Source organism: Procambarus clarkii, chromosome 81 (genome assembly GCF_040958095.1).
Source record: "Procambarus clarkii isolate CNS0578487 chromosome 81, FALCON_Pclarkii_2.0, whole genome shotgun sequence".
Classification (NCBI taxonomy): Eukaryota; Metazoa; Arthropoda; class Malacostraca; order Decapoda; family Cambaridae; genus Procambarus; species Procambarus clarkii.
In genome coordinates this window covers 593116-665204 of record NC_091230.1, presented here as the reverse complement: position 1 = coordinate 665204, position 72089 = coordinate 593116, and positions in this window count along the sequence as shown.

Sequence of the window (72089 nt, the reverse complement as noted above, 5' to 3'; positions counted from 1 at the left end):
TTTTCATTAGAATTAACTAAACTGTTCCTGATTTTCCGTTTATATTACAGATGGAAGATGTACACGTAAAACCGCTCTATTCCGGCTGAAACGTCGATATATGCAATAAAAACAGAACTTCTCCCCTTTTCAATATCTTACTCAGTATTTTAACGAGAAACAAATAGTTGATTGAAAATGAAGTATTTAAGGTTATTATCTAATCAATTATGTGTTTGCATCATTTTTATCGTATATATAATGAATTAATACCCATAGATTGAAAATTTACAAAAACGTGGAAAAACGCCAAAATATTGCCTAATTCGATGATATTTTGTTTAATTCAAATAAAGGAAAAGGGGATGATAAACGTCAAAATATTGCTAAATTCGATGATTTTTCGTACGAAACAAAATGCAAGAAAACTTGCTTAAAATGCAATATTATGCGAAATTCTGAGATTTGAAGGCCAAATCACATATCGTGATACTACATGAAATAGTATCGAAATATTGGTAAAAATGAATATATTTACGTAATATCAAACTACATGAAAAACGTGAAAAAAGTCACTATTTAACCATATTTGAGGATTTTAACTTCAAATCATAGAGCGAGGTTTCGTATTATTTAGATCCAAGAAAAGACATATGACAATGTTGTTTCCAATACAAATGATAAAAATCAATGTGTTTTCATTAGAATTAACTAAAATGTTCCTGATTTTCCGTTTATATTACCGATGGAAGATGTACACGTAAAACCGCTCTAATCCGGCTGAAACGTCGATATATGCAATAAAAACCGAACTTCTCCCCTTTTCAATATCTTACTCAGTATTTTAACGAGAAACAAATAGATGATTGCAATGAAGTATTTAAGGTTATTATCTAATCAATTATGTGTTTGCATCATTTTTATCGTATATATATGAATTAATACCTATAGGACTGAAAATTCACATAAACGTGGAAAACGGCAAAATATTGCCTAATTCGATGATATTTTGTTTAAATCACATGAAGGAAAATGGGATGATACACGTCAAAATATTGCTATATTCGATGATTTTTCGTACGAAACAAAATGCAAGAAAACTTGCTTAAAATGCAATATTATGCGAAATTCTGAGATTTGAAGGCCAAATCACATATCGTGATACTACATGAAATAGTATCGAAATATTGGTAAAAATGAATATATATTGCGTAATATCAAACTACATGATTAAACGTGAAAAAGTCACTATTTTACCATATTTGAGGATTTTACCTTCAAATCATAGAGCGAGGTTTCGTATTATTTAGATCCAAGAAAAGACATATGACAATGTTGTTTCCATTACAAATGATAATAATCAATGTGTTTTCATTAGAATTAACTAAAATGTTCCTGATTTTCCGTACATATTACTGATAGAAGATGTACACGAAAATCGCTCTATTCCGGCTGAAACGTTGATATATGCAAATAAAAACAGAACTTCTCCCCTTTTAATATCTTACTCAGAATTTTAACGAGAAACAAATAGTTGATTGAAAATGAAGTATTTAAGGTTATTATCTAATCAATTATGTGTTTGCATCATTTTTATCGTATATATATGAATTAATACCCATGGACTGAAAATTCACAAAAACGTGGAAAGCGGCAAAATATTGCCTAATTCGATGATATTTTATTTAAATCACATGAAGGAAAAGGGGATGATAAACGTCAAAATATTGGTAAATTCGATGATTTTTCATACGAAACAAAATGCAAGAAAACTTGCTTAGAGTGCAATATTATGCGAAATTCTGAGATTTGAAGGCCAAATCACATATCGTGATACTACATGAAATAGTATCGAAATATTGGTAAAAAATAATATATTTGCGTAATATCAAACTACATAATTAACGTAAAAAAGTCACTATTTTACCATATTTGAGGATTTTACCTTCAAATCATAGAGCGAGGTTTCGTATTATTTAGTTCCAAGAAAAGACATATGACAATGTTGTTTCCAATACAAATGATAAAAATCAATGTGTTTTCATAAAATTAACTAAAATGTTCCTGATTTTCCGTTTATATTACCGATGGAAGATGTACATGTAAAACCGCTCTATTCCGGCTGAAACGTCGATATATGCAATAAAAACAGAACTTCTCCCCTTTTCAATATCTTACTCAGTATTTTAACGAGAAACAAATAGTTGATTGAAAATGAAGTATTTAAGGTTATTAACTAATCAATTATGTGTTTGCATAATTTTTATTGTATATATATGAATTAATACCCATGGACTGAAAATTCACAAAAACGTGGAAAACGGCAAAATATTGCCTAATTCGATGATATTTTGTTTAAATCAAATAAAGGAAAAGGGGATGATAAACGTTAAAATATTACTAAATTCGATGATTTTTTTTACGAAACAAAATGCAAGAAAACTTGCTTTAAATGCAAAATTATGCGAAATTCTGAGATTTAAAGGCCAAATCACATATCGCGATACTACATGAAATAGTATCGAAATATTGGTAAAAATGAATATATTTACGTAATATCAAACTACATGAAAAACGTGAAAAAGTCACTATTTAACCATATTTGAGGATTTTAACTTCAAATCATAGAGCGAGGTTTCGTATTATTTAGATCCAAGAAAAGACATATGACAATGTTGTTTCCAATACAAATGATAAAAATCAATTTGTTTTCATTAGAATTAACTAAACTGTTCCTGATTTTCCGTTTATATTACAGATGGAAGATGTACACGTAAAACCGCTCTATTCCGGCTGAAACGTCGATATATGCAATAAAAACAGAACTTCTCCCCTTTTCAATATCTTACTCAGTATTTTAACGAGAAACAAATAGTTGATTGAAAATGAAGTATTTAAGGTTATTATCTAATCAATTATGTGTTTGCATCATTTTTATCGTATATATAATGAATTAATACCCATAGATTGAAAATTTACAAAAACGTGGAAAAACGCCAAAATATTGCCTAATTCGATGATATTTTGTTTAATTCAAATAAAGGAAAAGGGGATGATAAACGTCAAAATATTGCTAAATTCGATGATTTTTCGTACGAAACAAAATGCAAGAAAACTTGCTTAAAATGCAATATTATGCGAAATTCTGAGATTTGAAGGCCAAATCACATATCGTGATACTACATGAAATAGTATCGAAATATTGGTAAAAATGAATATATTTACGTAATATCAAACTACATGAAAAACGTGAAAAAAGTCACTATTTAACCATATTTGAGGATTTTAACTTCAAATCATAGAGCGAGGTTTCGTATTATTTAGATCCAAGAAAAGACATATGACAATGTTGTTTCCATTACAAATGATAATAATCAATGTGTTTTCATTAGAATTAACTAAAATGTTCCTGATTTTCCGTACATATTACTGATAGAAGATGTACACGAAAATCGCTCTATTCCGGCTGAAACGTTGATATATCAAATAAAAACAGAACTTCTCCCCTTTTTAATATCTTACTCAGAATTTTAACGAGAAACAAATAGTTGATTGAAAATGAAGTATTTAAGGTTATTATCTAATCAATTATGTGTTTGCATCATTTTTATCGTATATATATGAATTAATACCCATGGACTGAAAATTCACAAAAACGTGGAAAGCGGCAAAATATTGCCTAATTCGATGATATTTTATTTAAATCACATGAAGGAAAAGGGGATGATAAACGTCAAAATATTGGTAAATTCGATGATTTTTCATACGAAACAAAATGCAAGAAAACTTGCTTAGAGTGCAATATTATGCGAAATTCTGAGATTTGAAGGCCAAATCACATATCGTGATACTACATGAAATAGTATCGAAATATTGGTAAAAAATAATATATTTGCGTAATATCAAACTACATAATTAACGTAAAAAAGTCACTATTTTACCATATTTGAGGATTTTACCTTCAAATCATAGAGCGAGGTTTCGTATTATTTAGTTCCAAGAAAAGACATATGACAATGTTGTTTCCAATACAAATGATAAAAATCAATGTGTTTTCATAAAATTAACTAAAATGTTCCTGATTTTCCGTTTATATTACCGATGGAAGATGTACATGTAAAACCGCTCTATTCCGGCTGAAACGTCGATATATGCAATAAAAACAGAACTTCTCCCCTTTTCAATATCTTACTCAGTATTTTAACGAGAAACAAATAGTTGATTGAAAATGAAGTATTTAAGGTTATTAATCTAATCAATTATGTGTTTGCATAATTTTTATTGTATATATATGAATTAATACCCATGGACTGAAAATTCACAAAAACGTGGAAAACGGCAAAATATTGCCTAATTCGATGATATTTTGTTTAAATCAAATAAAGGAAAAGGGGATGATAAACGTTAAAATATTACTAAATTCGATGATTTTTTTTACGAAACAAAATGCAAGAAAACTTGCTTTAAATGCAAAATTATGCGAAATTCTGAGATTTAAAGGCCAAATCACATATCGCGATACTACATGAAATAGTATCGAAATATTGGTAAAAATGAATATATTTACGTAATATCAAACTACATGAAAAACGTGAAAAAAGTCACTATTTAACCATATTTGAGGATTTTAACTTCAAATCATAGAGCGAGGTTTCGTATTATTTAGATCCAAGAAAAGACATATGACAATGTTGTTTCCAATACAAATGATAAAAATCAATTTGTTTTCATTAGAATTAACTAAACTGTTCCTGATTTTCCGTTTATATTACAGATGGAAGATGTACACGTAAAACCGCTCTATTCCGGCTGAAACGTCGATATATGCAATAAAAACAGAACTTCTCCCCTTTTCAATATCTTACTCAGTATTTTAACGAGAAACAAATAGTTGATTGAAAATGAAGTATTTAAGGTTATTATCTAATCAATTATGTGTTTGCATCATTTTTATCATATATATAATGAATTAATACCCATAGATTGAAAACTTACAAAAACGTGGAAAAACGCCAAAATATTGCCTAATTCGATGATATTTTGTTTAATTCAAATAAAGGAAAAGGGGATGATAAACGTCAAAATATTGCTAAATTCGATGATTTTTCGTACGAAACAAAATGCAAGAAAACTTGCTTAAAATGCAATATTATGCGAAATTCTGAGATTTGAAGGCCAAATCACATATCGTGATACTACATGAAATAGTATCGAAATATTGGTAAAAATGAATATATTTACGTAATATCAAACTACATGAAAAACGTGAAAAAAGTCACTATTTAACCATATATGAGGATTTTAACTTCAAATCATAGAGCGAGGTTTCGTATTATTTAGATCAAAGAAAAGACATATGACAATGTTGTTTCCAATACAAATGATAAAAATCAATGTGTTTTCATTAGAATTAACTAAAATGTTCCTGATTTTCCGTTTATATTACCGATGGAAGATGTACACGTAAAACCGCTCTAATCCGGCTGAAACGTCGATATATGCAATAAAAACCGAACTTCTCCCCTTTTCAATATCTTACTCAGTATTTTAACGAGAAACAAATAGATGATTGCAATGAAGTATTTAAGGTTATTATCTAATCAATTATGTGTTTGCATCATTTTTATCGTATATATATGAATTAATACCTATGGACTGAAAATTCACATAAACGTGGGAAACGGCAAAATATTGCCTAATTCGATGATATTTTGTTTAAATCACATGAAGGAAAATGGGATGATAAACGTCAAAATATTGCTATATTCGATGATTTTTCGTACGAAACAAAAGGCAGAAAACTTGCTTAAAATGCAATATTATGCGAAATTCTGAGATTTGAAGGCCAAATCACATATCGTGATACTACATGAAATAGTATCGAAATATTGGTAAAAATGAATATATATGCGTAATATCAAACTACATGATTAAACTTGAAAAAGTCACTATTTTACCATATTTGAGGATTTTACCTTCAAATCATAGAGCGAGGTTTCGTATTATTTAGATCCAAGAAAAGACATATGACAATGTTGTTTCCATTACAAATGATAATAATCAATGTGTTTTCATTACAAATGATAATAATCAATGTATTTTCATTAGAATTAACTAAAATGTTCCTGATTTTCCGTTTATATTACCGATGGAAGATGTACACGTAAAACCGCTCTATTCCGGCTGAAACGTCGATATATGCAATAAAAACAGAACTTGTCCTCGTTTCAATATCTTACTCAGTATTTTAAAGAGAAACAAATAGTTGATTGAAACTGAAGTATTTAAGGTATCTAATCAATAATGTGTTTGCATCATTTTTATCGTATATATAATGAATTAATACCCATAGACTGAAAATTCACAAAAAGGTGGAAAAACGCCAAAATATTGCCTAATTCGATGATATTTTGTTTAATTCAAATAAAGGAAAAGGGGATGATAAACGTCAAAATATTGCTAAATTCGATGATTTTTCGTACGAAACAAAATGCAAGAAAACTTGCTTAAAATGCAATATTATGCGAAATTCTGAGATTTCAAGGCCAAATCACATATCGTGATACTACATAAAATAGTATCGAAATATTGGTAAAAATGAATATATTTACGTAATATCAAACTACATGAAAAACGTGAAAAAAGTCACTATTTAACCATATTTGAGGATTTTAACTTCAAATCATAGAGCGAGGTTTCGTATTATTTAGATCCAAGAAAAGACATATGACAATGTTGTTTCCAATACAAATGATAAAAATCAATGTGTTTTCATTAGAATTAACTAAAATGTTCCTGATTTTCCGTTTATATTTCCGATGGAAGATGTACACGTAAAACCGCTCTAATCCGGCTGAAACGTCTATATATATGCAATACAAACCGAACTTCTCCCCTTTTCAATATCTTACTCAGTATTTTAACGAGAAACAAATAGATGATTGCAATGAAGTATTTAAGGTTATTATCTAATCAATTATATATTTGCATAATTTTTATCGTATATATATGAATTAATACCCATGGACTGAAAAATCACAAAAACGGGGAAAACGGCAAAATATTGCCTAATTCGATGATATTTTATTTATATCACATGAAGGAAAAGGGGATGATAAACGTCAAAATATTGGTAAATTCGATGATTTTTCGTACGAAACAAAATGCAAGAAAACTTGCTTAAAATGCAATATTATGCGAAATTCTGAAATTTGAAGGCCAAATCACATATCGTGATACTACATGAAATAGTATCGAAATATTGGTAAAAATGAATATATTTGCGTAATATCAAACTACATGATTAACGTGAAAAAGTCACTATTTTACCATATTTGAGGATTTTACCTTCAAATCATAGAGCGAGGTTTCGTATTATTTAGTTCCAAGAAAAGACATATGACAATGTTGTTTCTAATACAAATGATAAAAATCAATGTGTTTTCATTAGAATTAACTAAAATGTTCCTTATGTTCCGTTTATATTACAGATGGAAAATGTACACGTAAAACCGCTCTATTCCGGCTGAAACGTCGATATATGCAATAAAAACAGAACTTCTCCCCTTTTCAATATCTTACTCAGTATTTTAACGAGAAACAAATAGTTGATTGAAAATGAAGTATTTAAGGTTATTATCTAATCAATTATGTGTTTGCATCATTTTTATCGTATATATAATGAATTAATAACCATAGACTGAAAATTTACAAAAACGTGGAAAAACGCCAAAATATTGCCTAATTCGATAATATTTTGTTTAAATCAAATAAAGGAAAAGGGGATGATAAACGTCAAAATATTGCAAAATTCGATGATTTTTCGTACGAAACAAAATGCAAGAAAACTTGCTTAAAATGCAATATTATGCGAAATTCTGAGATTTGAAGGCCAAATCACATATCGTGATACTACATGAAATAGTATCGAAATATTGGTAAAATGAATATATTTGCGTAATATCAAACTACATGATTAACGTAAAAAGTCACTATTTTACCATATTTGAGGATTTTACCTTCAAATCATAGAGCGAGGTTTCGTATTATTTAGTTCCAAGAAAAGACATATGACAATGTTGTTTCTAATACAAATGATAAAAATCAATGTGTTTTCATTAGAATTAACTAAAATGTTCCTGATGTTCCGTTTATATTACAGATGGAAAATGTACACGTAAAACCGCTCTATTCCGGCTGAAACGTCGATATATGCAATAAAAACAGAACTTCTCCCCTTTTCAATATCTTACTCAGTATTTTAACGAGAAACAAATAGTTGATTGAAAATGAAGTATTTAAGGTTATTATCTAATCAATTATGTGTTTGCATAATTTTTATCGTATATATATGAATTAATACCCATGGACTGAAAATTCACAAAAACGTGGAAAACGGCAAAATATTGCCTAATTCGATGATATTTTGTTTAAATCAAATAAAGGAAAAGGGGATGATAAACGTTAAAATATTGCTAAATTCGATGATTTTTTTACGAAACAAAATGCAAGAAAACTTGCTTAAAATGCAAAATTATGCGAAATTCTGAGATTTAAAGGCCAAATCACATATCGCGATACTACATGAAATAGTATCGAAATATTGGTAAAAATGAATATATTTACGTAATATCAAACTACATGAAAAACGTGAAAAAAGTCACTATTTAACCATATTGAGGATTTTAACTTCAAATCATAGAGCGAGGTTTCGTATTATTTAGATCCAAGAAAAGACATATGACAATGTTGTTTCCAATACAAATGATAAAAATCAATTTGTTTTCATTAGAATTAACTAAACTGTTCCTGATTTTCCGTTTATATTACAGATGGAAGATGTACACGTAAAACCGCTCTATTCCGGCTGAAACGTCGATATATGCAATAAAAACAGAACTTCTCCCCTTTTCAATATCTTACTCAGTATTTTAACGAGAAACAAATAGTTGATTGAAAATGAAGTATTTAAGGTTATTATCTAATCAATTATGTGTTTGCATCATTTTTATCGTATATATAATGAATTAATACCCATAGATTGAAAATTTACAAAAACGTGGAAAAACGCCAAAATATTGCCTAATTCGATGATATTTTGTTTAATTCAAATAAAGGAAAAGGGGATGATAAACGTCAAAATATTGCTAAATTCGATGATTTTTCGTACGAAACAAAATGCAAGAAAACTTGCTTAAAATGCAATATTATGCGAAATTCTGAGATTTGAAGGCCAAATCACATATCGTGATACTACATGAAATAGTATCGAAATATTGGTAAAAATGAATATATTTACGTAATATCAAACTACATGAAAAACGTGAAAAAAGTCACTATTTAACCAAATTTGAGGATTTTAACTTCAAATCATAGAGCGAGGTTTCGTATTATTTAGATCCAAGAAAAGACATATGACAATGTTGTTTCCAATACAAATGATAAAAATCAATGTGTTTTCATTAGAATTAACTAAAATGTTCCTGATTTTCCGTTTATATTACCGATGGAAGATGTACACGTAAAACCGCTCTAATCCGGCTGAAACGTCGATATATGCAATAAAAACCGAACTTCTCCCCTTTTCAATATCTTACTCAGTATTTTAACGAGAAACAAATAGATGATTGCAATGAAGTATTTAAGGTTATTATCTAATCAATTATGTGTTTGCATTATTTTTATCGTATATATATGAATTAATACCTATGGACTGAAAATTCACATAAACGTGGAAAACGGCAAAATATTGCCTAATTCGATGATATTTTGTTTAAATCACATGAAGGAAAATGGGATGATAAACGTCAAAATATTGCTATATTCGATGATTTTTCGTACGAAATAAAATGCAAGAAAACTTGCTTAAAATGCAATATTATGCGAAATTCTGAGATTTGAAGGCCAAATCACATATCGTGATACTACATGAAATAGTATCAAAATATTGGTAAAAATGAATATATTTGCGTAATATCAAACTACATGATTAAACGTGAAAAAGTCACTATTTTACCATATATGAGGATTTTACCTTCAAATCATAGAGCGAGGTTTCGTATTATTTAGATCCAAGAAAAGACATATGACAATGTTGTTTCCATTACAAATGATAATAATCAATGTGTTTTCATTACAAATGATAATAATCAATGTGTTTTCATTAGATTTAACTAAAATGTTCCTGATTTTCCGTTTATATTACCGATGGAAGATGTACACGTAAAACCGCTCTATTCCGGCTGAAACGTCGATATATGCAATAAAAACAGAACTTCTCCCCTTTTCAATATCTTACTCAGTATATTAAAGAGAAACAAATAGTTGATTGAAAATGAAGTATTGATGGTTATTATCTAATCAATTATGTGTTTGTATCATTTTTATCGTATATATAATGAATTGATACCCACAGACTGAAAATTCACAAAAACGTGGAAAAACGGCAAAATATTGCCTAATTCGATGATATTTTGTTTAAATCAAATAAAGGAAAGGGGATGATAAACGTCAAAATATTGGTAAATTCGATGATTTTTCGTACGAAACAAAATGCAAGAAAACTTGCTTAAAATGCAATATTATGCGAAATTCTGAGATTTGAAGGACAAATCACATATCGTGATACTACATGAAATAGTATCGAAATATTGGTAAAAATGAATATATTTGCGTAATATCAAACTACATGATTAACGTGAAAAAGTCACTATTTTGCCAAATTTGAGGATTTTACCTTCAAATCATAGAGCGAGGTTTCGTATTATTTAGTTCCAAGAAAAGACATATGACAATGTTGTTTCCAATACAAATGATAAAAATCAATGTGTTTTCATTAGAATTCACTAAAATGTTCCTGATTTTCCGTTTATATTACCGATGGAAGATGTACACGTAAAACCGCTCTATTCCGGCTGAAACGTCGATATATGCAATAAAAACAGAACTTGTCCCCGTTTCAATATCTTACTCAGTATTTTAAAGAGAAACAAATAGTTGATTGAAAATGAAGTATTTTAGGTATCTAATCAATAATGTGTTTGCATCATTTTTATCGTATATATAATGAATTAATACCTATAGACTGAAAATTCACAAAAAGGTGGAAAAACGCCAAAATATTGCCTAATTCGATGATATTTTGTTTAATTCAAATAAAGGAAAAGGGGATGATAAACGTCAAAATATTGCTATATTCGATGATTTTTCGTACGAAACAAAATGCAAGAAAACTTGCTTAAAATGCAATATTATGCGAAATTCTGAGATTTGAAGGCCAAATCACATATTGTGATACTACATGAAATAGTATCGAAATATTGGTAAAAATTAATATATTTGCGTAATATCACACTACATGATTAAACGTGAAAAAGTCACTATTTTACCATATTTGAGGATTTTACCTTCAAATCATAGAGCGAGGTTTCGTATTATTTAGATCCAAGAAAAGACATATGACAATGTTGTTTCCATTACAAATGATAATAATCAATGTGTTTTCATTAGAATTAACTAAAATGTTCCTGATTTTCCGTACATATTACTGATAGAAGATGTACACGAAAATCGCTCTATTCCGGCCGAAACGTTGATATATGCAATAAAAACAGAACTTCTCCCCTTTTCAATATCTTACTCAGAATTTTAACGAGAAACAAATAGTTGATTGAAAATGAAGTATTTAAGGTTATTATCTAATCAATTATGTGTTTGCATCATTTTTATCGTATATATATGAATTAATACCCATGGACTGAAAATTCACAAAAACGTGGAAAGCGGCAAAATATTGCCTAATTCGATGATATTTTATTTAAATCAAATAAAGGAAAAGGGGATGATAAACGTTAAAATATTGCTAAATTCGATGATTTTTTTACGAAACAAAATGCAAGAAAACTTGCTTAAAATGCAAAATTATGCGAAATTCTGAGATTTAAAGGCCAAATCACATATCGCGATACTACATGAAATAGTATCGAAATATTGGTAAAAATGAATATATTTACGTAATATCAAACTACATGAAAAACGTGAAAAAAGTCACTATTTAACCATATTTGAGGATTTTAACTTCAAATCATAGAGCGAGGTTTCGTATTATTTAGATCCAAGAAAAGACATATGACAATGTTGTTTCCAATACAAATGATAAAAATCAATTTGTTTTCATTAGAATTAACTAAACTGTTCCTGATTTTCCGTTTATATTACAGATGGAAGATGTACACGTAAAACCGCTCTATTCCGGCTGAAACGTCGATATATGCAATAAAAACAGAACTTCTCCCCTTTTCAATATCTTACTCAGTATTTTAACGAGAAACAAATAGTTGATTGAAAATGAAGTATTTAAGGTTATTATCTAATCAATTATGTGTTTGCATCATTTTTATCGTATATATAATGAATTAATACCCATAGATTGAAAATTTACAAAAACTTGGAAAAACGCCAAAATATTGCCTAATTCGATGATATTTTGTTTAATTCAAATAAAGGAAAAGGGGAGGATAAACGTCAAAATATTGCTAAATTCGATGATTTTTCGTACGAAACAAAATGCAAGAAAACTTGCTTAAAATGCAATATTATGCGAAATTCTGAGATTTGAAGGCCAAATCACATATCGTGATACTACATGAAATAGTATCGAAATATTGGTAAAAATGAATATATTTACGTAATATCAAACTACATGAAAAACGCGAAAAAAGTCACTATTTAACCATATTTGAGGATTTTAACTTCAAATCATAGAGCGAGGTTTCGTATTATTTAGATCCAAGAAAAGACATATGACAATGTTGTTTCCAATACAAATGATAAAAATCAATGTGTTTTCATTAGAATTAACTAAAATGTTCCTGATTTTCCGTTTATATTACCGATGGAAGATGTACACGTAAAACCGCTCTAATCCGGCTGAAACGTCGATATATGCAATAAAAACCGAACTTCTCCCCTTTTCAATATCTTACTCAGCATTTTAACGAGAAACAAATAGATGATTGCAATGAAGTATTTAAGGTTATTATCTAATCAATTATGTGTTTGCATCATTTTTATCGTATATATATGAATTAATACCTATGGACTGAAAATTCACATAAACGTGGAAAACGGCAAAATATTGCCTAATTCGATGATATTTTGTTTAAATCACATGAAGGAAAATGGGATGATAAACGTCAAAATATTGCTATATTCGATGATTTTTCGTACGAAACAAAATACAAGAAAACTTGCTTAAAATGCAATATTATGCGAAATTCTGAGATTTGAAGGCCAAATCACATATCGTGATACTACATGAAATAGTATGGAAATATTGGTAAAAATGAATATATTTGCGTAATATCAAACTACATGATTAAACGTGAAAAAGTCACTATTTTACCATATTTGAGGATTTTACCTTCAAATCATAGAGCGAGGTTTCGTATTATTTAGATCCAAGAAAAGACATATGACAATGTTGTTTCCATTACAAATGATAATAATCAATGTGTTTTCATTACAAATGATAATAATCAATGTGTTTTCATTAGAATTAACTAAAATGTTCCTGATTTTCCGTTTATATTACCGATGGAAGATGTACACGTAAAACCGCTCTATTCCGGCTGAAACGTCGATATATGCAATAAAAACAGAACTTCTCCCCTTTTCAATATCTTACTCAGTATTTTAACGAGAAACAAATAGTTGATTGAAAATGAAGTATTGATGGTTATTATCTAATCAATTATGTGTTTGTATCATTTTTATCGTATATATAATGAATTGATACCCATAGACTGAAAATTCACAAAAACGTGGAAAAACGGCAAAATATTGCCTAATTCGATGATATTTTGTTTAAATCAAATAAAGGAAAAGGGGATGATAAACGTCAAAATATTGGTAAATTCGATGATTTTTCGTACGAAACAAAATGCAAGAAAACTTGCTTAAAATGCAATATTATCCGAAATTCTGAGATTTGAAGGCCAAATCACATATCGTGATACTACATGAAATAGTATCGAAATATTGGTAAAAATGAATATATTTGCGTAATATCAAACTACATGATTAACGTGAAAAAGTCACTATTTTGCCAAATTTGAGGATTTTACCTTCAAATCATAGAGCGAGGTTTCGTATTATTTAGTTCCAAGAAAGGACATATGTCAATGTTGTTTCCAATACAAATGATAAAAATCAATGTGTTTTCATTAGAATTCACTAAAATGTTCCTGATTTTCCGTTTATATTACCGATGGAAGATGTACACGTAAAACCGCTCTATTCCGGCTGAAACGTCGATATATGCAATAAAAACAGAACTTGTCCCCGTTTCAATATCTTACTCAGTATTTTAAAGAGAAACAAATAGTTGATTGAAAATGAAGTATTTAAGGTATCTAATCAATAATGTGTTTGCATCATTTTTATCGTATATATAATGAATTAATACCCATAGACTGAAAATTCACAAAAAGGTGGAAAAACGGCAAAATATTGCCTAATTCGATGATATTTTGTTTAAATCAAATAAAGGAAAAGGGGATGATAAACCTCAAAATATTGCTAAATTCGATGATTTTTCGTACGAAACAAAATGCAAGAAAACTTGCTTAAAATGCAATATTATGCGAAATTCTGAGATTTCAAGGCCAAATCACATATCGTGATACTACATAAAATAGTATCGAAATATTGGTAAAAATGAATATATTTACGTAATATCAAACTACATGAAAAACGTGAAAAAAGTCACTATTTAACCATATTTGAGGATTTTAACTTCAAATCATAGAGCGAGGTTTCGTATTATTTAGATCCAAGAAAAGACATATGACAATGTTGTTTCCAATACAAATGATAAAAATCAATGTGTTTTCATTAGAATTAACTAAAATGTTCCTGATTTTCCGTTTATATTTCCGATGGAAGATGTACACGTAAAACCGCTCTAATCCGGCTGAAACGTCTATATATATGCAATACAAACCGAACTTCTCCCCTTTTCAATATCTTACTCAGTATTTTAACGAGAAACAAATAGATGATTGCAATGAAGTATTTAAGGTTATTATCTAATCAATTATATGTTTGCATCATTTTTATCGTATATATATGAATTAATACCCATGGACTGAAAAATCACAAAAACGGGGAAAACGGCAAAATATTGCCTAATTCGGTGATATTTTATTTATATCACATGAAGGAAAAGGGGATGATAAACGTCAAAATATTGGTAAATTCGATGATTTTTCGTACGAAACAAAATGCAAGAAAACTTGCTTAAAATGCAATATTATGCGAAATTCTGAAATTTGAAGGCCAAATCACATATCGTGATACTACATGAAATAGTATCGAAATATTGGTAAAAATGAATATATTTGCGTAATATCAAACTACATGATTAACGTGAAAAAGTCACTATTTTACCATATTTGAGGATTTTACCTTCAAATCATAGAGCGAGGTTTCGTATTATTTAGTTCCAAGAAAAGACATATGACAATGTTGTTTCTAATACAAATGATAAAAATCAATGTGTTTTCATTAGAATTAACTAAAATGTTCCTGATTTTCCGTTTATATTACAGATGGAAAATGTACACGTAAAACCGCTCTATTCCGGCTGAAACGTCGATATATGCAATAAAAACAGAACTTCTCCCCTTTTCAATATCTTACTCAGTATTTTAACGAGAAACAAATAGTTGATTGAAAATGAAGTATTTAAGGTTATTATCTAATCAATTATGTGTTTGCATCATTTTTATCGTATATATAATGAATTAATAACCATAGACTGAAAATTTACAAAAACGTGGAAAAACGCCAAAATATTGCCTAATTCGATAATATTTTGTTTAAATCAAATAAAGGAAAAGGGGATGATAAACGTCAAAATATTGCAAAATTCGATGATTTTTCGTACGAAACAAAATGCAAGAAAACTTGCTTAAAATGCAATATTATGCGAAATTCTGAGATTTGAAGGCCAAATCACATATCGTGATACTACATGAAATAGTATCGAAATATTGGTAAAAATGAATATATTTACGTAATATCAAACTACATGAAAAACGTGAAAAAAGTCACTATTTAACCATATTTGAGGATTTTAACTTCAAATCATAGAGCGAGGTTTCGTATTATTTAGATCCAAGAAAAGACTTATGACAATGTTGTTTCCAATACAAATGATAAAAATCGATGTGTTTTCATTAGAATTAACTAAAATGTTCCTGATTTTCCGTACATATTACTGATAGAAGATGTACACGAAAATCGCTCTATTCCGGCTGAAACGTTGATATATGCAATAAAAACAGAACTTCTCCCCTTTTCAATATCTTACTCAGAATTTTAACGAGAAACAAATAGTTGATTGAAAATGAAGTATTTAAGGTTATTATCTAATCAATTATGTGTTTGCATCATTTTTATCGTATATATATGAATTAATACCCATGGACTGAAAATTCACAAAAACGTGGAAAGCGGCAAAATATTGCCTAATTCGATGATATTTTATTTAAATCACATGAAGGAAAAGGGGATGATAAACGTCAAAATATTGGTAAATTCGATGATTTTTCATACGAAACAAAATGCAAGAAAACTTGCTTAGAATGCAATATTATGCGAAATTCTGAGATTTGAAGGCCAAATCACATATCGTGATACTACATGAAATAGTATCGAAATATTGGTAAAAAATAATATATTTGCGTAATATCAAACTACATAATTAACGTGAAAAAGTCACTATTTTACCATATTTGAGGATTTTACCTTCAAATCATAGAGCGAGGTTTCGTATTATTTAGTTCCAAGAAAATACATATGACAATGTTGTTTCCAATACAAATGATAAAAATCAATGTGTTTTCATAAAATTAACTAAAATGTTCCTGATTTTCCGTTTATATTACCAATGGAAGATGTACACGTAAAACCGCTCTATTCCGGCTGAAACGTCGATATATGCAATAAAAACAGAACTTCTCCCCTTTTCAATATCTTACTCAGTATTTTAACGAGAAACAAATAGTTGATTGAAAATGAAGTATTTAAGGTTATTATCTAATCAATTATGTGTTTGCATCATTTTTATCGTATATATAATGAATTAATACCCATAGATTGAAAATTTACAAAAACGTGGAAAAACGCCAAAATATTGCCTAATTCGATGATATTTTGTTTAATTCAAATAAAGGAAAAGGGGATGATAAACGTCAAAATATTGCTAAATTCGATGATTTTTCGTACGAAACAAAATGCAAGAAAACTTGCTTAAAATGCAATATTATGCGAAATTCTGAGATTTGAAGGCCAAATCACATATCGTGATACTACATGAAATAGTATCGAAATATTGGTAAAAATGAATATATTTACGTAATATCAAACTACATGAAAAACGTGAAAAAAGTCACTATTTAACCATATTTGAGGATTTTAACTTCAAATCATAGAGCGAGGTTTCGTATTATTTAGATCAAAGAAAAGACATATGACAATGTTGTTTCCAATACAAATGATAAAAATCAATGTGTTATCATTAGAATTAACTAAAATGTTCTTGATTTTCCGTTTATATTACCGATGGAAGATGTACACGTAAAACCGCTCTAATCCGGCTGAAACGTCGATATATGCAATAAAAACCGATCTTCTCCCCTTTTCAATATCTTACTCAGTATTTTAACGAGACACAAATAGATGATTGCAATGAAGTATTTAAGGTTATTATCTAATCAATTATGTGTTTGCATCATTTTTATCGTATATATATGAATTAATACCTATGGACTGAAAATTCACATAAACGTGGAAAACGGCAAAATATTGCCTAATTCGATGATATTTTGTTTAAATCACATGAAGGAAAATGGGATGATAAACGTCAAAATATTGCTATATTCGATGATTTTTCGTACGAAACAAAATGCAAGAAAACTTGCTTAAAATGCAATATTATGCGAAATTCTGAGATTTGAAGGCCAAATCACATATCGTGATACTACATGAAATAGTATCGAAATATTGGTAAAAATGAATATATTTGCGTAATATCAAACTACTTGATTAAACGTGAAAAAGTCACTATTTTACCATATTTGAGGATTTTACCTTCAAATCATAGAGCGAGGTTTCGTATTATTTAGATCCAAGAAAAGACATATGACAATGTTGTTTCCATTACAAATGATAATAATCTATGTGTTTTCATTAGAATTAACTAAAATGTTCCTGATTTTCCGTTTATATTACCGATGGAAGATGTACACGTAAAACCGCTCTATTCCGGCTGAAACGTCGATATATGCAATAAAAACAGAACTTCTCCCCTTTTCAATATCTTACTCAGTATTTTAACGAGAAACAAATAGTTGATTGAAAATGAAGTATTGAAGGTTATTATCTAATCAATTATGTGTTTGTATCATTTTTATCGTATATATAATGAATTGATACCCATAGACTGAAAATTCACAAAAACGTGGAAAAACGGCAAAATATTGCATAATTCGATGATATTTTGTTTAAATCAAATAAAGGAAAAGGGGATGATAAACGTCAAAATATTGGTAAATTCGATGATTTTTCGTACGAAACAAAATGCAAGAAAACTTGCTTAAAATGCAATATTATGCGAAATTCTGAGATTTGAAGGCCAAATCACATATCGTGATACTACATGAAATAGTATCGAAATATTGGTAAAAATGAATATATTTGCGTAATATCAAACTACATGATAAACGTGAAAAAGTCACTATTTTGCCAAATTTGAGGATTTTACCTTCAAATCATAGAGCGAGGTTTTGTATTATTTAGTTCCAAGAAAAGACATATGACAATGTTGTTTCCAATACAAATGATAAAAATCAATGTGTTTTCATTAGAATTAACTAAAATGTTCCTGATTTTCCGTTTATATTACCGATGGAAGATGTACACGTAAAACCGCTCTATTCCGGCTGAAACGTCGATATATGCAATAAAAACAGAACTTGTCCCCGTTTCAATATCTTACTCAGTATTTTAACGAGAAACAAATAGTTGATTGAAAATGAAGTATTTAAGGTATCTAATCAATAATGTATTTGCATCATTTTTATCGTATATATAATGAATTAATACCCATAGACTGAAAATTCACAAAAAGGTGGAAAAACGGCAAAATATTGCCTAATTCGATGATATTTTGTTTAAATCAAATAAAGGAAAAGGGGATGATAAACGTCAAAATATTGCTAAATTCGATGATTTTTCGTACGAAACAAAATGCAAGAAAACTTGCTTAAAATGCAATATTATGCGAAATTCTGAGATTTCAAGGCCAAATCACATATCGTGATACTACATAAAATAGTATCGAAATATTGGTAAAAATGAATATATTTACGTAATATCAAACTACATGAAAAACGTGAAAAAAGTCACTATTTAACCATATTTGAGGATTTTAACTTCAAATCATAGAGCGAGGTTTCGTATTATTTAGATCCAAGAAAAGACATATGACAATGTTGTTTCCAATACAAATGATAAAAATCAATGTGTTTTCATTAGAATTAACTAAAATGTTCCTGATTTTCCGTTTATATTTCCGATGGAAGATGTACACGTAAAACCGCTCTAATCCGGCTGAAACGTCTATATATATGCAATACAAACCGAACTTCTCCCCTTTTCAATATCTTACTCAGTATTTTAACGAGAAACAAATAGATGATTGCAATGAAGTATTTAAGGTTATTATCTAATCAATTATATGTTTGCATCATTTTTATCGTATATATATGAATTAATACCCATGGACTGAAAAATCACAAAAACGGGGAAAACGGCAAAATATTGCCTAATTCGATGATATTTTATTTATATCACATGAAGGAAAAGGGGATGATAAACGTCAAAATATTGGTATATTCGATGATTTTTCGTACGAAACAAAATGCAAGAAAACTTGCTTAAAATGCAATATTATGCGAAATTCTGAAATTTGAAGGCCAAATCACATATCGTGATACTACATGAAATAGTATGGAAATATTGGTAAAAATGAATATATTTGCGTAATATCAAACTATATGATTAACGTGAAAAAGTCACTATTTTACCATATTTGAGGATTTTACCTTCAAATCATAGAGCGAGGTTTCGTATTATTTAGTTCCAAGAAAAGACATATGACAATGTTGTTTCTAATACAAATGATAAAAATCAATGTGTTTTCATTAGAATTAACTAAAATGTTCCTGATTTTCCGTTTATATTACAGATGGAAAATGTACACGTAAAACCGCTCTATTCCGGCTGAAACGTCGATATATGCAATAAAAACAGAACTTCTCCCCTTTTCAATATCTTACTCAGTATTTTAACGAGAAATAAATAGTTGATTGAAAATGAAGTATTTAAGGTTATTATCTAATCAATTATGTGTTTGCATCATTTTTATCGTATATATAATGAATTAATAACCATAGACTGAAAATTTACAAAAACGTGGAAAAACGCCAAAATATTGCCTAATTCGATAATATTTTGTTTAAATCAAATAAAGGAAAAGGGGATGATAAACGTCAAAATATTGCAAAATTCGATGATTTTTCGTACGAAACAAAATGCAAGAAAACTTGCTTAAAATGCAATATTATGCGAAATTCTGAGATTTGAAGGCCAAATCACATATCGTGATACTACATGAAATAGTATCGAAATATTGGTAAAAATGAATATATTTACGTAATATCAAACTACATGAAAAACGTGAAAAAAGTCACTATTTAACCATATTTGAGGATTTTAACTTCAAATCATAGAGCGAGGTTTCGTATTATTTAGATCCAAGAAAAGACATATGACAATGTTGTTTCCAATACAAATGATAAAAATCGATGTGTTTTCATTAGAATTAACTAAAATGTTCCTGATTTTCCGTACATATTACTGATAGAAGATGTACACGAAAATCGCTCTATTCCGGCTGAAACGTTGATATATGCAATAAAAACAGAACTTCTCCCCTTTTCAATATCTTACTCAGTATTTTAACGAGAAACAAATAGTTGATTGAAAATGAAGTATTTAAGGTTATTATCTAATCAATTATGTGTTTGCATCATTTTTAAGGTATATATATGAATTAATACCCATGGACTGAAAATTCACAAAAACGTGGAAAGCGGCAAAATATTGCCTAATTCGATGATATTTTATTTAAATCACATGAAGGAAAAGGGGATGATAAACGTCAAAATATTGGTAAATTCGATGATTTTTCATACGAAACAAAATGCAAGAAAACTTGCTTAGAGTGCAATATTATGCGAAATTCTGAGATTTGAAGGCCAAATCACATATCGTGATACTACATGAAATAGTATCGAAATATTGGTAAAAAATAATATATTTGCGTAATATCAAACTACATAATTAACGTGAAAAAGTCACTATTTTACCATATTTGAGGATTTTACCTTCAAATCATAGAGCGAGGTTTCGTATTATTTAGTTCCAAGAAAAGACATATGACAATGTTGTTTCCAATACAAATGATAAAAATCAATGTGTTTTCATAAAATTAACTAAAATGTTCCTGATTTTCCGTTTATATTACCGATGGAAGATGTACATGTAAAACCGCTCTATTCCGGCTGAAACGTCGATATATGCAATAAAAACAGAACTTCTCCCCTTTTCAATATCTTACTCAGTATTTTAACGAGAAACAAATAGTTGATTGAAAATGAAGTATTTAAGGTTATTATCTAATCAATTATGTGTTTGCATAATTTTTATCGTATATATATGAATTAATACCCATGGACTGAAAATTTACAAAAACGTGGAAAACGGCAAAATATTGCCTAATTCGATGATATTTTGTTTAAATCAAATAAAGGAAAAGGGGATGATAAACGTTAAAATATTGCTAAATTCGATGATTTTTTTTACGAAACAAAATGCAAGAAAACTTGCTTAAAATGCAAAATTATGCGAAATTCTGAGATTTAAAGGCCATATCACATATCGCGATACTACATGAAATAGTATCGAAATATTGGTAAAAATGAATATATTTACGTAATATCAAACTACATGAAAAACGTGAAAAAAGTCACTATTTAACCATATTTGAGGATTTTAACTTCAAATCATAGAGCGAGGTTTCGTGTTATTTAGATCCAAGAAAAGACATATGACAATGTTGTTTCCAATACAAATGATAAAAATCAATTTGTTTTCATTAGAATTAACTAAACTGTTCCTGATTTTCCGTTTATATTACAGATGGAAGATGTACACGTAAAACCGCTCTATTCCGGCTGAAACGTCGATATATGCAATAAAAACAGAACTTCTCCCCTTTTCAATATCTTACTCAGTATTTTAACGAGAAACAAATAGTTGATTGAAAATGAAGTATTTAAGGTTATTATCTAATCAATTATGTGTTTGCATCATTTTTATCGTATATAAAATGAATTAATACCCATAGATTGAAAATTTACAAAAACGTGGAAAAACGCCAAAATATTGCCTAATTCGATGATATTTTGTTTAATTCAAATAAAGGAAAAGGGGATGATAAACGTCAAAATATTGCTAAATTCGATGATTTTTCGTACGAAACAAAATGCAAGAAAACTTGCTTAAAATGCAATATTATGCGAAATTCTGAGATTTCAAGGCCAAATCACATATCGTGATACTACATAAAATAGTATCGAAATATTGGTAAAAATGAATATATTTACGTAATATCAAACTACATGAAAAACGTGAAAAAAGTCACTATTTAACCATATTTGAGGATTTTAACTTCAAATCATAGAGCGAGGTTTCGTATTATTTAGATCCAAGAAAAGACATATGACAATGTTGTTTCCAATACAAATGATAAAAATCAATGTGTTTTCATTAGAATTAACTAAAATGTTCCTGATTTTCCGTTTATATTACCGATGGAAGATGTACACGTAAAACCGCTCTAATCCGGCTGAAACGTTGATATATGCAATAAAAACCGAACTTCTCCCCTTTTCAATATCTTATTCAGTATTTTAACGAGAAACAAATAGATGATTGCAATGAAGTATTTAAGGTTATTATCTAATCAATTATGTGATTGCATCATTTTTATCGTATATATATGAATTAATACCTATGGACTGAAAATTCACATAAACGTGGAAAAGCGGCAAAATATTGCCTAATTCGATGATATTTTATTTAAATCACATGAAGGAAAATGGGATGATAAACGTCAAAATATTGCTATAATTCGATGATTTTTCATACGAAACAAAATGCAAGAAAACTTGCTTAAAGTGCAATATTATGCGAAATTCTGAGATTTGAAGGCCAAATCACATATCGTGATACTACATGAAATAGTATGGAAATATTGGTAAAAATGAATATATTTGCGTAATATCAAACTACATGATTAAACGTGAAAAAGTCACTATTTTACCATATTTGAGGATTTTACCTTCAAATCATAGAGCGAGGTTTCGTATTATTTAGATCCAAGAAAAGACATATGACAATGCTGTTTCCATTACAAATGATAATAATCAATGTGTTTTCATTAGAATTAACTAAAATGTTCCTGTTTTTCCGTACATATTACTGATAGAAGATGTACACGAAAATCGCTCTATTCCGGCTGAAACGTTGATATATGCAATAAAAACAGAACTTCTCCCCTTTTCAATATCTTACTCAGAATTTTAACGAGAAACAAATAGTTGATTGAAAATGAAGTATTTAAGGTTATTATCTAATCAATTATGTGTTTGCATCATTTTTATCGTATATATATGAATTAATACCCATGGACTGAAAATTCACAAAAACGTGGAAAGCGGCAAAATATTGCCTAATTCGATGATATTTTATTTAAATCACATGAAGGAAAAGGGGAAGATAAACGTCAAAATATTGGTAAATTCGATGATTTTTCATACGAAACAAAATGCAAGAAAACTTGCTTAGAGTGCAATATTATGCGAAATTCTGAGATTTGAAGGCCAAATCACATATCGTGATACTACATGAAATAGTATCGAAATATTGGTAAAAATAATATATTTGCGTAATATCAAACTACATAATTAACGTGAAAAAGTCACTATTTTACCATATTTGAGGATTTTACCTTCAAATCATAGAGCGAGGTTTCGTATTATTTAGTTCCAAGAAAAGACATATGACAATGTTGTTTCCAATACAAATGATAAAAATCAATGTGTTTTCATAAAATTAACTAAAATGTTCCTGATTTTCCGTTTATATTACCGATGGAAGATGTACATGTAAAACCGCTCTATTCCGGCTGAAACGTCGATATATGCAATAAAAACAGAACTTCTCCCCTTTTCAATATCTTACTCAGTATTTTAACGAGAAACAAATAGTTGATTGAAAATGAAGTATTTAAGTTTATTATCTAATCAATTATGTGTTTGCATAATTTTTATCGTATATATATGAATTAATACCCATGGACTGAAAATTCACAAAAACGTGGAAAACGGCAAAATATTGCCTAATTCGATGATATTTTGTTTAAATCAAATAAAGGAAAAGGGGATGATAAACGTTAAAATATTGCTAAATTCGATGATTTTTTTTACGAAACAAAATGCAAGAAAACTTGCTTAAAATGCAAAATTATGCGAAATTCTGAGATTTAAAGGCCAAATCACATATCGCGATACTACATGAAATAGTATCGAAATATTGGTAAAAATGAATATATTTACGTAATATCAAACTACATGAAAAACGTGAAAAAAGTCACTATTTAACCATATTTGAGGATTTTAACTTCAAATCATAGAGCGAGGTTTCGCATTATTTAGATCCAAGAAAAGACATATGACAATGTTGTTTCCAATACAAATGATAAAAATCAATTTGTTTTCATTAGAATTAACTAAACTGTTCCTGATTTTCCGTTTATATTACAGATGGAAGATGTACACGGAAAACCGCTCTATTCCGGCTGAAACGTCGATATATGCAATAAAAACAGAACTTCTCCCCTTTTCAATATCTTACTCAGTATTTTAACGAGAAACAAATAGTTGATTGAAAATGAAGTATTTAAGGTTATTATCTAATCAATTATGTGTTTGCATCATTTTTATCGTATATATAATGAATTAATACCCATAGATTGAAAATTTACAAAAACGTGGAAAAACGCCAAAATATTGCCTAATTCGATGATATTTTGTTTAATTCAAATAAAGGAAAAGGGGATGATAAACGTCAAAATATTGCTAAATTCGATGATTTTTCGTACGAAACAAAATGCAAGAAAACTTGCTTAAAATGCAATATTATGCGAAATTCTGAGATTTGAAGGCCAAATCACATATCGTGATACTACATGAAATAGTATCGAAATATTGGTAAAAATGAATATATTTACGTAATATCAAACTACATGAAAAACGTGAAAAAAGTCACTATTTAACCATATTTGAGGATTTTAACTTCAAATCATAGAGCGAGGTTTCGTATTATTTAGATCCAAGAAAAGACATATGACAATGTTGTTTCCAATACAAATGATAAAAATCAATGTGTTTTCATTAGAATTAACTAAAATGTTCCTGATTTTCCGTTTATATTACCGATGGAAGATGTACACGTAAAACCGCTCTAATCCGGCTGAAACGTCGATATATGCAATAAAAACCGAACTTCTCCCCTTTTCAATATCTTACTCAGTATTTTAACGAGAAACAAATAGATGATTGCAATGAAGTATTTAAGGTTATTATCTAATCAATTATGTGTTTGCATCATTTTTATCGTATATATATGAATTAATACCTATGGACTGAAAATTCACATAAACGTGGAAAACGGCAAAATATTGCCTAATTCGATGATATTTTGTTTAAATCACATGAAGGAAAATGGGATGATACACGTCAAAATATTGCTATATTCGATGATTTTTCGTACGAAACAAAATGCAAGAAAACTTGCTTAAAATGCAATATTATGCGAAATTCTGAGATTTGAAGGCCAAATCACATATCGTGATACTACATGAAATAGTATCGAAATATTGGTAAAATAAATATATTTGCGTAATATCAAACTACATGATTAAACGTGAAAAAGTCACTATTTTACCATATTTGAGGATTTTACCTTCAAATCATAGAGCGAGGTTTCGTATTATTTAGATCCAAGAAAAGACATATGACAATGTTGTTTCCATTACAAATGATAATAATCAATGTGTTTTCATTACAAATGATAATAATCAATGTGTTTTCATTACAAATGATAATAATCAATGTGTTTTCATTAGAATTAACTAAAATGTTCCTGATTTTCCGTTTATATTACCGATGGAAGATGTACACGTAAAACCGCTCTATTCCGGCTGAAACGTCGATATATGCAATAAAAACAGAACTTCTCCCCTTTTCAATATCTTACTCAGTATTTTAACGAGAAACAAATAGTTGATTGAAAATGAAGTATTGATGGTTATTATCTAATCAATTATGTGTTTGTATCATTTTTATCGTATATATAATGAATTGATACCCATAGACTGAAAATTCACAAAAACGTGGAAAAACGGCAAAATATTGCCTAATTCGATGATATTTTGTTTAAATCAAATAAAGGAAAAGGGGATGATAAACGTCAAAATATTGGTAAATTCGATGATTTTTCGTACGAAACAAAATGCAAGAAAACTTGCTTAAAATGCAATATTATGCGAAATTCTGAGATTTGTAGGCCAAATCACATATCGTGATACTACATGAAATAGTATCGAAATATTGGTAAAAATGAATATATTTGCGTAATATCAAACTACATGATTAACGTGAAAAAGTCACTATTTTGCCAAATTTGAGGATTTTACCTTCAAATCATAGAGCGAGGTTTCGTATTATTTAGTTCCAAGAAAAGACATATGACAATGTTGTTTCCAATACAAATGATAAAAATCAATGTGTTTTCATTAGAATTCACTAAAATGTTCCTGATTTTCCGTTTATATTACCGATGGAAGATGTACACGTAAAACCGCTCTATTCCGGCTGAAACGTCGATATATGCAATAAAAACAGAACTTGTCCCCGTTTTAATATCTTACTCAGTATTTTAAAGAGAAACAAATAGTTGATTGAAAATGAAGTATTTAAGGTATCTAATCAATAATGTGTTTGCATCATTTTTATCGTATATATAATGAATTAATACCCATAGACTAAAAATTCACAAAAAGGTGGAAAAACGCCAAAATATTGCCTAATTCGATGATATTTTGTTTAATTCAAATAAAGGAAAAGGGGATGATAAACGTCAAAATATTGCTAAATTCGATGATTTTTCGTACGAAACAAAATGCAAGAAAACTTGCTTAAAGTGCAATATTATGCGAAATTCTGAGATTTGAAGGCCAAATCACATATCGTGATACTACATGAAATAGTATCGAAATATTGGTAAAAATGAATATATTTACGTAATATCAAACTACATGAAAAACGTGAAAAAAGTCACTATTTAACCATATTTGAGGATTTTAACTTCAAATCATAGAGCGAGGTTTCGTATTATTTAGATCCAAGAAAAGACATATGACAATGTTGTTTCCAATACAAATGATAAAAATCAATGTGTTTTCATTAGAATTAACTAAAATGTTCCTGATTTTCCGTTTATATTACCGATGGAAGATGTACACGTAAAACCGCTCTAATCCGGCTGAAACGTCGATATATGCAATAAAAACCGAACTTCTCCCCTTTTCAATATCTTACTCAGTATTTTAACGAGAAACAAATAGATGATTGCAATGAAGTATTTAAGGTTATTATCTAATCAATTATGTGTTTGCATCATTTTTATCGTATATATATGAATTAATACCTATGGACTGAAATTTCACATAAACGTGGAAAACGGCAAAATATTGCCTAATTCGATGATATTTTGTTTAAATCACATGAAGGAAAATGGGATGATAAACGTCAAAATATTGCTATATTCGATGATTTTTCGTACGAAACAAAATGCAAGAAAAATTGCTTAAAATGCAATATTATGCGAAATTCTGAGATTTGAAGGCCAAATCACATATCGTGATACTACATGAAATAGTATGGAAATATTGGTAAAAATGAATATATTTGCGTAATATCAAACTACATGATTAAACGTGAAAAAGTCACTATTTTACCATATTTGAGGATTTTACCTTCAAATCATAGAGCGAGGTTTCGTATTATTTAGATCCAAGAAAAGACATATGACAATGTTGTTTCCATTACAAATGGTAATAATCAATGTGTTTTCATTAGAATTAACTAAAATGTTCCTGATTTTCCGTACATATTACTGATAGAAGATGTACACGAAAATCGCTCTATTCCGGCTGAAACGTTGATATATGCAATAAAAATAGAACTTCTCCCCTTTTCAATATCTTACTCAGAATTTTAACGAGAAACAAATAGTTGATTGAAAATGAAGTATTTAAGGTTATTATCTAATCAATTATGTGTTTGCATCATTTTTATCGTATATATATGAATTAATACCCATGGACTGAAAATTCACAAAAACGTGGAAAGCGGCAAAATATTGCCTAATTCGATGATATTTTATTTAAATCACATGAAGGAAAAGGGGATGATAAACGTCAAAATATTGGTAAATTCGATGATTTTTCATACGAAACAAAATGCAAGAAAACTTGCTTAGAGTGCAATATTATGCGAAATTCTGAGATTTGAAGGCCAAATCACATATCGTGATACTACATGAAATAGTATCGAAATATTGGTAAAAAATAATATATTTGCGGAATATCAAACTAAATAATTAACGTGAAAAAGTCACTATTTAACCATATTTGAGGATTTTAACTTCAAATCATAGAGCGAGGTTTCGTATTATTTAGATCCAAGAAAAGACATATGACAATGTTGTTTCCAATACAAATGATAAAAATCAATGTGTTTTCATTAGAATTAACTAAACTGTTCCTGATTTTCCGTTTATATTACAGATGGAAGATGTACACGTAAAACCGCTCTATTCCGGCTGAAACGTCGATATATGCAATAAAAACAGAACTTCTCCCCTTTTCAATATCTTACTCAGTATTTTAACGAGAAACAAATAGTTGATTGAAAATGAAGTATTTAAGGTTATTATCTAATCAATTATGTGTTTGAATAATTTTTATCGTATATATATGAATTAATACCCATGGACTGAAAATTTCACAAAAACGTGGAAAACGGCAAAATATTGCCTAATTCGATGATATTTTGTTTAAATCAAATAAAGGAAAAGGGGATGATAAACGTTAAAATATTGCTAAATTCGATGATTTTTTTTACGAAACAAAATGCAAGAAAACTTGCTTAAAATGCAAAATTATGCGAAATTCTGAGATTTAAAGGCCAAATCACATATCGCGATACTACATGAAATAGTATCGAAATATTGGTAAAAATGAATATATTTACGTAATATCAAACTACATGAAAAACGTGAAAAAAGTCACTATTTAACCATATTTGAGGATTTTAACTTCAAATCATAGAGCGAGGTTTCGTATTATTTAGATCCAAGAAAAGACATATGACAATGTTGTTTCCAATACAAATGATAAAAATCAATTTGTTTTCATTAGAATTAACTAAACTGTTCCTGATTTTCCGTTTATATTACAGATGGAAGATGTACACGTAAAACCGCTCTATTCCGGCTGAAACGTCGATATATGCAATAAAAACAGAACTTCTCCCCTTTTCAATATCTTACTCAGTATTTTAACGAGAAACAAATAGTTGATTGAAAATGAAGTATTTAAGGTTTTTATCTAATCAATTATGTGTTTGCATCATTTTTATCGTATATATAATGAATTAATACCCATAGATTGAAAATTTACAAAAACGTGGAAAAACGCCAAAATATTGCCTAATTCGATGATATTTTGTTTAATTCAAATAAAGGAAAAGGGGATGATAAACGTCAAAATATTGGTAAATTCGATGATTTTTCGTACGAAACAAAATGCAAGAAAACTTGCTTAAAATGCAATATTATGCGAAATTCTGAGATTTGAAGGCCAAATCACATATCGTGATACTACATGAAATAGTATCGAAATATTGGTAAAAATGAATATATTTACGTAATATCAAACTACATGAAAAACGTGAAAAAAGTCACTATTTAACCATATTTGAGGATTTTAACTTCAAATCATAGAGCGAGGTTTCGTATTATTTAGATCCAAGAAAAGACATATGACAATGTTGTTTCCAATACAAATGATAAAAATCAATGTGTTTTCATTAGAATTAACTAAAATGTTCCTGATTTTCCGTTTATATTACCGATGGAAGATGTACACGTAAAACCGCTCTAATCCGGCTGAAACGTCGATATATGCAATAAAAACCGAACTTCTCCCCTTTTCAATATCTTACTCAGTATTTTAACGAGAAACAAATAGATGATTGCAATGAAGTATTTAAGGATTATTATCTAATCAATTATGTGTTTGCATCATTTTTATCGTATATATATGAATTAATACCTATGGACTGAAAATTCACATAAACGTGGAAAACGGCAAAATATTGCCTAATTCGATGATATTTTGTTTAAATCACATGAAGGAAAATGGGATGATAAACGTAAAAATATTGCTATATTCGATGATTTTTCGTACGAAACAAAATGCAAGAAAACTTGCTTAAAATGCAATATTATGCGAAATTCTGAGATTTGAAGGCCAAATCACATATCGTGATACTACACGAAATAGTATCGAAATATTGGTAAAAATGAATATATTTGCGTAATATCAAACTACATGATTAAACGTGAAAAAGTCACTATTTTACCATATTTGAGGATTTTACCTTCAAATCATAGAGCGAGGTTTCGTATTATTTAGGTCCAAGAAAAGACATATGACAATGTTGTTTCCATTACAAATGATAATAATCAATGTGTTTTCATTACAAATGATAATAATCAATGTGTTTTCATTAGAATTAACTAAAATGTTCCTGATTTTCCGTTTATATTACCGATGGAAGATGTACACGTAAAACCGCTCTATTCCGGCTGAAACGTCGATATATGCAATAGAAACAGAACTTCTCCCCTTTTCAATATCTTACTCAGTATTTTAACGAGAAACAAATAGTTGATTGAAAATGAAGTATTGATGGTTATTATCTAATCAATTATGTGTTTGTATCATTTTTATCGTATATATAATGAATTGATACCCATAGACTGAAAATTCACAAAAACGTGGAAAAACGGCAAAATATTGCCTAATTCGATGATATTTTGTTTAAATCAAATAAAGGCAAAGGGGATGATAAACGTCAAAATATTGGTAAATTCGATGATTTTTCGTACGAAACAAAATGCAAGAAAACTTGCTTAAAATGCAATATTATGCGAAATTCTGAGATTTGAAGGCCAAATCACATATCGTGATACTACATGAAATAGTATCGAAATATTGGTAAAAATGAATATATTTGCGTAATATCAAACTACATGATTAACGTGAAAAAGTCACTATTTTGCCAAATTTGAGGATTTTACCTTCAAATCATAGAGCGAGGTTTCGTATTATTTAGTTCCAAGAAAAGACATATGACAATGTTGTTTCCAATACAAATGATAAAAATCAATGTGTTTTCATTAGAATTCACTAAAATGTTCCTGATTTTCCGTTTATATTACCGATGGAAGATGTACATGTAAAACCGCTCTATTCCGGCTGAAACGTCGATATATGCAATAAAAACAGAACTTGTCCCCGTTTCAATATCTTACTCAGTATTTTAAAGAGAAACAAATAGTTGATTGAAAATGAAGTATTTAAGGTATCTAATCAATAATGTGTTTGCATCATTTTTATCGTATATATAATGAATTAATACCCATAGACTAAAAATTCACAAAAAGGTGGAAAAACGCCAAAATATTGCCTAATTCGATGATATTTTGTTTAATTCAAATAAAGGAAAAGGGGATGATAAACGTCAAAATATTGCTAAATTCGATGATTTTTCGTACGAAACAAAATGCAAGAAAACTTGCTTAAAATGCAATATTATGCGAAATTCTGAGATTTCAAGGCCAAATCACATATCGTGATACTACATAAAAGAGTATCGAAATATTGGTAAAAATGAATATATTTACGTAATATCAAACTACATGAAAAACGTGAAAAAAGTCACTATTTAACCATATTTGAGGATTTTAACTTCAAATCATAGAGCGAGGTTTCGTATTATTTAGATCCAAGAAAAGACATATGACAATGTTGTTTCCAATACAAATGATAAAAATCAATGTGTTTTCATTAGAATTAACTAAAATGTTCCTGATTTTCCGTTTATATTACCGATGGAAGATGTACACGTAAAACCGCTCTAATCCGGCTGAAACGTCGATATATGCAATAAAAACCGAACTTCTCCCCTTTTCAATATCTTACTCAGTATTTTAACGAGAAACAAATAGATGATTGCAATGAAGTATTTAAGGTTATTATATAATCAATTATGTGTTTGCATCATTTTTATCGTATATATATGAATTAATACCTATGGACTGAAAATTCACATAAACGTGGAAAACGGCAAAATATTGCCTAATTCGATGATATTTTGTTTTTATCACATGAAGGAAAATGAGATGATAAACGTCAAAATATTGCTATATTCGATGATTTTTCGTACGAAACAAAATGCAAGAAAACTTGCTTAAAATGCAATATTATGCGAAATTCTGAGATTTGAAGGCCAAATCACATATCGTGATACTACATGAAATAGTATCGAAATATTGGTAAAAATGAATATATTTACGTAATATCAAACTACATGATTAAACGTGAAAAAGTCACTATTTTACCATATTTGATGATTTTACCTTCAAATCATAGAGCGAGGTTTCGTATTATTTAGATCCAAGAAAAGACATATGACAATGTTGTTTCCATTACAAATGATAATAATCAATGTGTTTTCATTACAAATGATAATAATCAATGTGTTTTCATTAGAATTAACTAAAATGTTCCTGATTTTCCGTTTATATTACCGATGGAAGATGTACACGTAAAATCGCTCTATTCCGGCTGAAACGTCGATATATGCAATAAAAACAGAACTTCTCCCCTTTTCAATATCTTACTCAGTATTTTAACGAGAAACAAATAGTTGATTGAAAATGAAGTATTGATGGTTATTATCTAATCAATTATGTGTTTGTATCATTTTTATCGTATATATAATGAATTGATACCCATAGACTGAAAATTCACAAAAACGTGGAAAAACGGCAAAATATTGCCTAATTCGATGATATTTTGTTTAAATCAAATAAAGGAAAAGGGGATGATAAACGTCAAAATATTGGTAAATTCGATGATTTTTCGTACGAAACAAAATGCAAGAAAACTTGCTTAAAATGCAATATTATGCGAAATTCTGAGATTTGAAGGCCAAATCACATATCGTGATACTACATGAAATAGTATCGAAATATTGGTAAAAATGAATATATTTGCGTAATATCAAACTACATGATTAACGTGAAAAAGTCACTATTTTGCCAAATTTGAGGATTTTACCATCAAATCGTAGAGCGAGGTTTCGTATTATTTAGTTCCAAGAAAAGACATATGACAATGTTGTTTCCAATACAAATGATAAAAATCAATGTGTTTTCATTAGAATTCACTAAAATGTTCCTGATTTTCCGTTTATATTACCGATGGAAGATGTACACGTAAAACCACTCTATTCCGGCTGAAACGTCGATATATGCAATAAAAACAGAACTTGTCCCCGTTTCAATATCTTACTCAGTATTTTAAAGAGAAACAAATAGTTGATTGAAAATGAAGTATTTAAGGTATCTAATCAATAATGTGTTTGCATCATTTTTATCGTATATATAATGAATTGATACCCATAGACTGAAAATTCACAAAAAGGTGGAAAAACGCCAAAATATTGCCTAATTCGATGATATTTTGTTTAATTCAAATAAAGGAAAAGGGGATGATAAACGTCAAAATATTGCTAAATTCGATGATTTTTCGTACGAAACAAAATGCAAGAAAACTTGCTTAAAATGCAATATTATGCGAAATTCTGAGATTTCAAGGCCAAATCACATATCGTGATACTACATAAAATAGTATCGAAATATTGGTAAAAATGAATATATTTACGTAATATCAATCTACATGAAAAACGTGAAAAAAGTCACTATTTAACCATATTTGAGGATTTTAACTTCAAATCATAGAGCGAGGTTTCGTATTATTTAGATCCAAGAAAAGACATATGACAATGTTGTTTCCAATACAAATGATAAAAATCAATGTGTTTTCATTAGAATTAACTAAAATGTTCCTGATTTTCCGTTTATATTTCCGATGGAAGATGTACACGTAAAACCGCTCTAATCCGGCTGAAACGTCTATATATATGCAATACAAACCGAACTTCTCCCCTTTTCAATATCTTACTCAGTATTTTAACGAGAAACAAATAGATGATTGCAATGAAGTATTTAAGGTTATTATCAAATCAATTATATGTTTGCATCATTTTTATCGTATATATATGAATTAATACCCATGGACTGAAAAATCACAAAAACGGGGAAAACGGCAAAATATTGCCTAATTCGATGATATTTTATTTATATCACATGAAGGAAAAGGGGATGATAAACGTAAAAATATTGGTAAATTCGATGATTTTTCGTACGAAACAAAATGCAAGAAAACTTGCTTAAAATGCAATATTATGCAAAATTCTGAAATTTGAAGGCCAAATCACATATCGTGATACTACATGAAATAGTATCGAAATATTGGTAAAAATGAATATATTTGCGTAATATCAAACTACATGATTAACGTGAAAAAGTCACTATTTTACCATATTTGAGGATTTTACCTTCAAATCATAGAGCGACGTTTCGTATTATTTAGTTCCAAGAAAAGACATATGACAATCTTGTTTCTAATACAAATGATAAAGATCAATGTGTTTTCATTAGAATTAACTAAAATGTTCCTGATGTCCGTTTATATTACAGATGGAAAATGTACACGTAAAACCGCTCTATTCCGGCTGAAACGTCGATATATGCAATAAAAACAGAACTTCTCCCCTTTTCAATATCTTACTCAGTATTTTAACGAGAAACAAATAGTTGATTGAAAATGAAGTATTTAAGGTTATTATCTAATCAATTATGTGTTTGCATCATTTTTATCGTATATATAATGAATTAATAACCATAGACTGAAAATTTACAAAAACGTGGAAAAACGCCAAAATATTGCCTAATTCGATAATATTTTGTTTAAATCAAATAAAGGAAAAGGGGATGATAAACGTCAAAATATTGCAAAATTCGATGATTTTTCGTACGAAACAAAATGCAAGAAAACTTGCTTAAAATGCAATATTATGCGAAATTCTGAGATTTGAAGGCCAAATCACATATCGTGATACTACATGAAATAGTATCGAAATATTGGTAAAAATGAATATATTTACGTAATATCAAACTACATGAAAAACGTGAAAAAAGTCACTATTTAACCATATTTGAGGATTTTAACTTCAAATCATAGAGCGAGGTTTCGTATTATTTAGATCCAAGAAAAGACATATGACAATGTTGTTTCCAATACAAATGATAAAAATCAATGTGTTTTCATAAAATTAACTAAAATGTTCCTGATTTTCCGTTTATATTACCGATGGAAGATGTACATGTAAAACCGCTCTATTCCGGCTGAAACGTCGATATATGCAATAAAAACAGAACTTCTCCCCTTTTCAATATCTTACTCAGTATTTTAACGAGAAACAAATAGTTGATTGAAAATGAAGTATTTAAGGTTATTATCTAATCAATTATGTGTTTGCATAATTTTTATCGTATATATATGAATTAATACCCATGGACTGAAAATTCACAAAAACGTGGAAAACGGCAAAATATTGCCTAATTCGATGATATTTTTTTTAAATCAAATAAAGGAAAAGGGGATGATAAACGTTAAAATATTGCTAAATTCGATGATTTTTTTACGAAACAAAATGCAAGAAAACTTGCTTAAAATGCAAAATTATGCGAAATTCTGAGATTTAAAGGCCAAATCACATATCGCGATACTACATGAAATAGTATCGAAATATTGGTAAAAATGAATATATTTACGTAATATCAAACTACATGAAAAACGTGAAAAAAGTCACTATTTAACCATATTTGAGGATTTTAACTTCAAATCATAGAGCGAGGTTTCGTATTATTTAGATCCAAGAAAAGACATATGACAATGTTGTTTCCAATACAAATGATAAAAATCAATTTGTTTTCATTAGAATTAACTAAACTGTTCCTGATTTTCCGTTTATATTACAGATGGAAGATGTACACGTAAAACCGCTCTATTCCGGCTGAAACGTCGATATATGCAATAAAAACAGAACTTCTCCCCTTTTCAATATCTTACTCAGTATTTTAACGAGAAACAAATAGTTGATTGAAAATGAAGTATTTAAGGTTATTATCTAATCAATTATGTGTTTGCATCATTTTTATCGTATATATAATGAATTAATACCCATAGATTGAAAATTTACAAAAACGTGGAAAAACGCCAAAATATTGCCTAATTCGATGATATTTTGTTTAATTCAAATAAAGGAAAAGGGGATGATAAACGTCAAAATATTGCTAAATTCGATGATTTTTCGTACGAAACAAAATGCAAGAAAACTTGCTTAAAATGCAATATTATGCGAAATTCTGAGATTTGAAGGCCAAATCACATATTGTGATACTACATGAAATAGTATCGAAATATTGGTAAAAATGAATATATTTACGTAATATCAAACTACATGAAAAACGTGAAAAAAGTCACTATTTAACCATATTTGAGGATTTTAACTTCAAATCATAGAGCGAGGTTTCATATTATTTAGATCCAAGAAAAGACATATGACAATGTTGTTTCCAATACAAATGATAAAAATCAATGTGTTTTCATAAATTTAACTAAAATGTTCCTGATTTTCCGTTTATATTACCGATGGAAGATGTACATGTAAAACCGCTCTATTCCGGCTGAAACGTCGATATATGCAATAAAAACAGAACTTCTCCCCTTTTCAATATCTTACTCAGTATGTTAACGAGAAACAAATAGTTGATTGAAAATGAAGTATTTAAGGTTATTATCTAATCAATTATGTGTTTGCATAATTTTTATCGTATATATATGAATTAATACCCATGGACTGAAAATTCACAAAAACGGGGAAAACGGCAAAATATTGCCTAATTCGATGATATTTTTTTTAAATCAAATAAAGGAAAAGGGGATGATAAACGTTAAAATATTGCTAAATTCGATGACTTTTTTACGAAACAAAATGCAAGAAAACTTGCTTAAAATGCAAAATTATGCGAAATTCTGAGATTTAAAGGCCAAATCACATATCGCGATACTACATGAAATAGTATCGAAATATTGGTAAAAATGAATATATTTACGTAATATCAAACTACATGAAAAACGTGAAAAAAGTCACTATTTAGCCATATTTGAGGATTTTAACTTCAAATCATAGAGCGAGGTTTCGTATTATTTAGATCCAAGAAAAGACATATGACAATGTTGTTTCCAATACAAATGATAAAAATCAATTTGTTTTCATTAGAATTAACTAAACTGTTCCTGATTTTCCGTTTATATTACAGATGGAAGATGTACACGTAAAACCGCTCTATTCCGGCTGAAACGTCGATATATGCAATAAAAACAGAACTTCTCCCCTTTTCAATATCTTACTCAGTATTTTAACGAGAAACAAATAGTTGATTGAAAATGAAGTATTTAAGGTTATTATCTAATCAATTATGTGTTTGCATCATTTTTATCGTATATATAATGAATTAATACCCATAGATTGAAAATTTACAAAAACGTGGAAAAACGCCAAAATATTGCCTAATTCGATGATATTTTGTTTAATTCAAATAAAGGAAAAGAGGATGATAAACGTCAAAATATTGCTAAATTCGATGATTTTTCGTACGAAACAAAATGCAAGAAAACTTGCTTAAAATGCAATATTATGCGAAATTCTGAGATTTGAAGGCCAAATCACATATCGTGATACTACATGAAATAGTATCGAAATATTGGTAAAAATGAATATATTTACGTAATATCAAACTACATGAAAAACGTGAAAAAAGTCACTATTTAACCATATTTGAGGATTTTAACTTCAAATCATAGAGCGAGGTTTCGTATTATTTAGATCCAAGAAAAGACATATGACAATGTTGTTTCCAATACAAATGATAAAAATCAATGTGTTTTCATTAGAATTAACTAAAATGTTCCTGATTTTCCGTTTATATTACCGATGGAAGATGTACACGTAAAACCGCTCTAATCCGGCTGAAACGTCGATATATGCAATAAAAACCGAACTTCTCCCCTTTTCAATATCTTACTCAGTATTTTAACGAGAAACAAATAGATGATTGCAATGAAGTATTTAAGGTTATTATCTAATCAATTATGTGTTTGCATCATTTTTATCGTATATATATGAATTAATACCCATGGACTGAAAAATCACAAAAACGGGGAAAACGGCAAAATATTGCCTAATTCGATGATATTTTATTTATATCACATGAAGGAAAAGGGGATGATAAACGTAAAAATATTGGTAAATTCGATGATTTTTCGTACGAAACAAAATGCAAGAAAACTTGCTTAAAATGCAATATTATGCGAAATTCTGAAATTTGAAGGCCAAATCACATATCGTGATACTACATGAAATAGTATCGAAATATTGGTAAAAATGAATATATTTGCGTAATATCAAACTACATGATTAACGTGAAAAAGTCACTATTTTACCATATTTGAGGATTTTACCTTCAAATCATAGAGCGAGGTTTCGTATTATTTAGTTCCAAGAAAAGACATATGACAATGTTGTTTCTAATACAAATGATAAAGATCAATGTGTTTTCATTAGAATTAACTAAAATGTTCCTGATGTTCCGTTTATATTACAGATGGAAAATGTACACGTAAAACCGCTCTATTCCGGCTGAAACGTCGATATATGCAATAAAAACAGAACTTCTCCCCTTTTCAATATCTTACTCAGTATTTTAACGAGAAACAAATAGTTGATTGAAAATGAAGTATTTAAGGTTATTATCTAATCAATTATGTGTTTGCATCATTTTTATCGTATATATAATGAATTAATAACCATAGACTGAAAATTTACAAAAACGTGGAAAAACGCCAAAATATTGCCTAATTCGATAATATTTTGTTTAAATCAAATAAAGGAAAAGGGGATGATAAACGTCAAAATATTGCAAAATTCGATGATTTTTCGTACGAAACAAAATGCAAGAAAACTTGCTTAAAATGCAATATTATGCGAAATTCTGAGATTTGAAGGCCAAATCACATATCGTGATACTACATGAAATAGTATCGAAATATTGGTAAAAATGAATATATTTACGTAATATCAAACTACATGAAAAACGTGAAAAAAGTCACTATTTAACCATATTTGAGGATTTTAACTTCAAATCATAGAGCGAGGTTTCGTATTATTTAGATCCAAGAAAAGACATATGACAATGTTGTTTCCAATACAAATGATAAAAATCAATGTGTTTTCATAAAATTAACTAAAATGTTCCTGATTTTCCGTTTATATTACCGATGGAAGATGTACATGTAAAACCGCTCTATTCCGGCTGAAACGTCGATATATGCAATAAAAACAGAACTTCTCCCCTTTTCAATATCTTACTCAGTATTTTAACGAGAAACAAATAGTTGATTGAAAATGAAGTATTTAAGGTTATTATCTAATCAATTATGTGTTTGCATAATTTTTATCGTATATATATGAATTAATACCCATGGACTGAAAATTCACAAAAACGTGGAAAACGGCAAAATATTGCCTAATTCGATGATATTTTTTTTAAATCAAATAAAGGAAAAGGGGATGATAAACGTTAAAATATTGCTAAATTCGATGATTTTTTTACGAAACAAAATGCAAGAAAACTTGCTTAAAATGCAAAATTATGCGAAATTCTGAGATTTAAAGGCCAAATCACATATCGCGATACTACATGAAATAGTATCGAAATATTGGTAAAAATGAATATATTTACGTAATATCAAACTACATGAAAAACGTGAAAAAAGTCACTATTTAACCATATTTGAGGATTTTAACTTCAAATCATAGAGCGAGGTTTCGTATTATTTAGATCCAAGAAAAGACATATGACAATGTTGTTTCCAATACAAATGATAAAAATCAATTTGTTTTCATTAGAATTAACTAAACTGTTCCTGATTTTCCGTTTATATTACAGATGGAAGATGTATACGTAAAACCGCTCTATTCCGGCTGAAACGTCGATATATGCAATAAAAACAGAACTTCTCCCCTTTTCAATATCTTACTCAGTATTTTAACGAGAAACAAATAGTTGATTGAAAATGAAGTATTTAAGGTTATTATCTAATCAATTATGTGTTTGCATCATTTTTATCGTATATATAATGAATTAATACCCATAGATTGAAAATTTACAAAAACGTGGAAAAACGCCAAAATATTGCCTAATTCGATGATATTTTGTTTAATTCAAATAAAGGAAAAGGGGATGATAAACGTCAAAATATTGCTAAATTCGATGATTTTTCGTACGAAACAAAATGCAAGAAAACTTGCTTAAAATGCAATATTATGCGAAATTCTGAGATTTGAAGGCCAAATCACATATTGTGATACTACATGAAATAGTATCGAAATATTGGTAAAAATGAATATATTTACGTAATATCAAACTACATGAAAAACGTGAAAAAAGTCACTATTTAACCATATTTGAGGATTTTAACTTCAAATCATAGAGCGAGGTTTCGTATTATTTAGATCCAAGAAAAGACATATGACAATGTTGTTTCCAATACAAATGATAAAAATCAATGTGTTTTCATAAATTTAACTAAAATGTTCCTGATTTTCCGTTTATATTACCGATGGAAGATGTACATGTAAAACCGCTCTATTCCGGCTGAAACGTCGATATATGCAATAAAAACAGAACTTCTCCCCTTTTCAATATCTTACTCAGTATGTTAACGAGAAACAAATAGTTGATTGAAAATGAAGTATTTAAGGTTATTATCTAATCAATTATGTGTTTGCATAATTTTTATCGTATATATATGAATTAATACCCATGGACTGAAAATTCACAAAAACGGGGAAAACGGCAAAATATTGCCTAATTCGATGATATTTTTTTTAAATCAAATAAAGGAAAAGGGGATGATAAACGTTAAAATATTGCTAAATTCGATGACTTTTTTACGAAACAAAATGCAAGAAAACTTGCTTAAAATGCAAAATTATGCGAAATTCTGAGATTTAAAGGCCAAATCACATATCGCGATACTACATGAAATAGTATCGAAATATTGGTAAAAATGAATATATTTACGTAATATCAAACTACATGAAAAACGTGAAAAAAGTCACTATTTAGCCATATTTGAGGATTTTAACTTCAAATCATAGAGCGAGGTTTCGTATTATTTAGATCCAAGAAAAGACATATGACAATGTTGTTTCCAATACAAATGATAAAAATCAATTTGTTTTCATTAGAATTAACTAAACTGTTCCTGATTTTCCGTTTATATTACAGATGGAAGATGTACACGTAAAACCGCTCTATTCCGGCTGAAACGTCGATATATGCAATAAAAACAGAACTTCTCCCCTTTTCAATATCTTACTCAGTATTTTAACGAGAAACAAATAGTTGATTGAAAATGAAGTATTTAAGGTTATTATCTAATCAATTATGTGTTTGCATCATTTTTATCGTATATATAATGAATTAATACCCATAGATTGAAAATTTACAAAAACGTGGAAAAACGCCAAAATATTGCCTAATTCGATGATATTTTGTTTAATTCAAATAAAGGAAAAGAGGATGATAAACGTCAAAATATTGCTAAATTCGATGATTTTTCGTACGAAACAAAATGCAAGAAAACTTGCTTAAAATGCAATATTATGCGAAATTCTGAGATTTGAAGGCCAAATCACATATCGTGATACTACATGAAATAGTATCGAAATATTGGTAAAAATGAATATATTTACGTAATATCAAACTACATGAAAAACGTGAAAAAAGTCACTATTTAACCATATTTGAGGATTTTAACTTCAAATCATAGAGCGAGGTTTCGTATTATTTAGATCCAAGAAAAGACATATGACAATGTTGTTTCCAATACAAATGATAAAAATCAATGTGTTTTCATTAGAATTAACTAAAATGTTCCTGATTTTCCGTTTATATTACCGATGGAAGATGTACACGTAAAACCGCTCTAATCCGGCTGAAACGTCGATATATGCAATAAAAACCGAACTTCTCCCCTTTTCAATATCTTACTCAGTATTTTAACGAGAAACAAATAGATGATTGCAATGAAGTATTTAAGGTTATTATCTAATCAATTATGTGTTTGCATCATTTTTATCGTATATATATGAATTAATACCCATGGACTGAAAAATCACAAAAACGGGGAAAACGGCAAAATATTGCCTAATTCGATGATATTTTATTTATATCACATGAAGGAAAAGGGGATGATAAACGTAAAAATATTGGTAAATTCGATGATTTTTCGTACGAAACAAAATGCAAGAAAACTTGCTTAAAATGCAATATTATGCGAAATTCTGAAATTTGAAGGCCAAATCACATATCGTGATACTACATGAAATAGTATCGAAATATTGGTAAAAATGAATATATTTGCGTAATATCAAACTACATGATTAACGTGAAAAAGTCACTATTTTACCATATTTGAGGATTTTACCTTCAAATCATAGAGCGAGGTTTCGTATTATTTAGTTCCAAGAAAAGACATATGACAATGTTGTTTCTAATACAAATGATAAAGATCAATGTGTTTTCATTAGAATTAACTAAAATGTTCCTGATGTTCCGTTTATATTACAGATGGAAAATGTACACGTAAAACCGCTCTATTCCGGCTGAAACGTCGATATATGCAATAAAAACAGAACTTCTCCCCTTTTCAATATCTTACTCAGTATTTTAACGAGAAACAAATAGTTGATTGAAAATGAAGTATTTAAGGTTATTATCTAATCAATTATGTGTTTGCATCATTTTTATCGTATATATAATGAATTAATAACCATAGACTGAAAATTTACAAAAACGTGGAAAAACGCCAAAATATTGCCTAATTCGATAATATTTTGTTTAAATCAAATAAAGGAAAAGGGGATGATAAACGTCAAAATATTGCAAAATTCGATGATTTTTCGTACGAAACAAAATGCAAGAAAACTTGCTTAAAATGCAATATTATGCGAAATTCTGAGATTTGAAGGCCAAATCACATATCGTGATACTACATGAAATAGTATCGAAATATTGGTAAAAATGAATATATTTACGTAATATCAAACTACATGAAAAACGTGAAAAAAGTCACTATTTAACCATATTTGAGGATTTTAACTTCAAATCATAGAGCGAGGTTTCGTATTATTTAGATCCAAGAAAAGACATATGACAATGTTGTTTCCAATACAAATGATAAAAATCAATGTGTTTTCATAAAATTAACTAAAATGTTCCTGATTTTCCGTTTATATTACCGATGGAAGATGTACATGTAAAACCGCTCTATTCCGGCTGAAACGTCGATATATGCAATAAAAACAGAACTTCTCCCCTTTTCAATATCTTACTCAGTATTTTAACGAGAAACAAATAGTTGATTGAAAATGAAGTATTTAAGGTTATTATCTAATCAATTATGTGTTTGCATAATTTTTATCGTATATATATGAATTAATACCCATGGACTGAAAATTCACAAAAACGTGGAAAACGGCAAAATATTGCCTAATTCGATGATATTTTTTTTAAATCAAATAAAGGAAAAGGGGATGATAAACGTTAAAATATTGCTAAATTCGATGATTTTTTTACGAAACAAAATGCAAGAAAACTTGCTTAAAATGCAAAATTATGCGAAATTCTGAGATTTAAAGGCCAAATCACATATCGCGATACTACATGAAATAGTATCGAAATATTGGTAAAAATGAATATATTTACGTAATATCAAACTACATGAAAAACGTGAAAAAAGTCACTATTTAACCATATTTGAGGATTTTAACTTCAAATCATAGAGCGAGGTTTCGTATTATTTAGATCCAAGAAAAGACATATGACAATGTTGTTTCCAATACAAATGATAAAAATCAATTTGTTTTCATTAGAATTAACTAAACTGTTCCTGATTTTCCGTTTATATTACAGATGGAAGATGTACACGTAAAACCGCTCTATTCCGGCTGAAACGTCGATATATGCAATAAAAACAGAACTTCTCCCCTTTTCAATATCTTACTCAGTATTTTAACGAGAAACAAATAGTTGATTGAAAATGAAGTATTTAAGGTTATTATCTAATCAATTATGTGTTTGCATCATTTTTATCGTATATATAATGAATTAATACCCATAGATTGAAAATTTACAAAAACGTGGAAAAACGCCAAAATATTGCCTAATTCGATGATATTTTGTTTAATTCAAATAAAGGAAAAGGGGATGATAAACGTCAAAATATTGCTAAATTCGATGATTTTTCGTACGAAACAAAATGCAAGAAAACTTGCTTAAAATGCAATATTATGCGAAATTCTGAGATTTGAAGGCCAAATCACATATTGTGATACTACATGAAATAGTATCGAAATATTGGTAAAAATGAATATATTTACGTAATATCAAACTACATGAAAAACGTGAAAAAAGTCACTATTTAACCATATTTGAGGATTTTAACTTCAAATCATAGAGCGAGGTTTCGTATTATTTAGATCCAAGAAAAGACATATGACAATGTTGTTTCCAATACAAATGATAAAAATCAATGTGTTTTCATAAATTTAACTAAAATGTTCCTGATTTTCCGTTTATATTACCGATGGAAGATGTACATGTAAAACCGCTCTATTCCGGCTGAAACGTCGATATATGCAATAAAAACAGAACTTCTCCCCTTTTCAATATCTTACTCAGTATGTTAACGAGAAACAAATAGTTGATTGAAAATGAAGTATTTAAGGTTATTATCTAATCAATTATGTGTTTGCATAATTTTTATCGTATATATATGAATTAATACCCATGGACTGAAAATTCACAAAAACGGGGAAAACGGCAAAATATTGCCTAATTCGATGATATTTTTTTTAAATCAAATAAAGGAAAAGGGGATGATAAACGTTAAAATATTGCTAAATTCGATGACTTTTTTACGAAACAAAATGCAAGAAAACTTGCTTAAAATGCAAAATTATGCGAAATTCTGAGATTTAAAGGCCAAATCACATATCGCGATACTACATGAAATAGTATCGAAATATTGGTAAAAATGAATATATTTACGTAATATCAAACTACATGAAAAACGTGAAAAAAGTCACTATTTAGCCATATTTGAGGATTTTAACTTCAAATCATAGAGCGAGGTTTCGTATTATTTAGATCCAAGAAAAGACATATGACAATGTTGTTTCCAATACAAATGATAAAAATCAATTTGTTTTCATTAGAATTAACTAAACTGTTCCTGATTTTCCGTTTATATTACAGATGGAAGATGTACACGTAAAACCGCTCTATTCCGGCTGAAACGTCGATATATGCAATAAAAACAGAACTTCTCCCCTTTTCAATATCTTACTCAGTATTTTAACGAGAAACAAATAGTTGATTGAAAATGAAGTATTTAAGGTTATTATCTAATCAATTATGTGTTTGCATCATTTTTATCGTATATATAATGAATTAATACCCATAGATTGAAAATTTACAAAAACGTGGAAAAACGCCAAAATATTGCCTAATTCGATGATATTTTGTTTAATTCAAATAAAGGAAAAGAGGATGATAAACGTCAAAATATTGCTAAATTCGATGATTTTTCGTACGAAACAAAATGCAAGAAAACTTGCTTAAAATGCAATATTATGCGAAATTCTGAGATTTGAAGGCCAAATCACATATCGTGATACTACATGAAATAGTATCGAAATATTGGTAAAAATGAATATATTTACGTAATATCAAACTACATGAAAAACGTGAAAAAAGTCACTATTTAACCATATTTGAGGATTTTAACTTCAAATCATAGAGCGAGGTTTCGTATTATTTAGATCCAAGAAAAGACATATGACAATGTTGTTTCCAATACAAATGATAAAAATCAATGTGTTTTCATTAGAATTAACTAAAATGTTCCTGATTTTCCGTTTATATTACCGATGGAAGATGTACACGTAAAACCGCTCTAATCCGGCTGAAACGTCGATATATGCAATAAAAACCGAACTTCTCCCCTTTTCAATATCTTACTCAGTATTTTAACGAGAAACAAATAGATGATTGCAATGAAGTATTTAAGGTTATTATCTAATCAATTATGTGTTTGCATCATTTTTATCGTATATATATGAATTAATACCCATGGACTGAAAAATCACAAAAACGGGGAAAACGGCAAAATATTGCCTAATTCGATGATATTTTATTTATATCACATGAAGGAAAAGGGGATGATAAACGTAAAAATATTGGTAAATTCGATGATTTTTCGTACGAAACAAAATGCAAGAAAACTTGCTTAAAATGCAATATTATGCGAAATTCTGAAATTTGAAGGCCAAATCACATATCGTGATACTACATGAAATAGTATCGAAATATTGGTAAAAATGAATATATTTGCGTAATATCAAACTACATGATTAACGTGAAAAAGTCACTATTTTACCATATTTGAGGATTTTACCTTCAAATCATAGAGCGAGGTTTCGTATTATTTAGTTCCAAGAAAAGACATATGACAATGTTGTTTCTAATACAAATGATAAAGATCAATGTGTTTTCATTAGAATTAACTAAAATGTTCCTGATGTTCCGTTTATATTACAGATGGAAAATGTACACGTAAAACCGCTCTATTCCGGCTGAAACGTCGATATATGCAATAAAAACAAAACTTCTCCCCTTTTCAATATCTTACTCAGTATTTTAACGAGAAACAAATAGTTGATTGAAAATGAAGTATTTAAGGTTATTATCTAATCAATTATGTGTTTGCATCATTTTTATCGTATATATAATGAATTAATAACCATAGACTGAAAATTTACAAAAACGTGGAAAAACGCCAAAATATTGCCTAATTCGATAATATTTTGTTTAAATCAAATAAAGGAAAAGGGGATGATAAACGTCAAAATATTGCAAAATTCGATGATTTTTCGTACGAAACAAAATGCAAGAAAACTTGCTTAAAATGCAATATTATGCGAAATTCTGAGATTTGAAGGCCAAATCACATATCGTGATACTACATGAAATAGTATCGAAATATTGGTAAAAATGAATATATTTACGTAATATCAAACTACATGAAAAACGTGAAAAAAGTCACTATTTAACCATATTTGAGGATTTTAACTTCAAATCATAGAGCGAGGTTTCGTATTATTTAGATCCAAGAAAAGACATATGACAATGTTGTTTCCAATACAAATGATAAAAATCAATGTGTTTTCATAAAATTAACTAAAATGTTCCTGATTTTCCGTTTATATTACCGATGGAAGATGTACATGTAAAACCGCTCTATTCCGGCTGAAACGTCGATATATGCAATAAAAACAGAACTTCTCCCCTTTTCAATATCTTACTCAGTATTTTAACGAGAAACAAATAGTTGATTGAAAATGAAGTATTTAAGGTTATTATCTAATCAATTATGTGTTTGCATAATTTTTATCGTATATATATGAATTAATACCCATGGACTGAAAATTCACAAAAACGTGGAAAACGGCAAAATATTGCCTAATTCGATGATATTTTTTTTAAATCAAATAAAGGAAAAGGGGATGATAAACGTTAAAATATTGCTAAATTCGATGATTTTTTTACGAAACAAAATGCAAGAAAACTTGCTTAAAATGCAAAATTATGCGAAATTCTGAGATTTAAAGGCCAAATCACATATCGCGATACTACATGAAATAGTATCGAAATATTGGTAAAAATGAATATATTTACGTAATATCAAACTACATGAAAAACGTGAAAAAGTCACTATTTAACCATATTTGAGGATTTTAACTTCAAATCATAGAGCGAGGTTTCGTATTATTTAGATCCAAGAAAAGACATATGACAATGTTGTTTCCAATACAAATGATAAAAATCAATTTGTTTTCATTAGAATTAACTAAACTGTTCCTGATTTTCCGTTTATATTACAGATGGAAGATGTACACGTAAAACCGCTCTATTCCGGCTGAAACGTCGATATATGCAATAAAAACAGAACTTCTCCCCTTTTCAATATCTTACTCAGTATTTTAACGAGAAACAAATAGTTGATTGAAAATGAAGTATTTAAGGTTATTATCTAATCAATTATGTGTTTGCATCATTTTTATCGTATATATAATGAATTAATACCCATAGATTGAAAATTTACAAAAACGTGGAAAAACGCCAAAATATTGCCTAATTCGATGATATTTTGTTTAATTCAAATAAAGGAAAAGGGGATGATAAACGTCAAAATATTGCTAAATTCGATGATTTTTCGTACGAAACAAAATGCAAGAAAACTTGCTTAAAATGCAATATTATGCGAAATTCTGAGATTTGAAGGCCAAATCACATATCGTGATACTACATGAAATAGTATCGAAATATAGGTAAAAATGAATATATTTACGTAATATCAAACTACATGAAAAACGTGAAAAAAGTCACTATTTAGCCATATTTGAGGATTTTAACTTCAAATCATAGAGCGAGGTTTCGTATTATTTAGATCCAAGAAAAGACATATGACAATGTTGTTTCCAATACAAATGATAAAAATCAATTTGTTTTCATTAGAATTAACTAAACTGTTCCTGATTTTCCGTTTATATTAAAGATGGAAGATGTACACGTAAAACCGCTCTATTCCGGCTGAAACGTCGATATATGCAATAAAAACAGAACTTCTCCCCTTTTCAATATCTTACTCAGTATTTTAACGAGAAACAAATAGTTGATTGAAAATGAAGTATTTAAGGTTATTATCTAATCAATTATGTGTTTGCATCATTTTTATCGTATATATAATGAATTAATACCCATAGATTGAAAATTTACAAAAACGTGGAAAAACGCCAAAATATTGCCTAATTCGATGATATTTTGTTTAATTCAAATAAAGGAAAAGGGGATGATAAACGTCAAAATATTGCTAAATTCGATGATTTTTCGTACGAAACAAAATGCAAGAAAACTTGCTTAAAATGCAATATTATGCGAAATTCTGAGATTTGAAGGCCAAATCACATATCGTGATACTACATGAAATAGTATCGAAATATAGGTAAAAATGAATATATTTACGTAATATCAAACTACATGAAAAACGTGAAAAAAGTCACTATTTAACCATATTTGAGGATTTTAACTTCAAATCATAGAGCGAGGTTTCGTATTATTTAGATCCAAGAAAAGACATATGACAATGTTGTTTCCAATACAAATGATAAAAATCAATGTGTTTTCATAAAATTAACTAAAATGTTCCTGATTTTCCGTTTATATTACCGATGGAAGATGTACATGTAAAACCGCTCTATTCCGGCTGAAACGTCGATATATGCAATAAAAACAGAACTTCTCCCCTTTTCAATATCTTACTCAGTATGTTAACGAGAAACAAATAGTTGATTGAAAATGAAGTTTTTAAGGTTATTATCTAATCAATTATGTGTTTGCATAATTTTTATCGTATATATATGAATTAATACCCATGGACTGAAAATTCACAAAAACGGGGAAAACGGCAAAATATTGCCTAATTCGATGATATTTTTTTTAAATCAAATAAAGGAAAAGGGGATGATAAACGTTAAAATATTGCTAAATTCGATGACTTTTTTACGAAACAAAATGCAAGAAAACTTGCTTAAAATGCAAAATTATGCGAAATTCTGAGATTTAAAGGCCAAATCACATATCGCGATACTACATGAAATAGTATCGAAATATTGGTAAAAATGAATATATTTACGTAATATCAAACTACATGAAAAACGTGAAAAAAGTCACTATTTAGCCATATTTGAGGATTTTAACTTCAAATCATAGAGCGAGGTTTCGTATTATTTAGATCCAAGAAAAGACATATGACAATGTTGTTTCCAATACAAATGATAAAAATCAATTTGTTTTCATTAGAATTAACTAAACTGTTCCTGATTTTCCGTTTATATTACAGATGGAAGATGTACACGTAAAACCGCTCTATTCCGGCTGAAACGTCGATATATGCAATAAAAACAGAACTTCTCCCCTTTTCAATATCTTACTCAGTATTTTAACGAGAAACAAATAGTTGATTGAAAATGAAGTATTTAAGGTTATTATCTAATCAATTATGTGTTTGCATCATTTTTATCGTATATATAATGAATTAATACCCATAGATTGAAAATTTACAAAAACGTGGAAAAACGCCAAAATATTGCCTAATTCGATGATATTTTGTTTAATTCAAATAAAGGAAAAGAGGATGATAAACGTCAAAATATTGCTAAATTCGATGATTTTTCGTACGAAACAAAATGCAAGAAAACTTGCTTAAAATGCAATATTATGCGAAATTCTGAGATTTGAAGGCCAAATCACATATCGTGATACTACATGAAATAGTATCGAAATATTGGTAAAAATGAATATATTTACGTAATATCAAACTACATGAAAAACGTGAAAAAAGTCACTATTTAACCATATTTGAGGATTTTAACTTCAAATCATAGAGCGAGGTTTCGTATTATTTAGATCCAAGAAAAGACATATGACAATGTTGTTTCCAATACAAATGATAAAAATCAATGTGTTTTCATTAGAATTAACTAAAATGTTCCTGATTTTCCGTTTATATTACCGATGGAAGATGTACACGTAAAACCGCTCTAATCCGGCTGAAACGTCGATATATGCAATAAAAACCGAACTTCTCCCCTTTTCAATATCTTACTCAGTATTTTAACGAGAAACAAATAGATGATTGCAATGAAGTATTTAAGGTTATTATCTAATCAATTATGTGTTTGCATCATTTTTATCGTATATATATGAATTAATACCTATGGACTGAAAATTCACATAAACGTGGAAAACGGCAAAATATTGCCTAATTCGATGATATTTTGTTTAAATCACATGAAGGAAAATGGGATGATAAACGTCAAAATATTGCTATATTCGATGATTTTTCGTACGAAACAAAATGCAAGAAAACTTGCTTAAAATGCATTATTATGCGAAATTCTGAGATTTGAAGGCCAAATCACATATCGTGATACTACATGAAATAGTATCGAAATATTGGTAAAAATGAATATATTTGCGTAATATCAAACTACATGATTAAACGTGAAAAAGTCACTATTTTACCATATTTGAGGATTTTACCTTCAAATCATAGAGCGAGGTTTCGTATTATTTAGATCCAAGAAAAGACATATGACAATGTTGTTTCCATTACAAATGATAATAATCAATGTGTTTTCATTACAAATGATAATAATCAATGTGTTTTCATTAGAATTAACTAAAATGTTCCTGATTTTCCGTTTATATTACCGATGGAAGATGTACACGTAAAACCGCTCTATTCCGGCTGAAACGTCGATATATGCAATAAAAACAGAACTTCTCCCCTTTTCAATATCTTACTCAGTATTTTAACGAGAAACAAATAGATGATTGCAATGAAGTATTTAAGGTTATTATCTAATCAATTATATGTTTGCATCATTTTTATCGTATATATATGAATTAATACCCATGGACTGAAAAATCACAAAAACGGGGAAAACGGCAAAATATTGCCTAATTCGATGATATTTTATTTATATCACATGAAGGAAAAGGGGATGATAAACGTCAAAATATTGGTAAATTCGATGATTTTTCGTACGAAACAAAATGCAAGAAAACTTGCTTAAAATGCAATATTATGCGAAATTCTGAAATTTGAAGGCCAAATCACATATCGTGATACTACATGAAATAGTATCGAAATATTGGTAAAAATGAATATATTTGCGTAATATCAAACTACATGATTAACGTGAAAAAGTCACTATTTTACCATATTTGAGGATTTTACCTTCAAATCATAGAGCGAGGTTTCGTATTATTTAGTTCCAAGAAAAGACATATGACAATGTTGTTTCTAATACAAATGATAAAAATCAATGTGTTTTCATTAGAATTAACTAAAATGTTCCTGATTTTCCGTTTATATTACAGATGGAAAATGTACACGTAAAACCGCTCTATTCCGGCTGAAACGTCGATATATGCAATAAAAACAGAACTTCTCCCCTTTTCAATATCTTACTCAGTATTTTAACGAGAAACAAATAGATGATTGCAATGAAGTATTTAAGGTTATTATCTAATCAATTATGTGTTTGCATCATTTTTATCGTATATATAATGAATTAATAACCATAGACTGAAAATTTACAAAAACGTGGAAAAACGCCAAAATATTGCCTAATTCGATAATATTTTGTTTAAATCAAATAAAGGAAAAGGGGATGATAAACGTCAAAATATTGCAAAATTCGATGATTTTTCGTTCGAAACAAAATGCAAGAAAACTTGCTTAAAATGCAATATTATGCGAAATTCTGAGATTTAAAGGCCAAATCACATATCGTGATACTACATGAAATAGTATCGAAATATTGGTAAAAATGAATATATTTACGTAATATCAAACTACATGAAAAACGTGAAAAAAGTCACTATTTAACCATATTTGAGGATTTTAACTTTAAATCATAGAGAGAGATTTCGTATTATTTACATCCAAGAAAAGACTTATGACAATGTTGTTTCCAATACAAATGATAAAAATCAATGTGTTTTCATTAGAATTAACTAAAATGTTCCTGATTTTCCGTACATATTACTGATAGAAGATGTACACGAAAATCGCTCTATTCCGGCTGAAACGTTGATATATGCAATAAAAACAGAACTTCTCCCCTTTTCAATATCTTACTCAGAATTTTAACGAGAAAGAAATAGTTGATTGAAAATGAAGTATTTAAGGTTATTATCTAATCAATTATGTGTTTGCATCATTTTTATCGTATATATATGAATTAATACCCATGGACTGAAAATTCACAAAAACGTGGAAAGCGGCAAAATATTGCCTAATTCGATGATATTTTATTTAAATCACATGAAGGAAAAGGGGATGATAAACGTCAAAATATTGGTAAATTCGATGATTTTTCATACGAAACAAAATGCAAGAAAACTTGCTTAGAATGCAATATTATGCGAAATTCTGAGATTTGAAGGCCAAATCACATATCGTGATACTACATGAAATAGTATCGAAATATTGGTAAAAAATAATATATTTGCGTAATATCAAACTACATAATTAACGTGAAAAAGTCACTATTTTACCATATTTGAGGATTTTACCTTCAAATCATAGAGCGAGGTTTCGTATTATTTAGTTCCAAGAAAATACATATGACAATGTTGTTTCCAATACAAATGATAATAATCAATGTGTTTTCATTACAAATGATAATAATCAATGTGTTTTCATTAGAATTAACTAAAATTTTCCTGATTTTCCGTTTATATTACCGATGGAAGATGTACACGTAAAACCGCTCTATTCCGGCTGAAACGTCGATATATGCAATAAAAACAGAACTTCTCCCCTTTTCAATATCTTACTCAGTATTTTAACGAGAAACAAATAGTTGATTGAAAATGAAGTATTTAAGGTTATTATCTAATCAATTATGTGTTTGCATCATTTTTATCGTATATATAATGAATTAATACCCATAGATTGAAAATTTACAAAAACGTGGAAAAACGCCAAAATATTGCCTAATTCGATGATATTTTGTTTAATTCAAATAAAGGAAAAGGGGATGATAAACGTCAAAATATTGCTAAATTCGATGATTTTTCGTACGAAACAAAATGCAAGAAAACTTGCTTAAAATGCAATATTATGCGAAATTCTGAGATTTGAAGGCCAAATCACATATCGTGATACTACATGAAATAGTATCGAAATATTGGTAAAAATGAATATATTTACGTAATATCAAACTACATGAAAAACGTGAAAAAAGTCACTATTTAACCATATTTGAGGATTTTAACTTCAAATCATAGAGCGAGGTTTCGTATTATTTAGATCCAAGAAAAGACATATGACAATGTTGTTTCCAATACAAATGATAAAAATCAATGTGTTTTCATTAGAATTAACTAAAATGTTCCTGATTTTCCGTTTATATTACCGATGGAAGATGTACACGTAAAACCGCTCTAATCCGGCTGAAACGTCGATATATGCAATAAAAACCGAACTTCTCCCCTTTTCAATATCTTACTCAGTATTTTAACGAGAAACAAATAGATGATTGCAATGAAGTATTTAAGGTTATTATCTAATCAATTATGTGTTTGCATCATTTTTATCGTATATATATGAATTAATACCTATGGACTGAAAATTCACATAAACGTGGAAAACGGCAAAATATTGCCTAATTCGATGATATTTTGTTTAAATCACATGAAGGAAAATGGAATGATAAACGTCAAAATATTGCTATATTCGATGATTTTTCGTACGAAACAAAATGCAAGAAAACTTGCTTAAAATGCAATATTATGCGAAATTCTGAGATTTGAAGGCCAAATCACATATCGTGATACTACATGAAATAGTAACGAAATATTGGTAAAAATGAATATATTTGCGTAATATCAAACTACATGATTAAACGTGAAAAAGTCACTATTTTACCATATTTGAGGATTTTACCTTCAAATCATAGAGCGAGGTTTCGTATTATTTAGATCCAAGAAAAGACATATGACAATGTTGTTTCCATTACAAATGATAATAATCAATGTGTTTTCATTACAAATGATAATAATCAATGTGTTTTCATTAGAATTAACTAAAATTTTCCTGATTTTCCGTTTATATTACCGATGGAAGATGTACACGTAAAACCGCTCTATTCCGGCTGAAACGTCGATATATGCAATAAAAACAGAACTTCTCCCCTTTTCAATATCTTACTCAGTATTTTAACGAGAAACAAATAGTTGATTGAAAATGAAGTATTGATGGTTATTATCTAATCAATTGTGTGTTTGTATCATTTTTATCGTATATATAATGAATTGATACCCATAGACTGAAAATTCACAAAAACGTGGAAAAACGGCAAAATATTGCCTAATTCGATGATATTTTGTTTAAATCAAATAAAGGAAAAGGGGATGATAAACGTCAAAATATTGGTAAATTCGATGATTTTTCGTACGAAACAAAATGCAAGAAAACTTGCTTAAAATGCAATATTATGCGAAATTCTGAGATTTGAAGGCCAAATCACATATCGTGATACTACATGAAATAGTATCGAAATATTGGTAAAAATGAATATATTTGCGTAATATCAAACTACATGATTAACGTGAAAAAGTCACTATTTTGCCAAATTTGAGGATTTTACCTTCAAATCATAGAGCGAGGTTTCGTATTATTTAGTTCCAAGAAAAGACATATGACAATGTTGTTTCCAATACAAATGATAAAAATCAATGTGTTTTCATTAGAATTAACTAAAATGTTCTTGATTTTCCGTTTATATTACCGATGGAAGATGTACACGTAAAACCGCTCTATTCCGGCTGAAACGTCGATATATGCAATAAAAACAGAACTTGTCCCCGTTTCAATATCTTACTCAGTATTTTAACGAGAAACAAATAGTTGATTGAAAATGAAGTATTTAAGGTATCTAATCAATAATGTGTTTGCATCATTTTTATCGTATATATAATGAATTATTACCCATAGACTGAAAATTCACAAAAAGGTGGAAAAACGGCAAAATATTGCCTAATTCGATGATATTTTGTTTAAATCAAATAAAGGAAAATGGGATGATAAACGTCAAAATATTGCTAAATTCGATGATTTTTCGTACGAAACAAAATGCAAGAAAACTTGCTTAAAATGCAATATTATGCGAAATTCTGAGATTTCAAGCCCAAATCACATATCGTGATACTACATAAAATAGTATCGAAATATTGGTAAAAATGAATATATTTACGTAATATCAAACTACATGAAAAACGTGAAAAAAGTCACTATTTAACCATATTTGAGGATTTTAACTTCAAATCATAGAGCGAGGTTTCGTATTATTTAGATCCAAGAAAAGACATATGACAATGTTGTTTCCAATACAAATGATAAAAATCAATGTGTTTTCATTAGAATTAACTAAAATGTTCCTGATTTTCCGTTTATATTTCCGATGGAAGATGTACACGTAAAACCGCTCTAATCCGGCTGAAACGTCTATATATATGCAATACAAACCGAACTTCTCCCCTTTTCAATATCTTACTCAGTATTTTAACGAGAAACAAATAGATTATTGCAATGGAGTATTTAAGGTTATTATCTAATCAATTATATGTTTGCATCATTTTTATCGTATATATATGAATTAATACCCATGGACTGAAAATTTACAAAAACGTGGAAAAACGCCAAAATATTGCCTAATTCGATAATATTTTGTTTAAATCAAATAAAGGAAAAGGGGATGATAAACGTCAAAATATTGCAAAATTCGATGATTTTTCGTACGAAACAAAATGCAAGAAAACTTGCTTAAAATGCAATATTATGCGAAATTCTGAGATTTGAAGGCCAAATCACATATCGTGATACTACATGAAATAGTATCGAAATATTGGTAAAAATGAATATATTTACGTAATATCAAACTACATGAAAAACGTGAAAAAAGTCACTATTTAACCATATTTGAGGATTTTAACTTTAAATCATAGAGCGAGGTTTCGTATTATTTAGATCCAAGAAAAGACTTATGACAATGTTGTTTCCAATACAAATGATAAAAATCAATGTGTTTTCATTAGAATTAACTAAAATGTTCCTGATTTTCCGTACATATTACTGATAGAAGATGTACACGAAAATCGCTCTATTCCGGCTGAAACGTTGATATATGCAATAAAAACCGAACTTCTCCCCTTTTCAATATCTTACTCAGAATTTTAACGAGAAAGAAATAGTTGATTGAAAATGAAGTATTTAAGGTTATTATCTAATCAATTATGTGTTTGCATCATTTTTATCGTATATATATGAATTAATACCCATGGACTGAAAATTCACAAAAACGTGGAAAGCGGCAAAATATTGCCTAATTCGATGATATTTTATTTAAATCACATGCAGGAAAAGGGGATGATAAACGTCAAAATATTGGTAAATTCGATGATTTTTCATACGAAACAAAATGCAAGAAAACTTGCTTAGAATGCAATATTATGCGAAATTCTGAGATTTGAAGGCCAAATCACATATCGTGATACTACATGAAATAGTATCGAAATATTGGTAAAAAATAATATATTTGCGTAATATCAAACTACATAATTAACGTGAAAAAGTCACTATTTTACCATATTTGAGGATTTTACCTTCAAATCATAGAGCGAGGTCTCGTATTATTTAGTTCCAAGAAAATACATATGACAATGTTGTTTCCAATACAAATGATAAAAATCAATGTGTTTTCACAAAATTAACTAAAATGTTCCTGATTTTCCGTTTATATTACCAATGGAAGATGTAAACGTAAAACCGCTCTATTCCGGCTGAAACGTCGATATATGCAATAAAAACAGAACTTCATCCCTTTTCAATATCTTACTCAGTATTTTAACGAGAAACAAATAGTTGATTGAAAATGAAGTATTTAAGGTTATTATCTAATCAATTATGTGTTTGCATCATTTTTATCGTATATATAATGAATTAATACCCATAGATTGAAAATTTACAAAAACGTGGAAAAACGCCAAAACATTGCCTAATTCGATGATATTTTGTTTAATTCAAATAAAGGAAAAGGGGATGATAAACGTCAAAATATTGCTAAATTCGATGATTTTTCGTACGAAACAAAATGCAAGAAAACTTGCTTAAAATGCAATATTATGCGAAATTCTGAGATTTGAAGGCCAAATCACATATCGTGATACTACATGAAATAGTATCGAAATATTGGTAAAAATGAATATATTTACGTAATATCAAACTACATGAAAAACGTGAAAAAGGTCACTATTTAACCATATTTGAGGATTTTAACTTCAAATCATAGAGCGAGGTTTCGTATTATTTAGATCAAAGAAAAGACATATGACAATGTTGTTTCCAATACAAATGATAAAAATCAATGTGTTTTCATTAGAATTAACTAAAATGTTCCTGATTTTCCGTTTATATTACCGATGGAAGATGTACACGTAAAACCGCTCTAATCCGGCTGAAACGTCGATATATGCAATAAAAACCGATCTTCTCCCCTTTTCAATATCTTACTCAGTATTTTAACGAGACACAAATAGATGATTGCAATGAAGTATTTAAGGTTATTATCTAATCAATTATGTGTTTGCATCATTTTTATCGTATATATATGAATTAATACCTATGGACTGAAAATTCACATAAACGTGGAAAACGGCAAAATATTGCCTAATTCGATGATATTTTGTTTAAATCACATGAAGGAAAATGGGATGATAAACGTCAAAATATTGCTATATTCGATGATTTTTCGTACGAAACAAAATGCAAGAAAACTTGCTTAAAATGCAATATTATGCGAAATTCTGAGATTTGAAGGCCAAATCACATATCGTGATACTACATGAAATAGTATCGAAATATTGGTAAAAATGAATATATTTGCGTAATATCAAACTACTTGATTAAACGTGAAAAAGTCACTATTTTACCATATTTGAGGATTTTACCTTCAAATCATAGAGCGAGGTTTCGTATTATTTAGATCCAAGAAAAGACATATGACAATGTTGTTTCCATTACAAATGATAATAATCAATGTGTTTTCATTACAAATGATAATAATCAATGTGTTTTCATTAGAATTAACTAAAATGTTCCTGATTTTCCGTTTATATTACCGATGGAAGATGTACACGTAAAACCGCTCTATTCCGGCTGAAACGTCGATATATGCAATAAAAACAGAACTTCTCCCCTTTTCAATATCTTACTCAGTATTTTAACGAGAAACAAATAGTTGATTGAAAATGAAGTATTGAAGGTTATTATCTAATCAATTATGTGTTTGTATCATTTTTATCGTATATATAATGAATTGATACCCATAGACTGAAAATTCACAAAAACGTGGAAAAACGGCAAAATATTGCATAATTCGATGATATTTTGTTTAAATCAAATAAAGGAAAAGGGGATGATAAACGTCAAAATATTGGTAAATTCGATGATTTTTCGTACGAAACAAAATGCAAGAAAACTTGCTTAAAATGCAATATTATGCGAAATTCTGAGATTTGAAGGCCAAATCACATATCGTGATACTACATGAAATAGTATCGAAATATTGGTAAAAATGAATATATTTGCGTAATATCAAACTACATGATTAACGTGAAAAAGTCACTATTTTGCCAAATTTGAGGATTTTAACTTCAAATCATAGAGCGAGGTTTCGTATTATTTAGATCCAAGAAAAGACATATGACAATGTTGTTTCCAATACAAATGATAAAAATCAATGTGTTTTCATTAGAATTAACTAAAATGTTCCTGATTTTCCGTTTATATTTCCGATGGAAGATGTACACGTAAAACCGCTCTAATCCGGCTGAAACGTCTATATATATGCAATACAAACCGAACTTCTCCCCTTTTCAATATCTTACTCAGTATTTTAACGAGAAACAAATAGATGATTGCAATGAAGTATTTAAGGTTATTATCTAATCAATTATATGTTTGCATCATTTTTATCGTATATATATGAATTAATACCCATGGACTGAAAATTTACAAAAACGTGGAAAAACGCCAAAATATTGCCTAATTCGATAATATTTTGTTTAAATCAAATAAAGGAAAAGGGGATGATAAACGTCAAAATATTGCAAAATTCGATGATTTTTCGTACGAAACAAAATGCAAGAAAACTTGCTTAAAATGCAATATTATGCGAAATTCTGAGATTTGAAGGCCAAATCACATATCGTGATACTACATGAAATAGTATCGAAATATTGGTAAAAATGAATATATTTACGTAATATCAAACTACATGAAAAACGTGAAAAAAGTCACTATTTAACCATATTTGAGGATTTTAACTTTAAATCATAGAGCGAGGTTTCGTATTATTTAGATCCAAGAAAAGACTAATGACAATGTTGTTTCCAATACAAATGATAAAAATCAATGTGTTTTCATTAGAATTAACTAAAATGTTCCTGATTTTCCGTACATATTACTGATAGAAGATGTACACGAAAATCGCTCTATTCCGGCTGAAACGTTGATATATGCAATAAAAACAGAACTTCTCCCCTTTTCAATATCTTACTCAGAATTTTAACGAGAAAGAAATAGTTGATTGAAAATGAAGTATTTAAGGTTATTATCTAATCAATTATGTGTTTGCATCATTTTTATCGTATATATATGAATTAATACCCATGGACTGAAAATTCACAAAAACGTGGAAAGCGGCAAAATATTGCCTAATTCGATGATATTTTATTTAAATCACATGAAGGAAAAGGGGATGATAAACGTCAAAATATTGGTAAATTCGATGATTTTTCATACGAAACAAAATGCAAGAAAACTTGCTTAGAATGCAATATTATGCGAAATTCTGAGATTTGAAGGCCAAATCACATATCGTGATACTACATGAAATAGTATCGAAATATTGGTAAAAAATAATATATTTGCGTAATATCAAACTACATAATTAACGTGAAAAAGTCACTATTTTACCATATTTGAGGATTTTACCTTCAAATCATAGAGCGAGGTTTCGTATTATTTAGTTCCAAGAAAATACATATGACAATGTTGTTTCCAATACAAATGATAAAAATCAATGTGTTTTCATAAAATTAACTAAAATGTTCCTGATTTTCCGTTTATATTACCAATGGAAGATGTAAACGTAAAACCGCTCTATTCCGGCTGAAACGTCGATATATGCAATAAAAACAGAACTTCATCCCTTTTCAATATCTTACTCAGTATTTTAACGAGAAACAAATAGTTGATTGAAAATGAAGTATTTAAGGTTATTATCTAATCAATTATGTGTTTGCATCATTTTTATCGTATATATAATGAATTAATACCCATAGATTGAAAATTTACAAAAACGTGGAAAAAACGCCAAAATATTGCCTAATTCGATGATATTTTGTTTAATTCAAATAAAGGAAAAGGGGATGATAAACGTCAAAATATTGCTAAATTCGATGATTTTTCGTACGAAACAAAATGCAAGAAAACTTGCTTAAAATGCAATATTATGCGAAATTCTGAGATTTGAAGGCCAAATCACATATCGTGATACTACATGAAATAGTATCGAAATATTGGTAAAAATGAATATATTTACGTAATATCAAACTACATGAAAAACGTGAAAAAAGTCACTATTTAACCATATTTGAGGATTTTAACTTCAAATCATAGAGCGAGGTTTCGTATTATTTAGATCAAAGAAAAGACATATGACAATGTTGTTTCCAATACAAATGATAAAAATCAATGTGTTTTCATTAGAATTAACTAAAATGTTCCTGATTTTCCGTTTATATTACCGATGGAAGATGTACACGTAAAACCGCTCTAATCCGGCTGAAACGTCGATATATGCAATAAAAACCGATCTTCTCCCCTTTTCAATATCTTACTCAGTATTTTAACGAGACACAAATAGATGATTGCAATGAAGTATTTAAGGTTATTATCTAATCAATTATGTGTTTGCATCATTTTTATCGTATATATATGAATTAATACCTATGGACTGAAAATTCACATAAACGTGGAAAACGGCAAAATATTGCCTAATTCGATGATATTTTGTTTAAATCACATGAAGGAAAATGGGATGATAAACGTCAAAATATTGCTATATTCGATGATTTTTCGTACGAAACAAAATGCAAGAAAACTTGCTTAAAATGCAATATTATGCGAAATTCTGAGATTTGAAGGCCAAATCACATATCGTGATACTACATGAAATAGTATCGAAATATTGGTAAAAATGAATATATTTGCGTAATATCAAACTACTTGATTAAACGTGAAAAAGTCACTATTTTACCATATTTGAGGATTTTACCTTCAAATCATAGAGCGAGGTTTCGTATTATTTAGATCCAAGAAAAGACATATGACAATGTTGTTTCCATTACAAATGATAATAATCAATGTGTTTTCATTACAAATGATAATAATCAATGTGTTTTCATTAGAATTAACTAAAATGTTCCTGATTTTCCGTTTATATTACCGATGGAAGATGTACACGTAAAACCGCTCTATTCCGGCTGAAACGTCGATATATGCAATAAAAACAGAACTTCTCCCCTTTTCAATATCTTACTCAGTATTTTAACGAGAAACAAATAGTTGATTGAAAATGAAGTATTGAAGGTTATTATCTAATCAATTATGTGTTTGTATCATTTTTATCGTATATATAATGAATTGATACCCATAGACTGAAAATTCACAAAAACGTGGAAAAACGGCAAAATATTGCATAATTCGATGATATTTTGTTTAAATCAAATAAAGGAAAAGGGGATGATAAACGTCAAAATATTGGTAAATTCGATGATTTTTCGTACGAAACAAAATGCAAGAAAACTTGCTTAAAATGCAATATTATGCGAAATTCTGAGATTTGAAGGCCAAATCACATATCGTGATACTACATGAAATAGTATCGAAATATTGGTAAAAATGAATATATTTGCGTAATATCAAACTACATGATTAACGTGAAAAAGTCACTATTTTGCCAAATATGAGGATTTTACCTTCAAATCATAGAGCGAGGTTTTGTATTATTTAGTTCCAAGAAAAGACATATGACAATGTTGTTTCCAATACAAATGATAAAAATCAATGTGTTTTCATTAGAATTAACTAAAATGTTCCTGATTTTCCGTTTATATTACCGATGGAAGATGTACACGTAAACCGCTCTATTCCGGCTGAAACGTCGATATATGCAATAAAAACAGAACTTGTCCCCGTTTCAATATCTTACTCAGTATTTTAACGAGAAACAAATAGTTGATTGAAAATGAAGTATTTAAGGTATCTAATCAATAATGTATTTGCATCATTTTTATCGTATATATAATGAATTAATACCCATAGACTGAAAATTCACAAAAAGGTGGAAAAACGGCAAAATATTGCCTAATTCGATGATATTTTGTTTAAATCAAATAAAGGAAAAGGGGATGATAAACGTCAAAATATTGCTAAATTCGATGATTTTTCGTACGAAACAAAATGCAAGAAAACTTGCTTAAAATGCAATATTATGCGAAATTCTGAGATTTCAAGGCCAAATCACATATCGTGATACTACATAAAATAGTATCGAAATATTGGTAAAAATGAATATATTTACGTAATATCAAACTACATGAAAAACGTGAAAAAAGTCACTATTTAACCATATTTGAGGATTTTAACTTCAAATCATAGAGCGAGGTTTCGTATTATTTAGATCCAAGAAAAGACATATGACAATGTTGTTTCCAATACAAATGATAAAAATCAATGTGTTTTCATTAGAATTAACCAAAATGTTCCTGATTTTCCGTTTATATTTCCGATGGAAGATGTACACGTAAAACCGCTCTAATCCGGCTGAAACGTCTATATATATGCAATACAAACCGAACTTCTCCCCTTTTCAATATCTTACTCAGTATTTTAACGAGAAACAAATAGATGATTGCAATGAAGTATTTAAGGTTATTATCTAATCAATTATATGTTTGCATCATTTTTATCGTATATATATGAATTAATACCCATGGACTGAAAAATCACAAAAACGGGGAAAACGGCAAAATATTGCCTAATTCGATGATATTTTATTTATATCACATGAAGGAAAAGGGGATGATAAACGTCAAAATATTGGTATATTCGATGATTTTTCGTACGAAACAAAATGCAAGAAAACTTGCTTAAAATGCAATATTATGCGAAATTCTGAAATTTGAAGGCCAAATCACATATCGTGATACTACATGAAATAGTATCGAAATATTGGTAAAAATGAATATATTTGCGTAATATCAAACTACATGATTAACGTGAAAAAGTCACTATTTTACCATATTTGAGGATTTTACCTTCAAATCATAGAGCGAGGTTTCGTATTATTTAGTTCCAAGAAAAGACATATGACAATGTTGTTTCTAATACAAATGATAAAAATCAATGTGTTTTCATTAGAATTAACTAAAATGTTCCTGATTTTCCGTTTATATTACAGATGGAAAATGTACACGTAAAACCGCTCTATTCCGGCTGAAACGTCGATATATGCAATAAAAACAGAACTTCTCCCCTTTTCAATATCTTACTCAGTATTTTAACGAGAAACAAATAGTTGATTGAAAATGAAGTATTTAAGGTTATTATCTAATCAATTATGTGTTTGCATCATTTTTATCGTATATATATGAATTAATACCCATGGACTGAAAATTCACAAAAACGTGGAAAGCGGCAAAATATTGCCTAATTCGATGATATTTTATTTAAATCACATGAAGGAAAAGGGGATGATAAACGTCAAAATATTGGTAAATTCGATGATTTTTCATACGAAACAAAATGCAAGAAAACTTGCTTAGAGTGCAATATTATGCGAAATTCTGAGATTTGAAGGCCAAATCACATATCGTGATACTACATGAAATAGTATCGAAATATTGGTAAAAAATAATATATTTGCGTAATATCAAACTACATAATTAACGTGAAAAAGTCACTATTTTACCATATTTGAGGATTTTACCTTCAAATCATAGAGCGAGGTTTCGTATTATTTAGTTCCAAGAAAAGACATATGACAATGTTGTTTCCAATACAAATGATAAAAATCAATGTGTTTTCATAAAATTAACTAAAATGTTCCTGATTTTCCGTTTATATTACCGATGGAAGATGTACATGTAAAACCGCTCTATTCCGGCTGAAACGTCGATATATGCAATAAAAACCGAACTTCTCCCCTTTTCAATATCTTACTCAGTATTTTAACGAGACACAAATAGATGATTGCAATGAAGTATTTAAGGTTATTATCTAATCAATTATGTGTTTGCATCATTTTTATCGTATATATATGAATTAATACCTATGGACTGAAAATTCACATAAACGTGGAAAACGGCAAAATATTGCCTAATTCGATGATATTTTGTTTAAATCACATGAAGGAAAATGGGATGATAAACGTCAAAATATTGCTATATTCGATGATTTTTCGTACGAAACAAAATGCAAGAAAACTTGCTTAAAATGCAATATTATGCGAAATTCTGAGATTTGAAGGCCAAATCACATATCGTGATACTACATGAAATAGTATGGAAATATTGGTAAAAATGAATATATTTGCGTAATATCAAACTACATGATTAAACGTGAAAAAGTCACTATTTTACCATATTTGAGGATTTTACCTTCAAATCATAGAGCGAGGTTTCGTATTATATAGATCAAAGAAAAGACATATGACAATGTTGTTTCCATTACAAATGATAATAATCAATGTGTTTTCATTAGAATTAACTAAAATGTTCCTGATTTTCCGTACATATTACTGATAGAAGATGTACACGAAAATCGCTCTATTCCGGCTGAAACGTTGATATATGCAATAAAAACAGAACTTCTCCCCTTTTCAATATCTTACTCAGAATTTTAACGAGAAACAAATAGTTGATTGAAAATGAAGTATTTAAGGTTATTATCTAATCAATTATGTGTTTGCATCATTTTTATCGTATATATATGAATTAATACCCATGGACTGAAAATTCACAAAAACGTGGAAAGCGGCAAAATATTGCCTAATTCGATGATATTTTATTTAAATCACATGAAGGAAAAGGGGATGATAAACGTCAAAATATTGGTAAATTCGATGATTTTTCATACGAAACAAAATGCAAGAAAACTTGCTTAGAGTGCAATATTATGCGAAATTCTGAGATTTGAAGGCCAAATCACATATCGTGATACTACATGAAATAGTATCGAAATATTGGTAAAAATGAATATATTTGCGTAATATCAAACTACATGATTAACGTGAAAAAGTCACTATTTTGCCAAATTTGAGGATTTTACCTTCAAATCATAGAGCGAGGTTTCGTATTATTTAGTTCCAAGAAAAGACATATGACAATGTTGTTTCCAATACAAATGATAAAAATCAATGTGTTTTCATTAGAATTCACTAAAATGTTCCTGATTTTCCGTTTATATTACCGATGGAAGATGTACACGTAAAACCGCTCTATTCCGGCTAAAACGTCGATATATGCAATAAAAACAGAACTTGTCCCCGTTTCAATATCTTACTCAGTATTTTAAAGAGAAACAAATAGTTGATTGAAAATGAAGTATTTAAGGTATCTAATCAATAATGTGTTTGCATCATTTTTATCGTATATAGAATGAATTAATACCCATAGACTAAAAATTCACAAAAAGGTGGAAAAACGCCAAAATATTGCCTAATTCGATGATATTTTGTTTAATTCAAATAAAGGAAAAGGGGATGATAAACGTCAAAATATTGCTAAATTCGATGATTTTTCGTACGAAACAAAATGCAAGAAAACTTGCTTAAAATGCAATATTATGCGAAATTCTGAGATTTGAAGGCCAAATCACATATCGTGATACTACATGAAATAGTATCGAAATATTGGTAAAAATGAATATATTTACGTAATATCAAACTACATGAAAAACGTGAAAAATGTCACTATTTAACCATATTTGAGGATTTTAACTTCAAATCATAGAGCGAGGTTTTGTATTATTTAGATCCAAGAAAAGACATATGACAATGTTGTTTCCAATACAAATGATAAAAATCAATGTGTTTTCATTAGAATTAACTAAAATGATCCTGATTTTCCGTTTATACTACCGATGGAAGATGTACACGTAAAACCGCTCTAATCCGGCTGAAACGTCGATATATGCAATAAAAACCGAACTTCTCCCCTTTTCAATATCTTACTCAGTATTTTAACGAGAAACAAATAGATGATTGCAATGAAGTATTTAAGGTTATTATCTAATCAATTATGTGTTTGCATCATTTTTATCGTATATATATGAATTAATACCTATGGACTGAAAATTCACATAAACGTGGAAAACGGCAAAATATTGCCTAGTTCGATGATATTTTGTTTAAATCACATGAAGGAAAATGGGATGATAAACGTCAAAATATTGCTATATTCGATGATTTTTCGTACGAAACAAAATGCAAGAAAACTTGCTTAAAATGCAATATTATGCGAAATTCTGAGATTTGAAGGCCAAATCACATATCGTGATACTACATGAAATAGTATGGAAATATTGGTAAAAATGAATATATTTGCGTAATATCAAACTACATGATTAAACGTGAAAAAGTCACTATTTTACCAAATTTGAGGATTTTACCTTCAAATCATAGAGCGAGGTTTCGTATTATTTAGTTCCAAGAAAAGACATATGACAATGTTGTTTCCAATACAAATGATAAAAATCAATGTGTTTTCATTAGAATTCACTAAAATGTTCCTGATTTTCCGTTTATATTACCGATGGAAGATGTACACGTAAAACCGCTCTATTCCGGCTGAAACGTCGATATATGCAATAAAAACAGAACTTGTCCCCGTTTCAATATCTTACTCAGTATTTTAAAGAGAAACAAATAGTTGATTGAAAATGAAGTATTTAAGGTATCTAATCAATAATGTGTTTGCATCATTTTTATCGTATATATAATGAATTAATACCCATAGACTAAAAATTCACAAAAAGGTGGAAAAACGCCAAAATATTGCCTAATTCGATGATATTTTGTTTAATTCAAATAAAGGAAAAGGGGATGATAAACGTCAAAATATTGCTAAATTCGATGATTTTTCGTACGAAACAAAATGCAAGAAAACTTGCTTAAAATGCAATATTATGCGAAATTCTGAGATTTCAAGGCCAAATCACATATCGTGATACTACATGAAATAGTATCGAAATATTGGTAAAAATGAATATATTTGCGTAATATCAAACTACATGAAAAACGTGAAAAAAGTCACTATTTAACCATATTTGAGGATTTTAACTTCAAATCATAGAGCGAGGTTTCGTATTATTTAGATCCAAGAAAAGACATATGACAATGTTGTTTCCAATACAAATGATAAAAATCAATGTGTTTTCATTAGAATTAACTAAAATGTTCCTGATTTTCCGTTTATATTACCGATGGAAGATGTACACGTAAAACCGCTCTAATCCGGCTGAAACGTCGATATATGCAATAAAAACCGAACTTCTCCCCTTTTCAATATCTTACTCAGTATTTTAGCGAGAAACAAATAGATGATTGCAATGAAGTATTTAAGGTTATTATCTAATCAATTATGTGTTTGCATCATTTTTATCGTATATATATGAATTAATACCTATGGACTGAAAATTCACATAAACGTGGAAAACGGCAAAATATTGCCTAATTCGATGATATTTTGTTTAAATCACATGAAGGAAAATGGGATGATAAACGTCAAAATATTGCTATATTCGATGATTTTTCGTACGAAACAAAATGCAAGAAAACTTGCTTAAAATGCAATATTATGCGAAATTCTGAGATTTGAAGGCCAAATCACATATCGTGATACTACATGAAATAGTATCGAAATATTGGTAAAAATGAATATATTTGCGTAATATCAAACTACTTGATTAAACGTGAAAAAGTCACTATTTTACCATATTTGAGGATTTTACCTTCAAATCATAGAGCGAGGTTTCGTATTATTTAGATCCAAGAAAAGACATATGACAATGTTGTTTCCATTACAAATGATAATAATCAATGTGTTTTCATTGCAAATGATAATAATCAATGTGTTTTCATTAGAATTAACTAAAATGTTCCTGATTTTCCGTTTATATTACCGATGGAAGATGTACACGTAAAACCGCTCTATTCCGGCTGAAACGTCGATATATGCAATAAAAACAGAACTTGTCCCCGTTTCAATATCTTACTCAGTATTTTAAAGAGAAACAAATAGTTGATTGAAAATGAAGTATTTAAGGTATCTAATCAATAATGTGTTTGCATCATTTTTATCGTATATATAATGAATTAATACCCATAGACTAAAAATTCACAAAAAGGTGGAAAAACGCCAAAATATTGCCTAATTCGATGATATTTTGTTTAATTCAAATAAAGGAAAAGGGGATGATAAACGTCAAAATATTGCTAAATTCGATGATTTTTCGTACGAAACAAAATGCAAGAAAACTTGCTTAAAATGCAATATTATGCGAAATTCTGAGATTTCAAGGCCAAATCACATATCGTGATACTACATAAAATAGTATCGAAATATTGGTAAAAATGAATATATTTACGTAATATCAAACTACATGAAAAACGTGAAAAAAGTCACTATTTAACCATATTTGAGGATTTTAACTTCAAATCATAGAGCGAGGTTTCGTATTATTTAGATCCAAGAAAAGACATATGACAATGTTGTTTCCAATACAAATGATAAAAATCAATGTGTTTTCATTAGAATTAACTAAAATGTTCCTGATTTTCCGTTTATATTACCGATGGAAGATGTACACGTAAAACCGCTCTAATCCGGCTGAAACGTCGATATATGCAATAAAAACCGAACTTCTCCCCTTTTCAATATCTTACTCAGTATTTTAACGAGAAACAAATAGATGATTGCAATGAAGTATTTAAGGTTATTATCTAATCAATTATGTGTTTGCATCATTTTTATCGTATATATATGAATTAATACCTATGGACTGAAAATTCACATAAACGTGGAAAACGGCAAAATATTGCCTAATTCGATGATATTTTGTTTAAATCACATGAAGGAAAATGGGATGATAAACGTCAAAATATTGCTATATTCGATGATTTTTCGTACGAAACAAAATGCAAGAAAACTTGCTTAAAATGCAATATTATGCGAAATTCTGAGATTTGAAGGCCAAATCACATATCGTGATACTACATGAAATAGTATCGAAATATTGGTAAAAATGAATATATTTGCGTAATATCAAACTACTTGATTAAACGTGAAAAAGTCACTATTTTACCATATTTGAGGATTTTACCTTCAAATCATAGAGCGAGGTTTCGTATTATTTAGATCCAAGAAAAGACATATGACAATGTTGTTTCCATTACAAATGATAATAATCAATGTGTTTTCATTGCAAATGATAATAATCAATGTGTTTTCATTAGAATTAACTAAAATGTTCCTGATTTTCCGTTTATATTACCGATGGAAGATGTACACGTAAAACCGCTCTATTCCGGCTGAAACGTCGATATATGCAATAAAAACAGAACTTCTCCCCTTTTCAATATCTTACTCAGTATTTTAACGAGAAACAAATAGTTGATTGAAAATGAAGTATTGAAGGTTATTATCTAATCAATTATGTGTTTGTATCATTTTTATCGTATATATAATGAATTGATACCCATAGACTGAAAATTCACAAAAACGTGGAAAAACGGCAAAATATTGCATAATTCGATGATATTTTGTTTAAATCAAATAAAGGAAAAGGGGATGATAAACGTCAAAATATTGGTAAATTCGATGATTTTTCGTACGAAACAAAATGCAAGAAAACTTGCTTAAAATGCAATATTATGCGAAATTCTGAGATTTGAAGGCCAAATCACATATCGTGATACTACATGAAATAGTATCGAAATATTGGTAAAAATGAATATATTTGCGTAATATCAAACTACATGATTAACGTGAAAAAGTCACTATTTTGCCAAATTTGAGGATTTTACCTTCAAATCATAGAGCGAGGTTTTGTATTATTTAGTTCCAAGAAAAGACATATGACAATGTTGTTTCCAATACAAATGATAAAAATCAATGTGTTTTCATTAGAATTCACTAAAATGTTCCTGATTTTCCGTTTATATTACCGATGGAAGATGTACACGTAAAACCGCTCTATTCCGGCTGAAACGTCGATATATGCAATAAAAACAGAACTTGTCCCCGTTTCAATATCTTACTCAGTATTTTAACGAGAAACAAATAGTTGATTGAAAATGAAGTATTTAAGGTATCTAATCAATAATGTATTTGCATCATTTTTATCGTATATATAATGAATTATTACCCATAGACTGAAAATTCACAAAAAGGTGGAAAAACGGCAAAATATTGCCTAATTCGATGATATTTTGTTTAAATCAAATAAAGGAAAAGGGGATGATAAACGTCAAAATATTGCTAAATTCGATGATTTTTCGTACGAAACAAAATGCAAGAAAACTTGCTTAAAATGCAATATTATGCGAAATTCTGAGATTTCAAGGCCAAATCACATATCGTGATAC